General features: G+C 42.5%; 1 protein-coding gene across 2 annotated transcripts; it reads left to right on the top strand.

Annotated features, from left to right (window-relative positions):
- Positions 1-7,120: 7,120 nt before the first annotated feature.
- On the top strand, positions 7,121-53,914 carry ERCC3 (ERCC excision repair 3, TFIIH core complex helicase subunit). 2 transcript variants are annotated; one of them, XM_037912196.2, is made up of 15 exons: positions 7,121-7,258; positions 12,005-12,210; positions 17,522-17,758; positions 19,444-19,493; positions 21,161-21,296; positions 21,490-21,648; positions 23,451-23,655; positions 26,357-26,671; positions 29,194-29,378; positions 33,957-34,159; positions 37,825-37,921; positions 38,113-38,230; positions 43,051-43,169; positions 51,672-51,824; positions 53,332-53,914. In XM_037912196.2, the coding sequence occupies exons 1-15, from the start codon at positions 7,240-7,242 to the stop codon at positions 53,464-53,466; spliced, it is 2,337 nt and encodes a 778-aa protein (XP_037768124.1). In that variant the 5' UTR covers positions 7,121-7,239; the 3' UTR covers positions 53,467-53,914. The 2 variants fall into 2 exon arrangements, with proteins under 2 accessions (XP_037768124.1, XP_043381047.1); XM_043525112.1 differs by lacking the exon at positions 7,121-7,258 and adding an exon at positions 8,073-8,093.
- The last annotated feature ends 18,175 nt before the right edge of the window (positions 53,915-72,089 follow it).

Genomic DNA, 72,089 nt, shown 5'->3' on the forward strand with positions numbered 1-72,089 from the left:
TAACAGCTGTCTCTTCAGCTAGTGCCTTTTTATCTGTATGCCTTAATTTTGTTTTTGTATAGACACCATATTTAAATCATATGGCCGTCTAATTATTCAGTGCCACCAAAATAGTCTATAAAAATATATGCGAGTTTCCAAGGCAGGACTCACTAACTGCATCAAAAGTTGTACTTTAACTAGTATCTGTAGCAGACTTTTAGGCTGAGAATTTACTACAGTTGTTGTTAAATGATAAAAATACTTAGCACCTACAGTGCTCTCCTTTTTCAGAGTACTGTACAAACATTCCAACAAGGATGTTAGTGTTATCCCCATTTTACAGATTGGAAAACTGAGATGTGGGCTAGATAACTTGCCCAAGATCATAGGCTTAGACATGCCACTTGCTATACATGGTACTGTACTATAATAAAGGAAGTTTGGCTAAGAAAAGTGTTAAGACAGAGCCAATATTACTGCACAAATTAGCAGATGGTTCAAATGAGCTACCTTTGTTTCCAATGATATTGTGTTCTCTTCTTTTAAATAATCCTAACTCTGCCATTGTCTTGAATGAAAGCGTTCCTGCTAGAAGCAGAAGGTGCAGTGCAGTATAGTAAGCCATTCCTTCAGACAACATTGACCAGGTTCAAACTGCCGCTTCAGAGACTTGAGCAAATTGGTCAGATCTACAGTTGTTTAGAACTAAATTTATTTGTTAGCTTTTTAATCATCTAGTTCTTTAAACTTTATCATGAATATAAAAAAGCATATTTTTGTGTGCTTGAATGCAAACCCATATGGTGTTTTTTGGATTAGCAAAGGTATTACTGCCCATACCATTTCTTATTGCCGGGAACTTCCTATCTTGTATTCATGACAAGTATGCAGTGTCAAATCACTTAAAAAACCAAAGCTTTTCTATCCCCGCTACAAGAGCCAAAAGTGATGTTTCGTAGATTAGTACTGTTACCCATCCTTATCTACCAGTAAACTATTGCTAAATGGAATAAAACAGGTACTAGTAAAAGTTATGTCCAGCACTGCCCATGTTTAAGGATAGGTTTGGAGGCTCCTCGTTGCGGTTTTGAGATGCAAAATTCATTCCAGCATTAAAAGGAAAAGTTTGAACAAAGATCTACACGATCTTATTGACATCACTAACATAATGCACAAACTTGGTGATTAAATTCCTTTCCTATGATATTCTTTATAGCCAAGTTTGAGCTTGGGGGCATTTAGGGAAAGCCATGAAGAAAAGTAGTTTTATGATCTGAACTGCTTGTAGTGCCATAGCAAACCAGAAGACTTCAGAGGTTGCTGCGGGAAGCAGTCCTTTTAATTTAAGAGCCAAATCTCACCCCTAGATACAAGGGACTTCCACTGCCCTTAAGGGGAGAGCCACGAATGCACACTGGAGGGAGCAGAATTTCCCCCAAGATAGGATTTCTAAGTCATTAAACTCCACATCAGGAACAAAGAATGCTTTTGCATTTAACCTTTGTTTGGCTGGTTTATGTTTTAAATTTCTTTGGCATTACTTCAGTACCTTTTTTGGATCATATTTAAGCAATACCTTGGGGAAAATCTGTAGCAACTAAAGGTGTAGTTCAGTTGACCTCTCACATATTGAAAGGACAGAATTTAGTAAGCTCATTTTGACTAGCTTTTTTTTTTTTCCATTATTTTTTTAAAAGGGGAGAAAAACTGGATAAAAATTAGTGAAAATTTGGCCCTGATCATTCAGTCGTTATGCTGGTGGGGCTCCTGCTGGTAAGGATTGCAGGATCAGGCTCCTTGTGGGGAGGAGAGAAGAAAGATAATATGGGTTTACACTGAATGTAAGGTGGGAAATATTTCAGAAAGTTTTGCATCTTTTCCCCCTATAATAGATCTTCTTTCCCCCTCCCCCAAGAATATATAAATGTGGATATAAAGACAAGCATTGCATTTTTTGTCAGTTTCACAGTGTTTATCTTTCGCTAATACTGGTTTAAATCTTGTTGTCATTCATTCTAAAATGTAAATGGTTTGTTAAAACTTGTCTGCCATCTCAGATGTCACACAGTTCATTTAATGGAATATCATTGTAAATAAATGTTGGAGACTTGGATAAGTTTGAAAGTAGGCTTTTTAATTTTCACAATGCTATGAATAAATGTGTAAATTTGCCCTTTTGATCTAATGTACATTTTTATGTAGCTGTTAAATTCTCTATATTTAATCTATCAGTTTCTCTCTGTATATGTTTTTACTCTCAGTTGAATGCTGGGCACAGTTTGTAATGTATACACAAAGGTGTTTTTTTCTATCAATGTTGACTTTTTTGCACATTTTTGAAAATGTTTAATTTGTACACTGATTTAATACTCTGACCAATTGTTGATGGGCGTATGAGAATCAAGTATGTGTGCAATGTACTACTGTTTGGATGTATGTTTTTTATTACTTTTGAGATGTTGCTATCAGTAACTGCACTGCTGTTGCTGCTTTAAATGGAATATCTTGTGTACAAGTGTATTAGCCTATGGTTATATCTTGGTTGAGGAACTCAGGAGTTGAGCATTGCTTACTAGTTCTATAATGTGTCTAACAACTTTCCCAACTTTAAAGTATACTTGTAATTCTGTATATGAACTCTGTGTGTGTGCACACGCGCGTGTGTACACACACACACACACACACACACAAATATCCCAGTTGTCTTATTCCACAGTTTCATTTCTACATTTTTATGAACTTGTTTTTTAAGGGTACTATGTTTAGTTAGAATAATTAAATATATAAAAGCTTTGAGAGATAATTTACTAGATAAATATATTTTCAGCTGGCTGATGTTCAGAAAATATTTTTTTAATTTTGTTTTTAATCATTCAAAATGTATTTGTATTTCCAAAATTGGACATGAATTGTACTTAGAAGTATATTAAAACACTCTGGAGGGACAACAGTGGGATTTCTCTTTAAGACTTTTGTAAAAAACCAAAATGCTAATGTGTCAGTGATACGGAGAAAATCCACTATTGTGAAAAGGGGAAAGCAATCTTTGAATTCTCAGAGCTACTTGAAAAAATGTGAGGGGGGAAAAAATCAATCTTGGAAAAGTCAGATTTTTCCATCTCCTGTTCTTTGTGTTACATTTAATGGTAATGCTTCTCTTTCTTTATCCTTTCCCATTTCTAGTTTTCTGGTATTAGAAAAGATAAAGCATGTTACTATATTGTTGATTGATTGGCGCATGAGATAAGAACATGCTTTAAAAATGTGGCTTACTCCTTTCAAGAATACCAGTCAAACTTTTGACTTCCATTTTGATTAACATTTTTGTGGCTTTAAAAAAAAAAAATCCTGTATAATGTTTAAAGTGATACCCAAGTAAAAATTCTCATGCTAGGTACACAGTGCACTGTTGAATGTCTCTAAATCCATAGTTTAGGAAAAGAGCCAGTATACTCTGTCAAACAAAGGACCTACTAATTGCCTGGTACGGTGTGGTTTCTTCCACTTTTCGTGCACATTTTGACTTTGTTACATTCTCAAAATTGTGCTTGTAAAAATGTATAAAAAACTTTTTTGATTTTTTTTTTACTTTTTTATGTATTTACCTGTTTTATTTTCTTGCTGGTAAATGGCTTTTATTTTGTTTGGGTTGGGTTTTTTTTGTATCGGATGTAAAAGAAGCCATGTTTATATTTTGTGTTTGACCAATGACTTTGTTTATATGAAATTTATATATTGTTGGTACACATCTTTGTTTAGGTTGATCATGCATGAGGACCTGCAAGAATTAGCACAATGAAAGATTGCTTTTTCTTCCAAATTTTTATTCATTTTTGAAAGGTTATGGTGCAGAGGTTTACTGGATGTAACCTTATGAACTATGGAACGACTATAGATAATGGCACTTTGAGTGTTAATAAAACAAAATATTTATTTCCAATTTGTATTTCCCTTCATTTATTTTATATTTTCAAAACAGCAAATTAACACACTTCACATACTACATTTGCCTGCAACACTAGACAAGTCTGTTCAAAGTAAAGCAAAGTATATAACATGGTACAGAAAGCATCTCTCAACATCCATGAGCTAGAATGTTTAAATCTACAAAGGTCCTCTTATAAATGCAAAGGTTGTGGAAATAAAAAATGATCACCCTCTCATGCTGTAAAGCAAATGCCTCTGATTTTTGTTATACAGTAAAAACTGGCCTGCATAACTGAGATGGGAACCAGGAGCACAGTGTTCAACTCCTGCTCATGCTGAAAGGAGGTTGTTAGACACGAGTAAGCTCCAGCAGGTAGCTCTCCATGTGAAATACCATCTGCAAGGACACACTCCTGTTGTAGAATGGGGGAAAACCCATCTTTACTAGGTATGTTTTTATTTGACTTCTGGGTATTTCTTTATACAAACAAGGGAATATTCAGGCTATATTCAGAATTGGGGAGAAGAGTCACGCTTTGTTGGAGAGAAATTGCAGCTATTCGGCAGCTTTTTGATGTACTGCAACCTTGTGACTGTCCCAGAGCTTGACAATAAGCATAAAAGTATTTTTAAAATTTAGTCCGTTTGTGACTTATTTATATGACTTAGTTTTAACTGATATTCTCTAAGGCACTGATTCTGCAGTTTTCAATGTATAGGCAGACTACAGCCTGAAGCCCCACTGAAATCAACAGGGCTCTCTATGGGGCTGCAGCAGCATGTCTGTGCATTGTAAATTGCAGGATTGGGACCTGTCACCTAAATTTAACTTTTTTTGCCTGGAACGATCATTTCTGCAAAAATGCTGAGGGATTTTTAACAACCATACCAGGCAAGGGAGAGACATCATCTGTTCTGAGTTTAAGGAAGTAAGAATGGAGCTGGCTCAAAGTATGCTGTCATTCAGAACTAGAACTTTCGTGTGGAAAAGGGACAACTTTTAAAAATAATTGAGAGCAAAACTAGAGCTCTTTAAGTAATCTTCACTACTATAATGCTTCACATCCTCACACTTCAGTAGAAACAGTAGCTATGTGCCTTACAGTGTTAGACTCAAGGAGCTCAATCTATTTTATAATGGTACCTTTAAGCCATTGGATCTTGTATACCTTTGTCTGCTACATTAAAGTTGGCTTAAAGGTCAGACTGGAAATGCATCCGATGAAGTGAGCTGTAGCTCACGAAAGCTTATGCTCAAATAAATGTGTTAGTCTCTAAGGTGCCACAAGTTCTCCTTTTCTTTTTGCGGATGCAGACTAACACAGCTGCTACTCTGAAAACTGGAAAGAAGGTGTGAATTTTTAACACTGAGGACGATTAACCACTGGAACAATTTACCAACAGTGGGGGTGAATTCTCTATTGCTGGCCATTTTAAAATCAAGATAATGTTCTTCTAAAAACATCTGCTGTAAGTCAAACAAGAGCCGTCTCTGGGACGTGCCCTCTGGTGCTAGGTGCTGTACAAAGACGAAAGGCCGCATGGGCTGTACTTGGAAGAGCTTTCAATGGAATGGAATGCACTGACATAGGGGCTGGACCTGGGGGTGCTGCTGCATCCCCTGGCTTGAAATGGTTTCCCTCATATTCAGGGTTTACAGTTTGGTTAAATGGCTCTCAGCACCCCCACTATACACATATACATTGTTCCAGCACCTTGGTGCCTGACAAAATGTGCTGGGGGTGAAGATAATGGAAGTTATCACTAGGGCTGGGGGTGAACAATTTGCACAATGGATGGCTCCCTACTCATTTCAAAGACTTTTTAAAATAGATCTCTGCCGTCCCGTTGAGGGGCCACAGGGGTGTCTGGGGAGTCCGGGGTGATGCGGGCTGCTGGGGTTTGTACAGGGGCTGACTGGGGGTGATGTGGGCTGCTGGGGTTGGTACAGAGGGTGCTGGGGGGTGTGTGTGCAGGCGGCTGCGGTTGGTACAGAGGGTGCTGGGGGGGGGGGGTGCCAGAGGAATGGGGGGTGCGGGTTGCTGGGGTTGGGACACGGGGTGCTCGGGGAGTGGGGGTGACACGGGCTGCTGGAGGGGTGCTGGGGTTGGGACAGGGGGTGCCGGAGGAATGGGGGGCGTGGGCTGCTGCAGTTGGGACACGGGGTGCTGGGGGAGTGTGTCTGGGGGGAGACGTGGGCAGCTGCGGTTGGGATGGGGGGCACTGGGGGAGTGTGTGTGGGGGGAGATGCGGGCTGCCGGGGTGGGGGTGGGGACGGGGAGCGCCGGAAGAGTGGGGGGGGGGGGGGGGAGAGGCAGGCTGCCGGGGTCGGGATGAGGGGTGTCGGGGGGGGAGACACAGGCTGCTGGGATAGGGATGGAGACGGGGCGGGGGAGGGAGGGGAGAGGCGGGCTGCCGGGGGAGTGCGGGGGGAGAGGCAGGCTGCCGGGGTGGGGACAGGGGGTGTCGGGGGGGGGGGGAAGAGGCGGGCTGCCGGGGTGGGGACGGGGACGGGGGGTGTCGGGGGAGTGTGGTGGGGGGGGGAGGCGGGCTGCCGGGGTGGGGGCGGGGGGTGTCGGGGGCGGGGGGGAGAGGCGGGCTGCCGGGGTGGGGACGGGGGGTGTCGGGGGAGTGTGGCGGGGGGGGAGGCGGGCTGCCGGGGTGGGGACGGGGACGGGGGGTGTCGGGGGAGTGTGGCGGGGGGGGGGGGGAGGCGAGCTGCCGGGGTGGGGGCGGGGGGTGTCGGGGGCGGAGGGGAGAGGCGGGCTGCCGGGGTGGGGACGGGGACGGGGGGTGTCGGGGGAGTGTGGCGGGGGGGGAGGCGGGCTGCCGGGGTGGGGACGGGGACGGGGGGTGTCGGGGGAGTGTGGCGGGGGGGGGGGAGGCGAGCTGCCGGGGTGGGGGCGGGGGGGAGAGGCGGGCTGCCGGGGTGGGGACGGGGACGGGGGGTGTCGGGGGAGTGTGGCGGGGGGGGAGGCGGGCTGCCGGGGTGGGGACGGGGAGTGTGGCGGGGGAGGGAGGCGGGCTGCCGGGGTGGGGACGGGGGGTGTCGGGGGGGGGGGAAAGGCGGGCTGCCGGGGCGGGGACCGGGGCTGTGATGGGGACCGGGGGGGGAACGATACGAGGGCGGGTGTAGGCGGATATTTGAGGGGTGCCGGGGGGACTGGGGAGGAGGGGGAGGGGTGCGGGGGGAGGGGCTGTGCGGGGCGGGGGTTGCTAGGTGACAGGCCGCGGGCGGCGCCCCGTCCCGGAAGTGACGCTCGGGCCGGCGCTGGTGGGCGGGGCCCGCGGCGCTGGTGACGGTGGGCGGGCGCGGACGGGGCCGTGACGATGGGCCGGCGGGAGCGAGGTGAGACCCCCCCCCCCCCCCCGCGCGGCGGCTCCGCTCCCCGTCAGCGCCCCCCAGCCCCCCCCCCCCCCGCGCCCGGTGCGCCCCTTTCCCGCCCTGGCCGTAGCCGGGGTCCCCCGACGGGCCGCGCAGCCTGCGGGGCGATGGGAGCTGCCCCCGCCCGGCCTCCCCGGGCTCCGGCCGCCGCCAGCCGCAGGGGTCACGTCTGGAAACCGGGCCCCGGAGCTGTAGCTCTTAGACTGGGCGTGTAACAGGCGTGTGTGTGCGGCAGGTGTGTGTGCGCGCGCGTCTGTGCGTGTCTGTGGCAGGTGTGTCTGTGCGTGCGCATGGCTGTGTCTGTGTGTGCGTGTGGCAGGTGTGCGCGCGTGGCGGTGTCTGCGGGGGCGCGTGGCAGGTGTGTGCGCGCGTGGCGGTGTCTGCGGGGGCGCGTGGCGGGTGTGTGCGCGCGTGGCGGTGTCTGCGGGGGCGCGTGGCGGGTGTGTGCGCGCGTGGCGGTGTCTGCGGGGGCGCGTGGCGGGTGTGTGCGCGCGTGGCGGTGTCTGCGGGGGCGCGTGGCGGGTGTGTGCGCGCGTGGCGGTGTCTGCGGGGGCGCGTGGCGGGTGTGCGCGCGTGGCGGTGTCTGCGGGGGCGCGTGGCGGGTGTGCGCGCGTGGCGGTGTCTGCGGGGGCGCGTGGCGGGTGTGCGCCCGTGGCAGGTGTGTGCGGGGGCGCGTGGCGGGGTGTGCGGGGGCGCGTGGCGGGGTGTGCGGGGGCGCGTGGCGGGTGGCGGGTGTGCGCGCGCGTGGCGGTGTCTGCGGGGGCGCGTGGCAGGTGCATGTGTGTCTTGTGTGTGGCAGGTGAGTGTGTGCGGGTGCCTGGCATGTGTCTGTGCATGCCTTGCACGTGCGCACCCACGCACCACCTAGCACGAGGGAGCCCCCTTATTGGTGTGCGAGGTTGGTCATTACTGTAGTACACACATTAAATAACCTTGTTGTGCTTGGTGCCCCTGTAACTGACGGTGGGTGTGATTGAAATCCAGGGAGCTAAGAGCCATTGGGAAAGTTGAGGGATCTCTACTTGCGAAAGCTAAGACCCCATGTAAGCTAATACTTAAGTCCACCTAGTTATGTCACTCATGTGAAAAGCGATGTTGTTAAACTGACCTAAGGTCCGATGTAGACACCACTAGATCAATAGAAGAATTCTCCCCTCAACTTAGCTACCACCTCTGAAGTAGGTGAATTTAGCACAGCAATGGAAAACCCCCTTTCGTGGCTTTCGTAAGTGTCTGTACTACAGTGGCATGACTGCAGCTGTAGTGCTTGTAGTGTAGGCATACCCTGTGTTTACAAAATAATCTGAATAGAAGGTGACTTTTCCTTTTCCCCACTTCTAAATTCCTATCTCAAGTCTTCCTGCCAAAGTCTTCCTACATGCAGGTCCCTCTTCATCTGCCAACCAGGAGCTAAACTCATAAGAACAGCCATACTGGGTCAGACCAGTGGTCCATCTAGTCCCATATCCTGTCTTCTGATGGTGGCCGGTGCCGTATAGTTCAGAAAAAATGAACAGAACAGGGCAATTTCGAGTGATTTAACCCCTGTTGTCCAGTCTCGGCTTCTGGCAGCTGGAAGTTTAGGGACACAACCTAGTTGTATGGGGTTACCTCCCTGACCATCTTGGCTATTAACCATTGATGGACCTGTTCTCTGTGAACTTATCTGTTTCTTCTTTGAACGCTGTTATGCTTTTGTCCTTCAAAACATCCCCTGGCAATGAGTTCCACAAGTGGATTGTGCATTGTGTGAAGAAGTACTTCCTTAAGTTTGTTTTAAATATGATGCCTATTAATTTTGGCAGGGGACCCCTAATTCTTGTGTTATGTGAAGGGATGAATAACGCTTCTCTATTTTCTTTCTCCACACCGTGGATGATTTTAAAGACTTGTATCATATCCCCCCTTAGTCATCTCTTTTCTAAACTGAACAGCCCCAGTCTTTTTAATCTCTCTTTGTATGGAAGCTGTTTCATACCCCAATCATTTTTATTGCCCTTATCTTTTCTCTGTACCTGTCCCAATTCAAGTGCATCTTTTTTTAAAAAAAAAAAGATGGGGCAGCCAGAGCTGTACACACTATTCAAAGTGTGGGTGTACCACGTATTTATATAGTGGCATTATGTTTTCTGGGGTTTTTTATCTATCTCTTTCCTATTGGTTCTTACCATTTGGTTAGGTTTTTTGAGTGCTGCTGCACATTGAGCGGATGTTTTCAGGGAACTATCCACAATGACTCCAAAATCTCCTTCTTGAGTTATAATAGCTCATTTAGACCCCATCGTTTTTTATGTGTACTTTGGATTATGTTTTCCAGTGTGCATTACTTTGCATTCATCAGCATTGAATTTCTTCTTCCATCTTGTGACCCACTTACCCAGTTTAGTGAGATCCTGTTGTAACTCTTTGCTGTCTGCTTTGAACTTAACTATCTTGAGTAATTTTGTATCGTCTGCAAACTTTGCCACGTTAGTGTTCACCCCTTTTTCCACACCCGTTATGAACATGTTGACTAGCACAGGTTCCAGTACAGATCCGTTGGGACCCTTTTATTTACCTCTCTATTGTGAAAACTGATGATTTATTCCTAGCCTTTGTTTCCTATCTTTTTACCAGTTACTCATCCACGAGAGGACCTTCCCTTTTATCCCATGACTTGTTACTTTGTTTGAGAGCCTTTGGTGAGGGACCTTGTCAAAGACTTTCTGAAAATCCAAGTACACTATATCCACTGGATCGTTCTTGTCCATGTGTCTGTTTAACCCCCTCAAAGAATTGTAGATGGGGAGGCATGATTTCCCTTTACAAAAGCTGTGTTGACTTTTCCCCAACAAACTGTGTTTGTCTAGGTGTCTTATAATTCTGTAATTTACGATAGTTTCAACCAATTTACCTAATACTGTAGTTAGGATTACTGGCCTGTAATTGCCAGGATAGCCTCTGGAGCCTCTTTTAAACATAGGTGTTACATTAGTTACCCTTCGGTCATCTGATACAGAGGCTGATTTAGGTGATAGGTTACATACCACACATATTTGAGTTCCTTCAGAACTCTTGGGTGAATGCCATCTGGTCCTGGTGACTTTTTTCCAAAACCTCCTCTACCGACACCTCCGTCTGAGACAGTTTTTCAGATTTGTCATCTAAAAAAAATGGCTCAGATGTGGGAATCTCCCCCTCATCCTCTGTTGTGCAAATAATTCATTTAGCTTTTCCACAACAGCGTTGTATTCCTTGAGTGCTCCTTTAGCACCTCTAACGTCCAGTGACCCCACTGATTGTTTGGCAGGCTTTCTTCTTCGGGTGTACTTAAAAAGTATTTTTGCTGTTAGTTTTTCTGTTTCCTGCTAGTTGCTCTTCAGATTCTTTCTTGGGCTGCCTGCCTTATACTTCTACGCTTGACTTGCCAGAGTTTATGCTCCTTTCTGACTCCTCACTAGAATTTGACTTCCAGTTGTTAAAGGATGTCTTTTTGCATCTAACCAACTCTTTTGTTTAGCCATGGTGGCGTTTTTTTGGTCCTCTTACTTTTATTTTTATATTTGGCATATAGCTTTAGTTTGAATCTCTATTATGGTATTTTTAAATAGTAAAGGAGTACTTGTGGCACCTTAGAGACTAACCAATTTATTTGAGCATAAGCTTTCGTGAGCTACAGCTCACTTCATCGGATGCATTCAGTGGAAAATACAGTGGGGAGATTTATATGCATCCGATGAAGTGAGCTGTAGCTCACGAAAGCTTATGCTCAAATAAATTGGTTAGTCTCTAAGGTGCCACAAGTACTCCTGTTCTTTTTGCGAATACAGACTGACACGGCTGCTACTCTGAAACTTTTTAAATAGCGTCCATGCAGTTTGCAGGCATTTCTCCCTTGTGACGGTTCCTTTTAATTTCCATTTAACTAGCTTCCTCATTTTTGTGTAGTTCTCCTTTTTGAAGTTAAATGCTTCTGTAGCGCGGTTCTTGGCATTTTCCCCCAGTTAAGGATGTGAAATTTAATTACATTTATGGTTGCTATTACTGAGCGGTTCAGCTATATTCAGGATGAACAGAACCAGATCCTGTGTTCTACTTAAGACTAAATCAAGAATTGCCTCTCTCCTTGTGGGTTCCGGGACAAGCTGCTCCAAGAAGCAGTCATTTAATGTGTCTAGAAATTTTGTCTCTGCATCCCTCCCTGAGGTGACACATTCCCAGTTAGTATGAGGATAGTTGAAATCCCCCATGAAAATGCATTTTCTACCTTGTAGGCTACCTAATCTCCCTGAGCTTTTCACAATCACCATCCTGGTCAGGTGGTCAGTAGTATATACCTACTGCTATAGTCTTATTATTCAAGCATGGGATTTCTATCCATAGACATTCTATGGTACAGTTTGATTCATTTAAGATCTTTACTTTATTTGATTCTATGCTTTCTTTCACATGTACTGTCATGCCCTCACCAGCACGACCTGTCGTTCCATATATTTTGTACCCTGGTATTACTGGGTCTCCTTGATTATCCTCATTCCACCAAGTTTCCATGATGCCTATCCTATCAATAACCTCCCAGCAAGTATCTCTTAATGTAGGTTTTTGGTTTTTTTAAATAGATGTCTGACTCACTCGGCTACAGATCTGGACAGTGCCTTGTCTTCTTGATGGACCTTAACTGATCAAGGTGTAGATAAATTTATATTTTAATTTTTGTGACTTTGTTTTCAGATAAGAAGAAATCTAAGAAACGTCATTACGATGATGATGATGACGACGACGATGAAACTCCTGGTAGAGAGTCTCAGGAAGCTGTTCCATCTGCAGCCGGGAAGCAAGTGGAAGAGTCTGGGATCAAAGTGGATGAGTATGGAGCAAAAGACTACAGACTCCAGATGCTTCTAAAGGGTGATCATTCCTCACGTCCACTCTGGGTGGTAAGTCCCATCAAACAGCTTTGTAAAAGATTTCTTTTGTTTGTGGCAAATAACAAAGGAGAATGAAGTATAGTACTGTGCAGTGAGTTTGAATTAGGTAGACTTAGAGAGGGACACTGTGAGGAGGAAGATTTTGCATAAGACCCAACAATACGGACAAATGCTGTGCAAAACATAGCCAGTGAGACAGTCTCTGCCCTAGATTGCTAACAACGGACATAGGACGGGATGCTTTGGAGATCTAGAGGAGGGATTCATGTTATCTAGGCAAATACCTTTCTCTGTAATATGGTACAAATGAGGTTTGAGGTAAAGGGTTAAAACTGGAAGGCCTCATCAATATTTTTTCCCCAGAGAAAAGCTGGGAATGCAGGAGGATTTGTAGCCATTTCAAAATATGCTTCACTTTTTGCAATCTAGTAGAGAGGCATAGTGGGGGGGAAAAAACAAAAACGTATCATGTGTCTCCAGGTAGACAGAAATCTTGGTGTGAGTTTGCCCGTGTAAAACATTCTGAGCAAACTTTAAAGTTTTGGTACAGTCCTAGTTTAGAGTGGCATGAGAGGATGACAGAGGTGCTTAATGACTTATTTGGTTCAGTTTTCACCAAGAAGGTTGGTGGCGATTGGATGTCTAACATAGTGAATGCCAGTGAAAATGAGGTAGGATCGGAGTCTAAAATAGGGAAAGAACAAGTCAAAAATTACTTAAACAAGTTAGATGTCTTCAAATTACCAAGGCCTGATGAAATGCATCCTAGAATGCTCCAGGAGCTGACTGAGGAGATATCTGAGCCATTAGCAATTATCTTTGAAAAGTCATGGAAGACGGGAGACGTTCCAGAAGACTGCAAAAGGGCAAATATAGTGTCCACATATAAAAAGGGAAATAAGGACAACCCAGGATATTACAGACCAGTCAGCTTAACTTCTGTACCTGGAAAGATAATGGAGCCTTGTGGATAGGGGGAAAGCGGTAGATGTGGTATATCTTGACTTTAGTAAGGCTTTTGATACTGTCTCGCATCACCTTCTCATAAACAAATAGGGAAATGCAATCTATATGGAACTACTATAAGGTGGGTGCATAAATGGTTGGAAAATCATTCCCAGAGAGTAGTTATCAGTGGTTCACAGTTATGCTAGAAGGGCATAACGAGTGGGGTCCAGCAGGGATCGGTTCTGGGTCTAGTTGTGTTGAATATCTTCATCAATGATTTAGATAATGGCATAAAGAGTACACTTATAAAGTTTGTGGGAATACCAAGCTGGGAGGGGTTGCAAGTTCTTTGGAGGATAGGATTAAAATTGAGAATGATCTGGAGAAATGGTCTGAAGTAAATAGGATGAAATTCAATAAGGACAAATGCAAAGTACTCCACTTAGGAAGGAACAATTAGTTGCACCCATACAAAATGGGAAATGACTGCCTAGGAAGGAGTACTGCGGAAAGGGATCTCGGGGTCATAGTGGATCACAAGCTAACTATGAGTCAACAGTGTAACACTTGTGACAGACCCAGACCAGTGGGGTACAGGAGTCTGGTAGAAGGCAAATATACTGGCCACTGGATGAATAGTTTTCTGTTCCCTGAATGACCAGAGCAGGGGCTGTGCTAGAGCAATCAGGAATGTGCTAGAACCAATTAAGACAGGCAAGCTAATTAAGACACCTGGAGCCAATTAAGAACTTATGAGAATCAATTATGGCAGGCTAATCAGGACACCTGGTTTAAAAAGGCCCTCCCATCAGTTAGTGGAGGGTGTGCAAGGAGCAGGGAGTGAGAAGGCATGCTGCTGGAGGACTGAGAAGTACAAGTGTGATCAGGCTTCAGGAGGAAGACCCTGCGATGAGGATAAAGAAGGTGCTGTGGGGGGGAGGCAATGGGGAAGTAACCCAGGGAGTTGTAGCTGTCACACAGCTGATACAGGAGACATTGTAGACAACTGTTATCCACAGGGCCGTGGCTGGAACCCAGTGTAAAGGGCAGGCGTGGGTCTGTCCCCGCAACTCCTGATCGGACACAGGAGGAATTGACCTGCTCTGTGAGCAACACCAGAAGGGAAGGGCTAATTTGGAAAGGGATCTGGCCTGCCCCCAACCCACTAGGTGGGACAACAGAGACTGCGGAGATCGTTCTCTGTTTCCCCCATGCTGACCAGTGATGAGGTTAGCTGAGTGAACGACAGGTTTGAGCCTCTAGCAGAAGCGGCCAAACTGAGGGCTTCCGTCAATCTCTGAGGTGAGCAAATCTGCCAAAAGCACAGGACCCATCAAGGCAGAGGAGGAGCTTTGTCACACACACTTGCAAAAAAAGCAAACATCATTCTGGGATGTATTAGCAGGAGTGTTGTAAGCAAGATGCGAGAAGTAATTTTTCCGCTCTACTCTGCGCTGATTAGGCCTCAACTGGAGTATTGTGTCCCGTTCTGGGCACCACATTTCAGGAAAAATGCGGACAAATTGGAGAAAGTCCAGAGAAGAGCAACAAAAGTGATTAAAGGTCTAGAAAACATGACCTAAAAGGGAAGATTGAAAAAAATTGGGTTTGTTTAGTCTGGAGAAGAGAAGACTGAGAGGGGACATAACAGTTTTCAAGTACATAAAAGGTTATTACAAGGAGGAGGGAGAAAAATTATTCATCTTAACCTCTGAGGATAGAACAAGAAGCAATGGGCTTAAATTGCAGGAAGGGAGGTTTAGGTTGGACATTAGGAAATTTTTCCTAACTGTCAGGGTGGTTAAGCACTGGAATAAATTGCCTAGGGAGGTTGTGGAATCTGCATCATTGGGGATTTTTAAGAGCAGGTTGGACAAACACCTGTCAGGGATGGTCTAGATATTACTTAGTCCTGCCTCGATAAATTGCCCTGTTCTGTTCATTCCCTCTGAAGCATCTGGCACCGGCCACTGTTGGAAGACAGGATACTGGACTAGATGGACCATTTGTCTGACTCAATATGGCCATTTTTATGTTCTTATTGAGGAAAGCAAACTTTGTGTTTCAGGGCATAAACAGATGGCCTGCAAGGGTTGGTTGGGAGGCTCTCCCACCAAATACCCTTTCACAACTAACCAGATTTATCGAGTGAGCCATCCCCTATCATGGAGTCCAAGCTTCTGGCAGTCAGGGGTTTCAGGACACCCAGGGCATGGGGTTGCCTCCATGACCATTTTCAATAATAGCCATTGATGTACCTGTCCTCCATGAACTTATTTAATTCTCTTTTGAATCCAGTTATGGTTTGGGGCTTCGCAGTGTCATCTGGCACAGGTTGACTTTGTGTTTTGTGAAGAAGTATTTCCTTGCATTTGTTTTAAACCTGCTGCCTATTAATTTCATTGTGTGACGCCTGGTTCTTGTATAACGTGAAGGTGTAAATAACACTTCCTTATTTACTTTCTCCACACACCATTCATGATTTTGTAGACCTGTTTCATATCCCCCCTCAGTCGTCTCTTTTCCAAGCTGAACAATCCCTGTCTTTTTAATCTCGCCTCATACGCAAGGTGTTCTGTAACCCTAATCACTTTTTTTGGTCTTTTGCAATCCTAATATATCTTTTGTGAGATGAGGGCAACCAGAACTGCACCTAGTATTCAAGGTGTGAGCATACCAAGGATTTATATAGTGGTGTTATGATATTTATTATTTTATCATCTGTCCCTTTCCTAATGGTTCCTAATATTCTGCTAGCTTCTTTGACTGCCGCTGAATATTGAGCAGATGTTTTCAGAGAACTATCCAAGACTTCAAGATCTCTTGAGTGGTAACAGCTAATTTAGACCCAGTCACTTTATATGTATAGTTGGGATTGTTTTCCAATGTGAATTACTGTGCATTTATCAACATTGAATTTCATCTGCCAGTTTGTCGACCAGTCATCCAGTTTAGTGAGATCCCTTTGTAACCCTTTGCAATCTGCTTTGGACTTAACTATTTTGAGTAATTTTGTATCATCTGCAAAATTTTTGCAACCTCACTGTTTACCCCTTTTTCTAAATCATTGAATTTGTTGAACGGCACTGGTCCCAATACAGATCCTTTGGGGACCACTCGCTGTTTACTTCTCTCCACTGTGAAAACTGTAAAACCTTTGTTTCCTGTCTTTCAACCAGTTACTGATCCATGAGAGGACCTTCCTTCTTATCCCATGAGTCAGTGTGTATTGCTGTTATGATTCAGGACTTTGATTAGCATAGTGACTCTTCTTGAACAGTTAATATGTGGTCTTACTAGAAAATTAATATGTCAGACTGAAAAAACCTCATGGTGAATGGTGCATTTCTTATTTAGTAGACAATTAACTTTTTACTTGTGATTTGTGTCAAGCTTTATTTGGATGGTAATTCAAATTCAATTAAAGGACAAAAACAGCATATTATTTTGTTTTATTAAATTTAAACTACTTCAAATGTGCTGGATACCTAAGAAAAAAGTTTATCAAAACCGATTTTAGTTTTAAAACTGATTTATTAAGCGAAGGAACTATGATCTGTAGTTAGCGAATTGAACTGATTGTTTCTGGTCACCATGTCCTTCAAGCCTTTAGAACTAATAGATCTCATCCCAGTTTTTATTCATAGACTGGAAGAGGATAACAAGCTTTCTTGCTTTTTCAGCTCCCATTGGTCTCTTAATTTTGAAAGAACTAGTCATTGAACTGAACTAGTCGCATAAACTGAAACGAAGAAAATATTCGCTCTGCTACTGCTGTCCAAAACTGGCTTAACACTTCAGCAAACTGTGGCCCAGATGCTTAGCCAATGACTTCCACCAGTTCAGTGGTTGGATTTTCTTAAGAAGTTGGCAGCAAACATGTTGTTTGTTGTATTTCATTAAATGATTTTAACAGATTATGATTGGTTTAGGCCTTAACATAAATTGCCAATTTTAAATAGGTTTATTATTTTAACAATAAACCTGTATTTAATTTTAAAAGATCTGACTTTTTAAATCATCAATTTTATTCACCCTGTTACAGCCTATTTTTAAAAAGCTTTTTTCTCTCACTTGCTCTACGATGGGAAAATTGGTAATCGTGAAACTGATTAGATGAACCTCAAGGTGGCCTCGAGTTTTTTGCTGACTTATTTTGTTTGCGTCTTGAATGTCAGATTAGTTTTCTTCCATATGTGGCTCTCACCCTGAAACAGCAGCACCTTTTCCATGCCCCATGCCATACTGTCCATTAAATAATAATGGTCCCTTTGCATCGTGTGTCCTTAATCCTAGTAGTAGAGAGGGCTTTCTACCTTTCTCACACAACCTCATTATTTCTTTAACCCATTTTTCCTTTTCTGTCTTCTAGGCTCCTGATGGCCATGTTTTCCTGGAAGCCTTTTCTCCTGTTTACAAATATGCCCAGGATTTTCTGGTTGCTATTGCTGAACCTGTGTGCAGGCCAACCCATGTACACGAATACAAACTCACTGCTTACTCACTTTATGCTGCTGTCAGTGTTGGTTTACAGACAAGTGACATCACTGAATATTTGCGAAAGCTGAGCAAGACTGGTGTCCCAGATGGAATAATTCAGTTTATCAAGGTAAGATCGTTTCAGTGGAGAGTCATTCTCCATTGTCTTTTCATGTCTCTAATACTCCTGTTCTCGTCTATTGCTCGGTTTCAGAATTCAGGGAAGCACGCTCTTCATCCTATCTTCTTCCTTTACCCTTAGGATAGCATCAGAAACATAGTTTTCAGGCTGTGACAGATTGGAACTGGACATCAAAATTGCATATTTCTGATTGATTTCTCCATGCAACATGTATGCATATCCTAAATACTGAAAATACCTTATAAATAGGTTTGACCCACAAACAGAAAATTTCATGTAAAGGTCTGATCTTGTAACCATTGTTCATGTAAATAATTTAACTGGAGTCAGTAAGTGCTGCAGCATCTGGCCCCAAATTTGGAATCACCCCTGCTATATGCATTAAAACGTCACATTGTCAAAAGGTACAAACCTGCACTATAGAACAGTGTCTGAGTTGCTTACGTTTTTTTTGCATTTAGTAGTAAGTTAATGCATAGCTGAGGTTGCTCTATTAAAATTAAAGTCAGAAATGCCAAAGTCAAGGTTCCAAAAGATGTATTAACACACCTGTGTTGTGCATCCTGTATGTTTTTTTGAATGTATTTTTTATATTAACAGAAATACAGTAATCTACACACTTAGCCATAAAAGTAGTGTAGAAAACACATTCTTAATTAGGAATTAGGAACTAAATCTTATTATTTTTGATAGAAAGTATTCCATAGAATATTCAAGCTGTGCAGTGTGGCAGAGTTAACATTGCTATAAGAATCTTAATTTAACTGAGCAATCATAGCTTTGCATTAATGAAACGTAGTTATTGCATAATAATGGAAATTAATATACATTGGTTGGCGGGAAGCAGTTCTCTGAAAATGATAAAAATGTAATTTATTTTAAGCCAAGAAAAGCATATGCTCCTTAGTGAGGATTGTGCCTTTCAACCTTAGCAAGTAGCAGGGGCTGTCTTTTTCGTTCATCTAGCACACCAGGGTCCTCATCCTTGAATTGTACTCCTAAGTGCTATGATAATACAAATAAAAACTATTGTGGACATTGCTAGGCACCTGTTGTAACCAGTCTTGTTATCAGCAAATAGCTATAACCTGTCTGGGTCCTCCAGGTCTCTCTGCATATGGATTGTGAGGTGCAGAAGCATGTGAGAGACACCATGGCGTAGCCCTAAATATTTGTGAACAAGCTGCCATTTGGACATATATTACCAAAGATTCCAGACTTGACAATGGGACTGTTGTCCTGGAGTCTCTGACGCTATATTGTGGGATAGATGAGTTCCCATCTCTTCTATATTCAGGGGAGGAATTGCTCCGATGTTTCAAAGCATCCAGTTCTTAATGGTAACGAAGACCATTTTTTTTTTACGTAATCCATAATAGGTTGTGAAACCTCTTGAAGACCTCTTGTCTTTGATGCCCATCTATTTTGCAGCAGCTCTCAGCAATCCTGTGCATGTAGAGTTGACTGATTTCAGTTCTCCCTTATACTTCCCATTTGTTCTGACTCTTATTGATCCTGTACTAGTCTTGGTGAACCATTCTGGTTACGTAGCAAAGGTTGTGTGTCTGTATTTTTGTATACACACACAAACGTTGTGTCATTAAATCAGCCACTGCTTTATTATGCTGAATCTGAATTGCTTGTTCCTAATGGATGTTCTTGTCTGTTTGTAGCTGTGTACTGTCAGCTATGGAAAGGTAAAGCTAGTGCTGAAACACAACAGGTAAGCAGCTTTTCTCTTTTGTGTGTGTGTGTTTGTGTGTGGAGGGGAGGTGGGAGGGAATATCAGTTTTTTTTTTTATTCCCCCTGCTTGCAGTACTTTAGTATAGTAGTTATTTGCTGTAAGTTTGACTGTTCTGGGTTCGCTCTAGTGGTGATCATTGTGTTAGCATGGGTATGTTTTGTTTGTTTTGTTTTGTTTTTTTTAGAAAGATTCTTCAAACCAAAAGCACTGATTTACGTTAATTGACTGGTCAGTCAGTGGTCTCAGACTGCTGAGCTGACGATGTTTGTTTTACTGCGGTAGATTGTCTTACTGCGGGAAGTGGCACGGGCCGCGTGGGACATGCTGGCTGCTGCTTCCCCCGGCTCCCATTGGCCAGGAACGGTGAACTGCGGCCACTGGAAGCTGCAGGCAGCCTTGCAAATGTAAACAAACTGTCTGGCGGCCCGCCAGCAGATGACCCTGACGAACTGTGTGCAGGCCGCAGATTGCCCACCACTGGCCTAGATGATCTAAATGGTCCCTTTTAGCCTTAAAATTTATCCTGCATATGAGGAAACGAAGGGTCAGAGGGGAAGTGGCATGCCTGAGATGCCCCAGCTTGTCAGTGGCTGAGCCAGGAATAGAACCCAGGACTCCTGACTCCCGATGCCCTCTCACCTCCCTTTTAACCTGCCCTTTTGGGTAAAACAGAAATCCACCAACCTGTGGAACTCTTTGCCAGAGGATGTTGTGAAGGCCAAGACTCAGGATTCAAAAAAGGATTCAAAAAAGAACTAGATAAATTCATGGAGGATAGGTCCATCAATGGCTATTATCCAGGATGGGCAGGGATGGTGTCCCTAGCCTCTGTTTGTCAGAAGCTGGGAATGGGCAACAGGGGATGGATCACTTGATGGTTCCCTTTCTGTTCATTCCCTCTGGAGCACCTGGCATTGGCTGCTGTCGGAAGACAGGATACTGGGCTAGATGGACCTTTGGTCTGACCCAGTGTGGCCGTTCTTATGTTCAATACTAGTACACTCTTTATAGCAGTTTTTAGGAGTCCTCCCTGAACCACCACCTGCTTCTCCAGCTCAAACTTTTTTCAGCTTCTGTAGGCTCACATTTTAATGAGACTCTCCAACGAGCAGCTTTACTGGCAAGCTTCAAGGGGAAGAAACACTCCTAGATCTTGCAGAATGAGGTTTTCATAGCTTCTGCCTTATACTAAGGGCTCAGGCAGCTCACCCTGTGTACTCGGATTCCTTTCCTGGCCCCACCCCAAAGGCGGTTTCAAAAGAATTGCCTCCTTTTAGAGATGATGGACGGTGAAGTGGGGAGCTTTTCAGGGTTATCTAAATGGTGCTTTTGGAGTCTTTCTAGTCTTATCTAAGTTTTGAAATGGATTATTCAAGCAAGGGAATCTTTAGCAGCTAAATATTTGCTGTGAGGATGTCTGTGAAAAGTTCTCCGTAGTAGCAACAATTGTTTTAACCCTCATACGCACAAGCGATGGCAAAGATGCTAGAGCTTGAGTGACTCCATCTGGAATCGCTGTCAGGTAGATTGAAAAGCCAGTGCCCGTGTCGCAGTAGGTGCTCAGACAGATTCTCTGATTGGTATAACATGCTTTAAACTTAGTTGGGAGCTGCTTGTCTAGTTCTTGTTTGTTCTTTCCATCTAGGTATTTTGTAGAAAGCACCCACCCTGAAGTCATCCAGCAGCTTCTTCAGGACCACGTCATCAAAGAGTGTCGGCTGAGAAACGCTGAGGGAGAAGAAACCGAGCTCATCACAGAGACATTCACGAGCAAATCAGCAGTACGTTGGGATCGAGGGTCATCTTCTAAAATGCTGGATTCCTCTTTGTGAGGCTGTACATACTGTTGAATATCTGCAGTGGTTATCATTGCATACTTCCTTCTGTTGTAAACATTGCACATGCTCTGTGCTTCATTAATGAACCATTGCTCAGCGAGAATCTCTAATGGCGTCTTTTAAATTCCTGTTTCAGATTTCCAAATCCAGTGACGGAGGTCCTTCAACATCACAAGGGACAGATGCTCAGAATAAATCGGATGTCCCGGCCGACTTATTTGAGTTTTACGAGCAGATGGACAAAGATGAGGAGGAGGAGGAAGAAACACAGACTGTATCTTTTGAAGTCAAGCAGGTAAATATCTGTTAACCGCTTGGCACCCTTGGTCATAGTGAGTCCCACTGCAGGCAATTAGATGTGGGGTTGCTAAATACCATATTCTAAGGCTTTTCTATCAGGGGGGCCCTCTGAGCCACAAAGACTTCTTCCCTCACCTCTGAAAGTCCCACATCACAGATTCTTCCTCTCCAGCCTGGTGGGAGGGACTAGACACTGCCCCTTCCCTGGCTGATGCGTGAGCGATGTTGACAGGCTACAGGGCATTTGCTAGGGTATATGGGGGGGCTCCCTTTCTGCAGGATTGAATGTGCTACCTCATGTGGACTGTTATGCTGACCAAACCTGAGTGAGATAATTACGTGAAAATATTAATGTAGTCTGAAGGCAGATTCTAAATCCACCCAGATGCTTTGTGTGACTTCACATCTCCTTCCAGCCCCAGCAGCTTCTGGCAACTGTGAGACTGTTCTTAAATTTACTTTGTCTGCTTGATCTTGTTGGCTGTTAACCTACACTATTCAGCAAAAGTTAATGTGGCTTGCATACATGTCCCATATGTTTGAGGAGCTTGGTAAGTAAGATCTCGTGGACTTTTCTTTGGTGCTCATTGTTGTAATGTCTGAGCACGTCACAAATACTAGTGAATTTGGCTACGATTTTCAGAGGAGCCTATGGAAGTTAAAAGGGAGTTGCATGCTTAACTCCCTTGGGCACATTTGAAAATCCCAACCTCAATCCTCAAAAACGCCAATCTTGTGTGAAGTAGACATCATTGTTTCTTCCCTCATGCAGATGAGGAGCTGAGGTCCCAGAAGCTTAAGCGACTGGCCCAAGGACAAAGTTCACGAGTTCCACTCTAGTGCCTTAGCTACAATACTATTCTTACTCCTTATGCAAACCTGGTCTATGTAAAGAGATACACTGTTCTTATTTGCGGGTGTGGAACCTTTAATGTTACTGCTTCTGTTAAGTCATTTCTGTTAAGTGCCTTCCCCATCCCAGCAGTGTGTAATTAGTGAGGTGTGAGATCATGTAGGGGTCTGAATCAGAGTTTGTTTCTTGCAGTGTTTTGTCTAAATCTCTTGGATTATAAAATCTTTGGACAAAGATACTTTTTATATTTCTGTCATGTACAGAATGGAGCATATCGGTGCTTAACAGGTAGCAGGTGCTGCATATGAATTGACTTATTAGATCAGATGTATTTATGAGGCTTTTTTGTGAATTTTCTGTCATTTTTATCCTAGACTTGGCAAGTCTTTTGTGGCCTTATTGGAAACATAAAGACAATCGGGGGCTATTCAGGTCATTTTTTCAGTGTCTCAGATAGCAATTAAATGCAACATGCTTTTGTGGCAGAGTAACTGTTACTGCAGAGCGAAGATTTCTCAGTCACCTGTGTAGCTTCTGTGGACCTTCAGTTACAAAACAGTGACCAGAGATGCTGTATTTTGAATTGTTTGTGTTCAAAATGTTGATTTGTCAATAGTCCTATAAAGGACATTATCAGGGGCTTTCCCTACAGAATAACACCCTTTCAGAGATTTGAATATCTCACTTTTTTCCATTTGTCAACAATTTCCCCCCTTTGTTTCTAATATACAATAATACTTAAATTGTTCTGTTTTCTGCTTTGATCACCAGCAAAGTTCTGAGAATAGGTTTTAACTCCTGCTGTTACAGAGCAAGCAAAGGGTGTAAAAGAACAATTAACTTGCCTTTATACAGCTAGGGTATATAAACTGGTGACTTTAAAAAATCCTCAGCAGGTTTCAGAAATTTAGAATATGCTGTTAGAAGCTTTGTTTCCTTTCTAGGAAATGATTGAAGAGCTTCAGAAGCGTTGCATCCACTTGGAGTACCCCTTGCTGGCAGAGTATGATTTCAGAAATGATTCAGTGAATCCTGACATTAATATTGACCTGAAGCCCACAGCAGTTCTCAGACCTTACCAGGAGAAAAGTCTAAGGAAGATGTTTGGGAATGGGCGTGCTAGATCTGGTGTTATTGTCCTGCCATGTGGTAAGTAGTTGGATTTTGGCTTAGTTGAAGTAAGGCCTTACACGCAACTTGATGGCATTTCTCTGTTCGTAGCCAATTTTTGACTGCCACAGCTGATCAGTTCCAGAGAGTTTCAGGGAATGTTCTGGGCATAACCCTTGCGGGGGGACAGAGCTCCTGGCATCTGGTTAGCAGGTAGGTCTGCAAATATCTGCAGATCAAAGAACCAGCTGCTGGCAGCCATTAACACCTTCCAGTGTAACAATACCGCCCCCCCCCCCCCCCAATCTCATTTCTTTGCTTGTGCCAATAGAGTTTTAAAATGTTGACACCATAAATGATTTATCTTCCAAATAGAAAGAAAAGAAATAAGAATGATGGCAAAGCAGGAAATGTAAGAACAGCCATACTGGGTCAGACCAATGGTCCTTCTAGCTCAGTATCCTGTCTTCTGACAGTGGCCAATGCCAGGTGCTTCCAAGGGAAGGCAGAGAACAGAGCAATCATCAAGTGATTCATTCCCTGTGTCCACTCCCAGCTTCTGGCAGTCAGAGGCTAGGGACACCCAGAGCATGGGGTTGTATCACTGACCATCTTGGCTAATAGCCATTGATAGACCTGTCCTCTGTGAATTTCTCATTGTTTTTTGAACACTGCTATAGTTTTGACCTTCACAATTCCCCAGGCAACGAATTCCACAGGTTGACTGTGTCATGTGAGGAACTATTTCGTTTTGTTTGTTTTAAACCTGCTGCCTATTAATTTCATCACATGCCCCCTGGTTCTTGTGTTACGTGAAAGGAGTAAATAACACTTTCTTATTAATTTTTTTCCACACCAGTCAAGCTTTTATCGACCTCAATTACATTCCCTCTTAGTCGTCGCTTTTCCAAGCTGAAAAGTCCCCCTCTTTTTCATCTCTCCTTGTATGGAAGCTGTTCCATACCCTTAATCATTTCCATTGCTCTTCTCTGTACCTTTCTCCATTTCTAATATTTTTTTTGAGATAGGGTGACCAGAACTGCACGCACTATTCAAGGTGCATGGATTTATTTATTTATACCATGGATTTATATAATGGCACTATGATATTTTGTGTCTTACTATCGATCCCTTTCCTAATGGTTCCTAACATTGTTAGCTTTTTTGACTACTGCTGCTGCACACTGAGCAGATGTTTTCCGAGAACTATCCACGATGACTCTACGATCTCTCTTGAGTAGTAACAACTAAATTAGACTCCATCATTTTGTATGTAGAGTTGGGATTGTTTTCCAATGTGCATTACTTTGCATTTATCAACATTGAATTTCATCTGCCATTTTGCAAAAAGAACAGGAGTACTTGTGGCACCTTAGAGACTAACAAATGCATCTGATGAAGTGAGCTGTAGCTCACGAAAGCTTATGCTCAAATAAATTTGTTAGTCTCAAAGGTGCCACAAGTCCTCCTCTTCTTTTTGCGAATACAGACTAACACGGCTGCTACTCTGAAATCTGCCATTTTGTCGCTCAGTCACCCAGTTTAGTGAGATACTTTTGTAACCCTTTGTTTTGGACTTGACTATCTTGAGTAATTTTGTATCATCTGCAAATTTTGCCACCTCACTGTTTACCCCTTTTTCCAGATCATTTATGAATATGTTGAATAGGACTGGGCCCAGTACAGACCCCTGGAGGACACCACTATTTACATCTCTCCATTCTGAAAACTGACCATTTATTCCTACCCTTTGTTTTCCTGTCTTTTAACCAGTTAGCGATCCATGAGCGTCTGGGAGTACACAGAGCCCTGGCATGATGGAGGGGGTGGGTGGGAAACTGCCAGGGAGCCTCTGAAATAGATGGGGATGGCAGTGGGCGACAGAGGATGGATCACTTGATGATTACCTGTTCTGTTCATTCCCTCTGGGGCACCTGGCATTGGCCACTGTCAGCAGACAGGATCCTGGGCTAGATGGACCTTTGGTCTGACCCAGTCTGGCCGTTCTTATGAGAGTGGCACAACGGGAGCTTGTAGGGGTGGGGAATAGAGGAATGCAATGAGCCCCTGGTGTCCAATGGGCTCAGCCTATAGAAGCAACAAAGACCCACTCAGTAACTAGCAGCTTGCTGAAGCCATCTGGTCTGATTTAAAGGCTTGTCGACACGTACAGCTGTGCCGCTGTAGTGCTTTAGTGAAGACGGTTCTACGCTGACAGGAGAGCTGCTCCCTTTGGTGTAGTTAATCCATCTCCATGAGAGGCAGTAACTCTGTCGACAGGAGAAGCTGTCTCATCAACATAGCGCTGCCTACCCAGGGGTTAGGTTGGTGTAACTAGGGGAGTGGATTTTTCACACCCCTGAGCGATGTCGTTCTACCAGTGTAGGCTTGTAGTGTAGACCTGGCCTAAGTTTTGGAACAAAGAAACTATTCAAAGCAGTTCATTTTGCTGCAAAGAGAACGTTAATTGCAGTGATTTTGCTGAGATTTTTCATAAGTGTATGACAAGCAGCAAACACAGATGTGTGGTTTCATATGCTAATATGTAAAGGCTGCTGCTTCTATTCTAGTCTTGAAGCAGTGGCTACTGAGAAATTTCCCCTCCTCTAGGACAATTCCTGGCTAACCATTCCACAGTGGTTTTCCTCCCCTCCCCCTTTTTATCCAAGGAATGATGGGATCTATCTGTCTGAGCTGATTACTGATGACAGTTGCTCTTATTTGTCCTCCCCTCCTACAGGTGCTGGCAAGTCTTTAGTTGGAGTTACAGCTGCGTGTACAGTCCGTAAGCGTTGCCTGGTACTTGGCAACTCTTCTGTCTCTGTGGAGCAGTGGAAAGCCCAGTTCAAAATGTGGTCCACCATAGATGACAGCCAAATCTGTCGATTCACGTCAGATGCCAAGGACAAGCCTATCGGCTGCTCTGTTGCAATTAGTACCTACTCTATGTTGGGACACACAACTAAGAGGTCTTGGGAGGCAGAGAGAGTAATGGAATGGCTTAAAAGTCAAGAATGGGGCCTTATGATACTTGATGAGGTGCACACCATACCTGGTAAGGAGTGTACAAATTCTTAAATAGTCCTCTCCCCCCCCCCACCCCCCGACCCATTGTTCATGCTGCAATACTGTTGCCATGCAGTTTCTTGCTGGCTTTCTCTTTAATGTTGTTCTGGAGTTCTAGAATAAATTCATAGCTTAGTATTTGAGGTTTAATATATGTAAATGATCATCGGCTCTGGTAGAAGTTTTTGCAGTACTTCAGTATTTATAGGAAGACTGCTTTCCAGAGACCTCTCAAGTCATTAGGGAACAGGTGTTACTATTCTTAATACCAGTGGGAAATCATTATAGTAATGTTAGCACTTTTCCTAATTACAGTAGTAAGAGGTGTCATCTCTAGAGCTTTGTTCCAGAGAATGGATGGTAACATGATGGAGGCTTTCTTCTGAAGCTGCTTAAACTTCAGTAAAAGATTTCTGAAGTACACTTAATACGCATTTACTTTTCATGTAACAGTTGCTAAAGTTGCCATGTGGCTGTTACATCAACACAAGTGGGAGAAGAGTTGGTCTGCATTCTCTTAAGTGGGTAGGCAGGTGTCCTGATACAATCTCTTGAAGTGTGGTCCCTATGAATAAGTTAAGGATCCCTTTGTCTATGTATGTATTTTACTGGGAAGAAATATATCTATGCTAATTTGTTTCTAAAATAATTTATCAATAGGTGTGTTGACTTCCAGATAGGGATATATGGTGTTGTAAGGAAAGAACGGAGCATTTCAGTTTACAGGAAATAATGCTGGTTAGAAATGCCCCCCCCAATCCAGTCCAAGTCTCTGACTGCTATACCTTTACTGAAAGAGTTTGCATGTAATTTTTAAGTATTAACCAAAATGGAAGAAATGGTAAAATATGGAAATAGCCATTGCTCGTTGGCAGCCACTTTTAACAAAGATCTATGCTGTTGCCTCAATTTTCTTACCATCATCGCTTCTTAGACTTGGTCATAAAAAATAAGGCAGAAGGCCTACTTTATACTACTAGAAAGATGATGGGAGTTCTAGAAATACCTGAGAGAGATGATGCCATCGTACTCCAATGGACTCAACCTAGGAATAGTAGAACCCCTATTTTCTAATCCTGGCTCTGAAGTGCTGTGTGGCCTAGGCTAAGTCACTGAACACCTCTATATCTCTCCTTTTTTCCCACCCGGTAAACGGGGATTGTGTTGTTGGCAGTCCAGCTGCCAGCTCATGACAAGATCCCTAGGCCGCACTGACAAATGCTGAGCTGGAAACCAGTCTGGCTCGCCTGTGTGTTAGTATTGTCAAAATAGGTATTAGATTTATAGATTTGTGTTTAGTGTTTGGACTTCATGAAATACTTGTGAGTCACTGCCTGCATTAATATTACTTCTTATATCCATATCCCATGTTATAATATTGGAGTGTTTGCTTTGTAACTACAAAAGTGTTTCTTATGAAACTGGAAACCCCCACAGTCAAGAGAGAGACATGACTAAGTGTAAAATACTAGTTTTACCAAAAGAGTTGTTAGGCACCAGACAAACTACTGTGGAACATCAATGAACAAAAGACTTTGTTGTTTGCTCCTCCCACACCCATGAAGAGGGGATATGCACAAATCTGCATCCCATCACTGTTTGAACTCGGGGCGGGGGGAAAGGAATATAAATCCCTGACCAGGAGGATCTATATCCCTGTGCTGCTTGGAATTTGGTGAGGGCAGTATTTCAGCCCATAAGCGAGGGGAGTCCCCAAGTTGGTTAGTTTGAGTTAGCCGTAAAGGACACATAGAGCCTGCATATTGCAGCAGCTGCTATTACTTTTTGGAACCTAAGACGGTCACGCATTTGTGTAGATGTTTACCTGCTTCAGCATTACAAATAACTCCTTTTTCCTAGTTAACAAACCTTTAGTTAGCTTAATATAGGATTGATTATTAGCATTGTCTTTGGTGAGAGATCTAAGGTACAATTGACCTGAGGTAAGTGACTGGTCCTTTTGGGACTGGAAGTAACCTGTACATTGTTGTGATTTTTTTTGGCATAAGGGTCCTTCTGTCACAAAGGCAAGCTTGCCTGGGTGGGGAGATAGACTGGGATGCCCAAGGGGACTCTCTGAGACACCAGGTTAAAGCTGTTATATTGCTTGAGCAGTTCACATTTGATACTGGGTTGGTGAAATCTAATTATAGAACACACAGCCAGTTTGGTGTTAGCGCCCTGGTTTGTAACAGTTGGCACCCATGTTTGTGAGCCACTCCGGACAGTTGACATGGATAATACTGGGGTCTGAGGACTAGTTAAGGTTTGTACAGTGCTTTGAAGATGTACAGTGCAGTAAAAGTGCTTAAGTATAAGTCAAAAGCTGCAACCAATCGAGTGTTTGGTTTTAATGTAGGAGTAATATTAGATTAGAATCCTGTTGCTTACCCATTTATAGTGTGCTCATCTCTGGCGTATAGCTAATACAACAAAATCTACGCACTTGCAATGTGTGTCTTTTTAATCCTTTTATGAAATCAAAAGGAAATCTCACCTTGTGTTTCTTAGCCAAAATGTTCAGACGTGTGCTCACCATTGTGCAAGCTCACTGCAAACTGGGACTGACTGCTACTCTCGTCAGAGAAGATGACAAAATTGTCGACTTGAATTTCCTGATTGGACCAAAACTCTATGAAGCCAACTGGATGGAGCTACAGAACAATGGCTACATTGCTAAAGTCCAGTGTGCTGAGGTGATGCTCCGCTTTTTACTACAAGTGCTACAGTCTATATTCTCTTGCAGCCAGAACTATCTAATCCCATTCATGTTTAATTAGGGCAATCAGTCGTCTTTATAGATCTGCAGCAATATTGAGATACTGTGTATTTCAGGCAAGACTGTCAGTAATCAACATAAATCCATGGTAAATACTGTATTGTGACTCTGTCATTGCATGCTAATATAATGGTATCTGGACATGCATCTGTTGAGACACTAATGCTGACTGCTGATACTGTGGTGTTTGGTTGGCTCTCTGTAGCCCCATCCTCAGACATGCGCACACACTGGCTTCAGTACTAATGTAGTTCTTTGATCATAGATTTTAAGGTCAGAAGGGACTATTATGACCATCTCCTTTGTTCTCTTGCATAACAAACCATGGAATGCCACCTCGTATCAAGCCCAGTAACTTGTGGTGGAACTATAGACCCCTGTCATAGACTATATTTTAGAAAGGCACCCAGTCTTGATTTAAAGACTTCAGGTGATGGAGAATCTACCACAGCCCTTGGGAAAGCTCTTCCAATGGTTAATTATCCTGACTACTATGAATGTGTGCCTTATGTCATGTTCAGATTTCTTTGGCTGCAAATTCCAGACACTGGTTCTTGTTATACCTTTGAAATGTGCCTGTGTTTGATCTCCTCTAGTCACTCAATTGGAGGGAAAGGATTAGTGTGAACTATGGTGCCTGAGAAGGGAAAATCTGTCTCTCGCATCTGAAGCCCTCAAGCTTTTGAGGATATAATTGAAATAAAGTAAAGCAATTCCCCAGACAGGAATAGAGTTCAGTGTAATTGATTGCTGTGAGATGGAAGTCTTATGGGGTTTTCCTTCTGCCCATAGGTGTTGACTCTGTGGGTGCTCTGGGGCTGGAGTACCCACGGGGGGTGGGGGGAAGGGTGCTCAGCTCCCACCAGCCACCCACTGATCAGCTGTTTGGTGCTGGTCAGGAGGCACTGTTGATAGCTGCCACTGTACTGCCTTAGAGAGCGAGCTTAGTCTCCTTATGGACAAATTGGTTTTCCTTAAAACAAAATAAATAAATCCCCAAGCAGTTTGAACTTCCAACCTCTCAGATATAATAGTGTGCCTGCCCTTGGTTCTGTGACGCTTCCACTAATCTTGTCCCTCCAATGGAGCTATTGGGAGGACTGCTGTCATGGTAAATGCATATGTATATACACTGTAGCACTGAAACTGCAGTATTATAGGGACAACAATTTGAAAATTTCATCCTATCTTTGTACCCATTTAATTACAAGTAACATCCAAGCTTACCAAAACCTTGTTTTGTTTTAGTTTTTAGTTTTACTTACATTTGTCAGCATTTTCCAGCCACCTTTCCCCGAAGAATGAGTCATTTTTTGCCTTGTTAAAAAGAACCTTATGAATCTCAAGTCTCATACAAATTTTTTTTTTTTTTTTTTTTTTTGAGTCCATACTGTGCTCTGGATGGTGCTCTGTCGGGAATTGGAATGTCTGGAAATTGATCAAGCTAAAACACAAAACCAAAAAATCCAGGCTGACAAAACCATTATTAGACACTTTTTAGGCAATTCCATTTCAGGAGTACGGTTTCCCTGTTGCACACACTGGCTGGTAGCTCATAGACTAGGGGTGGGCAAACTACAGCCCGTGGGCCACATTCAGCTCGCCAGCCGATTTTATCCGGCCCTTGAGCTCTTGCTGGGGAGCAGGATCTGGGACTTCCCAAACTCCAGCCACGGAGCGGGGTCGGGGGGCGCTCCACACGGCTCCCAGAAGCAGCGGTATGTCCCTGTCTGGCTCCTACGCATAGAGGTAGCCGGGGGCTCTGCATGCTGCCCCCACCCCAAGCACCGCCCCCACAGCTCCCATTGGTTGGGAACTGTGGCCAGTGGGAGCTGCAGGGGCTGTGCCTGCAGACTGGGCAGTATGGAGAGTCACCTGGCCGCTGGAGAGGGGACATGCCGCTGCTTCTGGGAGCTGCTTGAGGTAAGCGCTGCCCTGATCCCCCTCCAAACCCCTCGATCCCAGCCCCACCCCAGAGCCTGCACCTCCAGCCGAAGCCCTAACCCTGCCACCCTGCCTCCCTGCCCCAGCCTGGAGCCCACTCCTGCACCCTGAACTCCTTATTTCTGGCCCCACGCCAGAGCCCGCACCCCCAGCCAGAGCCCTCACCCCCTCCTGCACCCCAACCCCCAATTTCGTGAGCATTCATGGCCTGCCATACAATTTCCATACCCAGATGTGGTCCTTGGGCCAAAAAGTTTGCCCACTTCTGTCATAGACTCATAGACTTTTTAAGGTCAGAAGGGACCATCATGATCATCTAGGCCAGGGGTGGGCAAACTTTTTGGCCCGAGGGCCACATCGGGGTGCGAAACTGTATGGAGGGCCGGGTAGGGAAGGCTGTGCCTCCGCAAACAGCCTGGCCCCTGCCCCCATCTAACCCCCCCTGTTCCTCTGACCCCCCACCGCCGACTCCCTGCCCCTTATCCAACCCCCTGGCCCTGGCCCCCTTACCATGCCGCTCAGAGCAGCATGTCTGGCTGCCCCCCAGAGCGCTGCACGCATGGTGGCATGCCTGCGGGGGAGGAGGTTCAGCCGGGGGGGGCCAGGGGCGAGCCTCCTGGGTCAGGAGCTCAGGGGCCGGGCAGGACTGTCCTGCAGGCCGTAGTTTGCCCACTTCTGATCTAGGCTGACCTCCTGTGCATTAAATAAAGCACAAAGAATGTTCCTTGTTGTGAACTTTTCTTAGTTACTTGCAGCTTTGTGCGAGTTCGTGTTCTTTAAGAGAGTGTTAGATTTTTTTTTACGTTTAATTTGAAATCTACATTATTTCAACAACCAGCCAAAAAAGTAATGGTGGTTTCTGGGAAGTAACGAACGTCTGTGATCGGTATGAACTTTATTCACATTCGTGTAGTGTCTTTCATAGCTTGCCTTATCTATTCTGGCCTGAGAAAGCAACCTGGTTGCTCCTGAGGCCAGATCTTCCATGTGTCAGTAGAGGGCAGTGCTGCCCAATGATGCAGGAGATCATATTCACGGCATATATCGCTTGTTTCAGTGTGTGAGTTACAGACTGTAAAATTATATCAGTAGTAGCTGCAGCATGTTAAAGGGAAATGTTGCTCCTATCTCATATTATTTTTAATATTTCCACTAACTCTTTTTTTCCAGAGGTTTCTGATTTGCAATAAACTTGTCCCCAGATGCTGTCCCAGGTTTATACCTTGGAGTACATGCCTTGCAAAATTTTAAAATTAAAAGATCAGTAGGGATGGAAGTGCATTTTTACCAGTTTTACTCTTGAATGAGTGCATAAGTCACTAAATGGGAAAGATCCTGTGTACTCTGGCAGTAATTCCTAAATCCTGTGGTTTAAATTCTGTTGTCAAGAAGTATCCTTTATTTCTGTCTTTCACCTTTCCCCCCTAGCAAACTCACACATCTGCTGGTCCTAGTTGAAAATACTCATTGATGTAAAATTTCTTACCCCTTTCAAGTAGGGGATGTGCAGGAGCTATGAAACCTAATCCAGAGTAGTTCATTGTTACACTCTAACCTGGTGGGAAAGAGACTTCCTCTAAACCCATTGTGTAGTCCACTTGTTTAATCTGTGCACTGAAGCCAGGATTTGAGTAAAAGAAAATAATAATGACCACTAAGAAAGCAAGTAATTATTCAGTAAAGTCTCCTATATTGTTTCCATACCATAATGCAAATGTTCCATTAAATTAATGGTAGATTTGTTTTTAAACTTGATTTATTAAACAATAATTATAAACTACGCTTTCATTTACAGTGTAGTTATATGTTCTTAGTTTTTATTTGCAAGTGTTCTGTTCTTGGGTGCTTGGCATCTATGGTAAAGAGCATGGTATATAGAATGGGGGGGGGGAGAGAACTTCTATTCTAAACTATGGTGTACAGATAATACCGCTGCATTTGTGGCAAGTTCCTCAAATTGAATTAAATATATGCAATAATAACAAGTAAATAAAGGGGTCTCACTAAATATAAAATCATGTAATGCTAAAAAAATGTATTGTAAGGAAAGCCCATAAATGGGGAAAGCCTCCAGAATCCTACTAATTTGAGCTAGCGGTGCTAGTTGAAGCTTTTCAGGAGTGGCAGAATCTATATGTGCACCAATGAAGCAATGGACTCTCTTTGAAAAAAATCTCTGGAAAATAGTAATTAAAATTAGATGGAACTTGGCATGGACATGTTAAAAACAGATTGATGAGTTGCTACACTTGTACACTAAATGTCTCTTTCAGCTGACAGTGATTTAAGAGATGATTTCAACTAGTGGTGGGAAGTCCAAAAGAAGACTATCTTTATACCAAGATTGGATGTCTAAAATATATCCTTTAGTTCAACCAGAAGTTATGAGCTTGTTGCAGGAATTATTGGGTGAAATTCTCTGGCCCGGAAATCAGAGTAGATGATTATAATGGTGCTTTCTGGCCTTAAAATCTATGAATATCTGTTTTCTACTACAAGTGGAAACTCATTATGGATTACTGTGTATAATTTTTTTTTTCAAAAATTCTAGGTTTGGTGCCCAATGTCTCCAGAGTTTTACAGAGAATATGTGGCTATCAAAACAAAGAAGCGGATATTGCTCTACACTATGAACCCAAATAAATTCAGAGCATGCCAGTTCCTGATTAAATTTCATGAGCGAAGGAATGACAAGATCATTGTATTTGCTGACAATGTGTTTGCGTTGAAGGAGTATGCAATCAGACTGGGGAAGTAAGTATTCATGAATGAGGAGGGCACCGTCGCCTTCTTCTTACTGGAAAGTTAATATGTTTCACAAATTTCAGTCACTTCAGACATTTTTATAATAAACATTAAACTTAATAAAGATAAGAAACATCAAAGAGCATTTCAAGTAAATTTCAATGTGTATTGCAATATATTTTTCTAAGTGTAACATTCTAAGTTTAAACTCTCTGCATTTTCTGTAGTGGCTACAGAGGAATTTGAAACCAGTACGTATGTAGAGAGTTGATAGTCACAATAAAATGAGCTGAGGATAAAAGCACTGTAGGCAAGTGACTAAATAAGGGGCTATTTGGATGGTCAACTATCCGTGCATGTAACAGACTTGTCTCCCTGCCCCCATGTGAAATGAGAAGGAAATTTTGTACCAGGGAGCCCCTGGATCCTTCAAGGCCCACAGAAAGCCATGGCCTTCCCTGCTTTCTGCCCCCTTCCAGGCCTGTGGCAGTTCTGTCCTAAACTAAGATTTTAAGCTCTTTGGGGCAATGGCTCTTACAGCAGGTCTATACAGTGCCTAGTACATTGTGCTTCCACACACTACTTTAATACAATTAATAAACAGCAGCACAGCTTCTGTAGGAGCCCCTCTGCTGCCTTGGAATGACTTACTCTTTGGGGCGGGGTTCAATTGCAAAAGGAAAGGTAAAAATTAAAATTTACTTGCCAAGGGATTAGCATCAAAGTGCTTGCAGGATTAGTGAGGGAATAGTAAAGAAGATTGGTTCTTCCCTGCCTGATACTCGTGGAAGGATTTTCTCCATGGAGCATGTGGAGAAGCCAGCCTTACCCTTTCAATTATGAGTCGAAATCATGGCTTTTCTATTCCCCTCTCTTGGCAGAAATGGTGAGGAGCATTTAGCCCTGTAAACTTTTTCAGCTGTCCAGGAGTTTCCAACAGTATTTCTTACAAAAAACAAATTTCCTTATCTCTTTTTCCCAAATTTGTGATGAGTTTTGAATGGCAGTGCAATAGCCATTCTACACCAGTTCACTGTCACTTTGAACAATAAGCTGGGCTAACAGTGCTGGATGACTTCCAGATTCAGAACTCATGGTCTCTTTCATCATTATTCTTAAACCTGTCTGGACAGAGATTAGCTAGAATGATGCTGCTGGAATGTTAATAACTATGTTCGGTGTTCCATATAAGATAATAAATATAATGGGTCTTTTGAGTAAAGAATAAAAAGGAGATGGGCGGGAGGGGGCAGTCCTGTAGCTTAGTGCCTGGTGAAGGTGTTTGAGAAACATTGTAAGTAAAACTATTGAAGGTTTTTGGCAGAGTTATTAAATTACGGGAGGATGGGGGGGAGGGGAGTTGCTTTTTTAAAATGAAATCTCCATCTTCCAAATTGCTCTCTTCAGATCTGGAGTGGAGCCCAAGGTTACACAACTGTCAGTACCACAGGGAAGGCAGGATTGCAATGCTTGGCAGTCACGGGGGATTGGCATGGGGCAGAAAAGGCGGAGTTTCTTAAAACTCATGTTAAATGCTGAGATTAGGAGTCTCTTGAGCTGATCCTGGCATCTTGGCCACCATTCTGTGCATCATCCAGAGCAAGAGCTAGTATAGCTTGTATGAAAGCCATTCTTTACTTACAGCCCTGATGCTTATCAGTACATCTAAATCATTGCTTTATAAAAGCCACGTCCGGCCTTCCTGGGTGTGACAGATTATGACGCAGGTATTGATCCTTGAGGCTCATCTTCCCATTGGTTGGAGGAAGGGTTGGTTTTCAAGTTGTTGTTATTAGATGTGTTTTGTTTGTTCTGGGTGGGGAAGTGTTATAACTTGTTTGTTCATCACGATAAACCCAACTGATGGGAGTCAAGGGGAGATTAGACACCCAACAGTTTTAGGTCATCCCACTTTTTTGGTTTAACTACAGCAATATAGGCAAATGCTTGACAAGCTCTCTGTTTACAGCCTTAGGAAGCAGCACCTGATGGACGTGAAGTTCTCACAAGTTTTTAAATCTTAGTTCAATCAACAGCGGATGTTTTGTGTGTAAATTTTGTCTGGGACGAATATCACCTTCACATCCTAAAATGAAATTATAAATGAAGGCTTAAAATAGAAGCACTGGCAGACTGGTAACTACAGCAGCATTACAGGGTATCACTAGCTGTACAACAACAGTATTGTTTAAAACACTTTGTGTCTCATTCCTGTGAGCCACTTCAGCTTTGGCTAGGAAAAGACTGTTACCAAAATGTACCAAGTAGAAGAATTGGATTAGAGGAGATTTGGCAGCACAAAAACTAGAATGACGTTTTCAGTAAGAGAAGGCATTAACAGCCAATACCCAGGGGATGTAGAAGGCCTTGGCATGCTATGAGTTGGGTTCTTGTGCTCAGATGCCATGGTGATGTGTGCAGTATGTAAACTTAAGCTAAATTTTTGGGCCTAATTAAAAAAAAAATAGGGAAAAAACTTCTTAACATAAATTATGAAACTTGCTCCTCTTGGTTTTTGAAGGTGCTTGTCAACAAGCTTCTCCAAAGAATGGGGAAGAGATGGAAAAGCAGCAGCTACACATTACTGCAGGTTTCTCTTGCATTTACAGTCAGGCCCTGGCAGAGTCACAGCAAACTTTAAAGTGGGAGGGAGTTGATGAAGGGGTCAAGTTATATGTGGTGTTACGGAAAACTGCTGCTAATGTAAGGTAGTTTGGAGACTATGTGGAACGAAGGAGATCCAGGGGCAATCCAGCTCTACAGGTACAAAGTCAGGGTATGTACAACATTTCCCACAAAATCTTCCTGTATTATCACTTTCCCTTCGGACGCTGTAAGGAGGTAACCTGTACAGTCTGAACTGTGCTGCAGTCATTTTGAGATTGCAGACAGAAATATGAACTTGCCGCATGTATCTTAACCTTTTGAGTGTCAGCTTGCAAGGTACACTAAAGAGTCTCATAGCTTCCTCCACCATTGTAAATCCCAGGTTGTTCTGCTCTTTTCCATAGAACCCAGTGAATGTTATATCCTGGTCACAAACCACATGTCCAGGGGTTACTGGAGAGGAGGAGAAAGGTGTTGACTTCAAAATATAGACGTCATTTCCAGATAAAATACCTAAGAGCCAGCTTGAGACACTGAGAATTTAATTAAAAGGGAAACTTGGATTATTAAGGACTCTAGTGGGAAGAAGTGAGAAGGACACAGCTGTCCATATGCTGGCTCATTGGATTTGAGAGAAAAAAAAAAAACCCAGCCACCCACCTTTTTATTTTAACAGCTGCATTCAACCTTTCATCTAGGATTAGCAAATGTTTTCAGTCCACTGATCCGCAGTTCAGTCAGAGCACATCAAATGAAAAGCATTTACCACTGTCAGGATTTATTTCTGCAGAAAGTGGAAAGATATCTGCCTCTGGCAGCTTGGGTTTGCCCCAGGTGGTGATTCAGTTAACATTTGGGCAGGGTTACAGTAAAGAGCCAAAGGACTAAAGATGAGCAGCAAAACTTTTTTTGTTTTTAAACAAAACCCAAAACACTCCTATTTATATACTGATCTGAAATTTTAAATAGTTTTACTGCTTTCCCCTCCATGGTATTCTAACACCTAAGGATAAATAGTTCTGAGAAGTCTTGAGAACTGATTACTTTCAATGTTTGTTCTATCTTAGACCTTACATATATGGTCCTACTGCACAAGGAGAGAGAATGCAGATTCTACAGAACTTCAAGCACAATCCAAAAATCAACACTATCTTTATTTCCAAGGTAAGTGAAGACATTCGCTGTGATGCTGCATCAGATTGAAGGGTGCAAATTTATTTAAAAATGCAGTAAGTTACATGTGCCAACTTATTTTTGACATACTACTTGTTGCATCACCAAAGTTATTTTTCATGGTCTTCATTTCTTAATGTGGGAAAATAGCTTATTGCTCAGAGGATGCTTTTGTATTGTAGGTAGGTGACACATCGTTTGATCTACCAGAAGCCAATGTTCTGATTCAGATTTCGTCCCACGGTGGGTCTCGAAGACAGGAGGCTCAAAGATTGGGACGTGTGCTGAGAGCCAAAAAAGGTAAATAAGGTTGGTTTTGGGCTTTGTGTCTTGAGTCCTAGTACAAGATTAGGAATTTTTAATAATTTTGGTTGAACACTCAAATGTTGGTGTAACACAAACCATCCATATAACTAAGCAGGCAGATTGCCATAGTCGGCAGTAGCCACTGTTGACCCAAGTTTACATGTAAGGTTTGAAGAGTAGTTATTAAACTCTGCTGCACTAAGGAACCACCTCTTTCCTGCTTCTTTCATGTTCTCTACTTCTTATCCTGACTTTTTCTTTCCTTCCTTTATCTTTCTCCTTTTCATATTTCTTGGTCTTATCTCCTATCCTTTCCTGTCTGCCTGTTGGAACACTTGATCACCCCTTGTTCCTGCTTGGCTCTCTCTTCTTCTTTCTTTGTTTTGCCTTTCCTTTCCTTTAAGAACTTATTAAGGTCCATTTTCTTCAGGAAACCCCAGCAAAATGCAGTCTTGAAACACATTTAATCAGTATTCTGGAGATTGGGTCTCATTGCAGTTCCTAATGAACAAGTGTCAGCATTACTGACACCACTGTCAAAATGAGCACAAATTGATAATCTTGTTGAAAGTATCTGCAGAGGTCAAGTATTTGTCTGTGCGTTGAGACCAAATTATCTTATCACTTGTCTAGATAGTCCCTCCAGAGCAGAGGTCAGACACTGGCAAGCTGGTGTGGGAAAGCTTGCACTAGTACTGTTTGGTGCTTTTTCTGTTCTGTAGAGGACAGGTGTGGATGGGCATGGAACCACCAAAACTTCAGAAAATGGTTAACAAACAAATCCTGTGTTTTCCCCTTGATACACTCCTCTGCCTCCCTTCCAGGTGGCATGATATGTAGAATACTGTTCTCCCTCCCCACCATCTCCTGAGTAGGACCCTCCATTTATTCATTCCTCCCTCTTGGGTAAGGGTTTTTTTTTTTTTTTCTACCTGTGTAGTCCTGGGTGGGATGGGATGCGGGAGTCTCAATTGCTTCTCTTCTCTCCTACTTAGACAATTTTAGGATTGACTCTTTCTTGACACATCTTGGACTTCTCACCATTTTATACTTGGTGGGAGAATGCTTTGGTGACTTGAATCTACTGCAGCACTGGGTACTGATTAGCTCCCAGTAAAGCTGAAGGCCACTGCTCCCATACCATAGCACATTCACAACTTTCAAGGCCTCCTCCGAACTCATGAATCAGATCTTGGTGCTTCAGATATCCTCCCTTCTTTGGCCACAAGATGGACCACCGACTGGTACCTTCCACTAGCATAATTTTCACATTTAAAAACTAGATAAATGTTTGCAAGACAATGAGAGTATATTTTCAAGTTGTCTTTGTAGTTGCATAATTGTAGTACTTGAAACTGCCATTCTCTGAGCTGTGGATTTTGAGTTGAGAAATTTCTGAGTGGCAGATCTCAAAGCAGCTCAGTGCTTAATACTTATAATCACTCTCCACCTCAAACCTAATCTGTTGAAAATCAGAATGAACATTTCTTTCAGTCCTGAAAGGTTTTTCTTTTCGAATAAATGTAAACTAAAAAACTCGTTAAGTTTTGGCTGCAGTTCTGGAATGATGGCTTCCATAATTAAGGAAGAGGAATCTAACTACTCCTTGGCCTAGATGATCACAGTATACCGTTGTTGGTTGTGTGGTCCCTAATATCCACTTCACCAACTCTGTCCTCACCGCTCACTGTGGTTCTGATGGCCCATAACCAATGAAATAAGAGGAGAGACAACTAGAGCATTGATGGTGGAAGTCTCGTGAATCTGACCAGTTATGATGTGCAGACTTTAAGACTGTATGTTGTGGCTTTGCAGGAAGTAAAGACAGGTTTCTTCTCCTTCCATCACAACAGAACTGTTTGAAGTGACCAACAGCTTGGTAAAGCCTCTAACCACTGAGGTTGAGCTTGACTTATGTGAAAAATTTCATGTTGTTTTGCAGACAAACTTGTTCTGATTTCAGAATGAGCTGTCTGCTGACGCGGAAACAGAACTATGTCCAGCAGGGGGAAATGCTGTCATCTTTGCTTGAATTACAGCTGGTGCCATTCAGGTTACAGAGGTGCTGGAATGCTTTTGTCCTACAACTTTCAAGTGAAGGCCAGCTGGAGAGTACTGTGTCCGTTTTTCCTTGTGTGTGTTGATGTTTCCCTATGTGGTGGGAAAGATGCCAGTGGGTCTTAAGCTATTGAGGCCAGAGTTCAAGAAACCAATTCTTGATACTGACATTCTGGCTAACTGTGACTGGGTATCCATCATCCATCTGGGGAAGGTCATTAAGAAGGTGGTAGTGGGGCAGTGCTCAGTTTCTTGATGGATCAGATTTCCTTGGCCTCAAGTTAGTTGAGTTACAAGTCGGGTGCCAAAACTGCACCGATTGCATTAGTTGATTATTTACTGTCAGTGGATGGAGACATGCGAATTCTCAAATCTGTAAGCTACCTTTGATGGTTTGGAGCATAAGACTTTGATTCACTTGTGGACCCTCGCAGAAGTGGTTGAGCTGCTCTTAAATGGCTCTGGTATTGTTCTGGGAGAACCTAAAACGTAGGTGGAGGCAACTCTTCCTTTACTTCAAGGGTTCTTTCCTGCAAGGTACCACTGTGCCTAGATGAGGGGGAGGGATAGCTCAGTGGTTTGAGCATTGGCATGCTAGACCCAGGGGTTTGAGTTCAGTCCTTGAGGGGACCATTTAGGGATCTGGAGCAAAAAAAAAATTGGGGATTGGCCCTGCTTTGAGCAGGGGGTTGGACTAGATGACCTCCTGAGGTCCCTTCCAACCCTGATATTCTATGATTTTGTGAGTTTGGGGCCAACTGTAACATATCCTGAAAAAAGAAAGAGAGAGAGAATGTTAATTGGCTGGGGGAGGCAGCCAGAAGAATTTTAGTAGAACTTGCTTGCTGCCCTCATTAAGAGAGTGCAACCATTTGTAACACCATAGTTGTCACATCCAGGACTGCTTTTGGATGCCTGGATAGTGACTGTGGTGTGCACAGTGCTGCTTTTCCCATCCTTACCATGTAAGAAGTATGACCTTATCTTCAGTGCAGACCTCGCCACAATTATCCATGCCTTTATCACCTGGAAACTAGATTGCTGTAACGCACTTGGTGTGGGTCTACATCCGATGAAGTGAGCTGTAGCTCCCAAAAGCTTATGCTCAAATAAATTTGTTAGTCTCTAAGGTTCCACAAGTCCTCCTTTTCATCTTGGGACTAGTTAGAGGCTGAAGCTAGTGCAAAATGCTAGGTCCTTTCTGGTGAATGGAATTGCACATGGGAAACATGTCAGGTCAGTGCCCTGGGATCTGCAGGGCTTGCAGTAAGCTTCCAGGTGGAATTCAAGGAGCTGGTTGTACCTTGTAAGGCCCTAAATAATTTGAGACCTCCTTACTTGAGATCCCTTTCTCCCCTTGCCCAACCACCACAATTAAGTCACTGGTGGTGTTTGAACTGGAGGTGCTGGCAGGGCATTCTCTTTGAAGGTCAGTGACTTGGTATCTTGCTCCCAAACACTGGACTGCAGAGTGTGGTTTCTAAACCTCTCTGGCATGCTGTAAAGCTCCCTTCCCCTCCAGCTACTGAGGAGAAATGGGCAAGTTGCATATTTAGGGGTATTCCGTTTATATCAGGTGTCCTTCAGTTCATGGTCTGGGCACCCAAAGCATAGGATGGGTGCATATATTTTTATAAATTAGAAGAAATATACTACATGTATTTGTGCTACTTTTCATTAGGGTAATCTCTGTTAGATTCAGTATCTAATTTCCAAGTGGACTCCAAGTAATACACATTTTTATCTACAGGTAAAGTTCCCTCTAATTCACCTTCCTTTAGTTTTCCATTCCTCAATGCTCTCCTGACCGATAATCCTAGTTATTATTGTAGCATTACTGTAAATGTACATATCTAATTTTTTAAACCGAGTCCCATTGACTAAGTGCCTAGGTTGCTTTTGAAAACAGAACTTGCGTTCCTCAGTGCTTAGGTGCTTTTGAAAAATGTACCTAAAGTGCCTTGTATTGAGACAGCAGTTACCTGAAGCACTGTTTATATTTGAAATTAGGAAGTGCAACCCTTAGTGCACACTCAGGATGTGGTTCCTTGTTGCTTAGATTGCACAATGGGAACAGTATGGATTTGAAAATGTGTCTGAAATAGATATAACATTTGCACTATTGTACTAGCTAGTGCGGGGGGAGAGGGCTTGGATTCTCTAATAGTTGCTTTGTGCTGTTTGAGCCATAAAATCTATTACCCATATACAACTACTGTATATAGCCTAGGTTATTCTGAATTTTGAATAGCCCTTACTAATTCCTAGCTAAATATCTTATTGTCTCATCTGGTTTTGTGCCATGTCAGTGCAAATCTCTACATTTACATTAATAAAACTTTTCCTCTGGTATCTTGCTGCAGTACTATTTCCTGACTTGTATCTCAAGCACAACTTGAGTTGTTTTTAAGATTATCCTGCATAGCACCCTTGTGAATTTTTGTTCTTACCTTGTTTGGAATACACAACTCAACAAGCAATATTTTCCTCCAAGAGTTAGGTCTCCAATATGTCCCATTGCCTCTTCCCATATTCTTTTCAGGCTGTCAGTAGTTCTCAGCAAGAATTTCCATGCTATATACGTGATCACTTGCTGATTGATCAGATTACCTTAATGCATGTGTGCATTTAATCTTTAAAGTATGTTCAGAAAAGCAATTCTGTAAAAATAACTTTACACTTCTGCTCTGGATGTTTTCTTTTTATCCTTCAATTTACTCATATAGGCTAATTGTCCAATACCTCTTGTCTCCTAGGGACGGTTGCAGAGGAATACAATGCCTTCTTTTATTCCCTTGTATCCCAAGATACTCAGGAAATGGCATATTCAACCAAACGACAAAGATTTCTGGTAGATCAAGGTTACAGCTTCAAGGTAATTTTGTCCCTTTAATGTGGAACACTGATGACTTGTGCGTATAATGTCAAATTCGCGCATCTTGGAGTCTTAATGTACCTCCTGAAGATAATGAAGGGTGCAATTGGTTAATCAGTTGGTGCTTACAGGCAACTATTGTTGCTGTAACGTTACTATATTGTGGTGCCTGTACTGCTGTAGAGGACATGGTAAGGTAGCATTAATTACAGCATCTGACCATGCAAAGCATTCTGACTTTATAGCAGGCAACAACTGGGGAGTGGGACCAGAGTAAGAACACTTATGGGAAAAATTGACTGATTCCACAAAAATGGGATGGCCTTAACCTGTACTTGGAAGTTTTGGAAGCCTTCCCATTTTAGAGTGTGAAGAATAGAGACTCAATTAAACTAGCTTTGTGTCCCCAGTTGGTCCAAGTCCTCATTGCTGTAGGTGATGTTGTGTATAGTGTACATCAGAGTCCAGTGAATATCTTGATATATTTTACTTCCTCTGGTTATATCTTAAGAACACTACTTTTTTTTTTTCATTTGTGACCTTTTCCTTCCCTCCACTTCATCAGTTCTGCTTGATGCTGTCATGAAAGGCTTCATAATTGAATTGCAGTTTGAACAGCCTTTATTCCTGAAACCATATTGCCCAAATTAATGGTTCAGTGGTTGGTATCTTTTTTTTCTCTTGGGATTTGTTTTCAGCATCCACACTTAGAATAATACCTCTGAGTCCTTACTATCAAAGATAGCTCTCAGAAACTTGTAAATGAAGCATTTCTGATTCCTTATCATTGGACCAGCGGCATCAGTAGGGCTGGCATAGTTAGCAATAACTATCCCAACAATAACAGGTTGGTATCAACATTGCCTCAAAGATTAGCACCACCATTGGAAGAAGTCTACTCATCTTCCAGCGGAGAACCTTCTCCCCACCATTCAAATGACAGATCTTGAGCCACCTGACCAACATCCTTCATTCTGTCCCCAAGACTCCTCATCATCTCCCATCAAGGCAGTTGTCTTGGCACTTACACTATCTCCTGATGACTTTAGGCGCTTCCAGAAATTTTGACTGGATTGTTGATGAACCAGAAACAGAGACCTCATTGACTAAGGAAATTTATTTGACATAATATATTATTTCGGTTCTGCTGTAATAGCATTGCCCATTAACAAGGGCATTTTAGAACTGCAAAAATTCTATGGTGAATGCAAGCAACATTACCGCCGACTGCTAAAAGAGCAGGAAAAAAGGTACCAAATAGGCAAAAGGGTTTTAAGCAATTATGCCCCCTCCCAACACTGGATTATTTCATGGACTCTGCAGTTCATGAAAAAATGAAACCATTTAAGAGTACACCAACGGACAAAGACCTAAAGAAAGTAGATCTCTTTTGGGAGGAAGGCTTATTCATCAGCATCACTTCAGCTACAAATAGTAAACTAAAGCTTTGTTTGCGAAATTGAATTATGTAACCTGGGACATACTATCTTTCTTTCTTCCCAAACTCTATAGAGTGGAGTTAAAAACTATTATGATTAAAAATAACTAATGGCAAAGAAGTTACAGGCAGCCATGGATGCATCAGACATGATGGCTAGACATAGGGCCACTGCAGTTACTATGTAAAAGAGCATCATGCCTCTGGTATTCCTAAGGAGACACAGAATACAGTAGACTTCTCAGTTTTGGGTACAGATTTATTAATATGACATACTGATGATGATGCGTTACATGCCGTAAAAGATTTCAGAGTCACGCTATGGTCACTGGGCACTCAGCCCCAAACTGCAAGCTATTCAGATACAAAAGGCAAACTAGACAGAAGACACGCAGCTACTCTCAACAACGGCCTTCTGAGTACCCACCTAGAAAGAAGCCGAGACTCTCTCAAAAGAAGTAAATCTTTCGCAATCACTATTCAGACTACACTTGCTGCCAGATAGGAGATTTGACGCAGGAGTTGAGAACCACACTGAAACTGGATGAGAGTCATCCCCAAACTCCACCTTCAAGTGCCATCTTTCTCTTTTCTACCAAGCCCAACTGGAATAACAATTGACAAATGGGTGCTGGAAGTTGTTGCCACTGAATACTAGAACCTATTTAAATCTTTCCCCGCTCCCCCAAATCCCTTCCCATCCCTCTTCAGGGATCCTTCTCATGAAAACCAACTAAAAGAAGGGGGAGGGATAGCTCAGTGATTTGAGCATTGGCCTGCTAAACCCAGGGTTCTGAGTTCAATCCTTGAGGGGGCCATGTGGGGATCTGGGGCAAAAATTGGGGATTGGTGCTGCTTTGAGCAGGGGGTTGGATTAGATACTCTCCTGAGGTCCCTTCCAACCCTGATATTCTATGATTCTAAGTAGTTTCCCTTCTTCATCTAGGGATCCTTGAGAAGCTACCTGTGGAGTTTAGGGCAAGAGGCTTCAGATCACAAAATATCCTTATTCTGAAGACAAAAGGGCGTCTTTGTCCTATCTTAGACCTGAGCAGACTGAACGAATATCTATGCCATTTCAGGCTGAAAATGATTGCGACCATCATCCCTTCCCTTTAGCTCAAGATTGGTTTGTAGTTGTTGATCTCCAAGACGTGACTTCAATACTGTGATCCAATACAAGATGCTACTGTTCGGTCTCTCCACACACCAGTAATCTTCACAAAATGCCTACAGTAGCATCGATGCGGCAGCATAACTGAGACAAACCTTTCACATCTATCCATATTTAGACAATTGGCTGGTCAAAGGCTGGTCTTACCAAGAAGTCACCACAGCCTAGAACTATGTCCTTCACCTATGTAGACAGCATTGGGAAAGACTCCCAACCCATCAGAGTTCATAGGAGCCCTACTTGATTCCAAGTCACCCAAAGCATACTTTCCCAAAGACACATTTCACTCTCTCTAGACAGTTATCACCAACATCAAAGTGAATTAATCAGCCACAATCAGAACTTGCCTCAGATTTAGTGGCCACATGTCAGCATGCAGCTACCTGACACCACTAATCAGATTTCACCCATGTCCGTTGCAATGCTGGCTAAAGTCAGTTTATCACCCCAGAAGACATCAGATGACCACACACAAGTTGTGGTTCTAGGTTACATCCTGTTATCTGACCACCAGTTCAGTTACATCAAGAGAGTTCAGAAGGGGAGTATCCTTCTCTCTACCCTCCTACAAAGACTGATAAGACATCAGTCAGGAACAGTGCACACCTGGACCACCTCCAGATACAGGGACTTTCCACTGCACATGCTTCCCACTCTGGGGATGGGATAAGAGAACAAACACATGAGAGATGTATATTCATGTTGCTTAATCTGATACTGGAAGGTCCCCAGATGCTGTGGGGATGAAAGTGGTATAAAAATCTAGATAGACTAGAATAGGGGTATGGTCCCAAAAGGACATGAATGTATACATAACTCTAGAATTATGAGCCATCTCACTAGCTTGCATAGTATTCCAACCTGTTTTAAAAAATTCCATAGTACAGATTCTCACAGGCAACCCACCTGCAATGTATTATGTAAGCAAGCAAGGGAGGTACCTGCTCATCACCCCTGTGGCAGAAGGCAATCAAGTTATGGACATAATGTCAACTCCATGGAATAACCCCAGTAGCTTTTCATCTCCTAGGAGCCAGCAGTGATTTCACAGGCTTCCTAAGAGGACAATCCATTACCAACCACAAATGGTCACTGAAGAGTTCCCTTCTCAGACAGATATTTCACCAGGGGGGAAATCCCATTATAGGTTTGCTTGCCATCAAAAAGAAAACATACTATCCAGTCTTTTGCTCTAGAGGAGATGTAAGCCTGGGATCCTCACAAGACATTGTTTTGTCCTGTGGGATCAATATCTCACTTAGGCATTTCAACGGATCTTGCTAATTCTCAGGATGATATGGAAAAATACTTGGGGTACAGTCCCATTGATCCTGATAGCTCTATATGTGCCCAAACAGTTCTGGTTAACAGAGCTCAGAATGTCTACTGAGCCTCTGATAGCCCTTCCAGACTGTCTAGACACAACACAGAACCAAGGGCAAATATTACACCCAGGCCCACCAAAAACCACAGCACCTTACAGCCTGAGTGTTGGCTGATTGAATGCCACTAGCAGAAATTTCTCACTGCAAATATGAGAAATTCTACTGCAGAGCAGAAAACTCTGACAAGGCATACTTATTCCACAAAAATCATTTGGGCAGCCCAGCACAACCGTGATCTTTTTGGAGGCCCCATACCTAAAATCCTTGATTTTATTCTACATTTGAAATACTTTGAACTTTCATTCAGATCCTTTAAGGTCCACTGTGCAGTGACTTTTGGCAGGACAACACCCTCTTCCAGTCATGTTCAGTTTTTCTTACCCCACTCTATGTAGATTTTTGAAAGGGGTTACTCTATATTTACCTACCAATTAGGGAATCCCTGCAATGTGGGATCTTAATATTGTCCTTTCAAGCCTTGTGGAGGCTTTTCCCCACCACCTTTTTGACATCAGACAGAAGGGTCAACAAACTTCAAACTCCCATGGGCAACCCTCCTTAAACAACATTCCACTGAGAGCTCATCTTACGTTTATCCCCAAAGTTGTCAGACATATCTGAGCTATCTTTGATGTAGTTAGATCATAGCTAGCTGAAGAAACAACAGTGAAGCTCTGACCACCCAGGACTCGAGGTACATACTCAAGTGGCCACCACCCATGGTGCTGCATCTTTAATACTGCAATTCTGGTTATCTTTGATCTACCTTGGGTATGTTTACATGTTGCAATCAAACTTCTGAATTGCAACATAGACATATACTGATATATCCATTTAGGGTATTTCAGCCTGCTATCACCTGGCTGGTATACTTTCTCCAGATGTCAAAGCTCATTCCACTAGAGCGCAGACGTGTTTTACAAACCTCTACATATGAGATAAGCCTGGCAGCCACTTGTAGAACCCCCTCTACTTTGGTTAAATATTATGCCCTCAACTTGTTGGAAAGATCAGGTGCCAAACGTGGTAGGGGAATGTTATCCTGATTTAGTGGCAGCTAGGACTCCTCAGTCCCCTCTTCCAGATGGTGACTGATAAGCAGAGCCCTAGAATGGGTTCAAATACTCTGAGAAAAAATTATTATTTATCTTACAATAACTCTGGTTCTTCAGTGTTTTGCCCATGATCCGCCCTCCATCCCTGCTTTTTCAGAGTCTTTAATTGATGTTAAGAATTGAGGGAGCTGTGGGACGGTTGTGGCTGCTTTGCCCTTTGTCCTCAGGTGAGGGAAGGGGGTCATTAGGACATCCACAGTGCAGGTGAAGCCCAGTGGACACTACTATAGAAAGATTCTGACCTTGCACACATGAGGTACATGCACAACCTTGAGTGGGATCTGCATGGATAAAACATCCAGAAGAATCATTTTTTTTCATAGTCTATGGCTAGTTAAGAGGACCGCTTCAGAACAGGCCTTACAACTGAAATAATTCACCGCAGTCTTTTTATATGAAAGCCTTTTTTGTAGCATATCAAATGTGCCCAAATAGTTGCAGATTAGTGTTGATCTAATAGCGAACAGGCCTATGTGGTTATAGCCAAAAAGACTCAAAGAAATCTCTTTACTTGTATTTGAATGCTTTGGATTATGGAACTAATTAAAAAAGGCCAAAACAGAGAGATTTCCTTTTGCAAGTAATCAGTTTTAGGAGCCTTAAATTGGCATTATAACTAGGACAAGTGTGAGTGCCAAATGGTTGGTGCCAAACTTAAGGCTGGTAATGTGGGAGGAAATAAAAATTAGTTTTTTGGAAACACTTGCTATTTATGGATAGTTTTATGTACCATTTATTAAATAGTTCCATGTGTTATATCTGTCTGTAGGGATAAAAATTGTGGCTTTTTTCATCTTTTTGCTATTTTGTGTGGTGCACTGGCTTTTTAAATAGAGCCCTCTTGTCACGATTCCTTGCTCGGAACCCAGTGACTTAACTGCACTTGGCTCATGTCACATCTTATTAAAGTATATTCCCTTTGAAAAATATTGCTCTACAAATCTAAGACTTTTATATTAAATCTTTGGTCTAGCAGGTTTTTCTGCTGTTGGTCTAAGAATCGGTGATAACTTATAAATTTGACCCATCTTGAACCAGGCCAGCTTGAAACAAGTACTGTATACTGTTGAAAAGCAAAGAGTCTCTCTTTAGTTGTACACATAATTTTGTTTTTAAATCATCGCAAGGGACAGATTAATACACTTTTTCCTGTTAGAAGCTGGACACGATCTTAGCAGATGCTGTTTTTCATAGATTCACAGATTGTAAGGCTAGAAGGGACAATTGTGATCTAGTTAGCCTGTCTAACGGAGGCCATAGGGACTTCCCTGAATTAATTTCTGTTTAGATGTTTTTCTAAAAGATACTCTACTGTTCAATCTTGATTTTAAAAAACCTCCAGTGAGGGAGAATCCACTGCAACTGTTGGTAAGTTGAGCAGTGGTTAATTACCCTCACTGTTAAAAATATGCACCTTATTTCTAGTGTGAATTTGTCTAGTTTCGATTTCTAGTCATTGGCCCTTGTTACACCCTTCTCTGCCAGATTGAAGAGCCCGTTATCAAAGTTTTGTGCCCCGTGTAAGTATTTGTCAACTGTGCGAAGAACCGATAACTGTGGAACCTCAGTAGAAACATACATCCCCTTGATAATGATTCCCCATTTCTGTTTACATTTTGAGACATGTCTGTTAGCCAGTCTTTAATACATTTGTGTTCCATGTTGATATATCATTCCAGTTTCTTATTCAAAATGCTTTATAGAAGTCTAAATATATTACATGAACACTATACCTTTGTAATTTCATAAATATGTATATATAATAATGTTTGACAAGATCTATTTTCCATAAACCATGGTGACTGGCATTAATTATATGTTCTAAACAGCTATATAAAGCAAAGCTTTATAAAATATTATCACAGTTTGGTGTCCTAGCTTCCTAATGGTATCAAGCATTAACCTCTTAACTGTAGAAGTTCAAGAGAACTCGGGTGTTCAGAGGATATCTAAATTGAGATGGGAGAGGAAAAAAGCCAGATGATAAATCAGTGTGACCCAATTTGAATGTCTGTCTTGCAACCTGCCATGGCTGGGAACGCTGGGAAGTCAGAAGTGCACCCAGGACTAGCGCATTTTTTTAAAAGCAGTAAACTTGGCTCAGTAATCAAAATGGAGGGTGGGGGGAGGGGGGCAGAGGGGAATGTCTATTCCTTTCTACTCTGGATTTAAACAGAGATTTTATTTGAGTCTGAGAGCCCTACTGAGGGGAGAGATGTTTCAGTGATTGTGAAAGAAACTGAATTTACAGCAAATGGTCATATATTGTAAACATTCTTTTTTCACTAAGAAGCAGAAGCTGGGAGACGTTGGAGTTCTATAGGAAGGAAGGACTTTGAAGTAGAGTGGAGATAGCACATTTACTATACTTGCCCAGATATCTGACTAAATAGGAGACTAAAATATGTGCTAAACTGTACTCATATCCTTGGTGGTGAAGGTAAATCAGGGTGGGATGCACATGTCAGAATTCTCATAGTGAGAGCTGGTGGATTGTGCCTCATGAAAATGTAGAATAGTGAAGAAAGCTAAAGGATATAAACAAAAGAGGGTCAGTCCATAAGAAGAAACTAATCTAAAAAGCAGTTTTCTGCCCTCTTTATTATTAACTCAAATATAATTACTAAGCTAAATGTGCTTTGCTCAATTTCCTTGTCAAGGTGGTACATTAAGCATTTGGCTGAACATTCTGAAATGCCTTCATCCTCAGCTATGTGCTTTTGTTCTAGTCTCTTATCTAAATGACATTTTGCATTAGGTTCCTTTAGCACAGAATGTAACAAGGCAGGTGTGTGGTATCATTCACTTTGTATTATGTGTATTTAGACTTGGCAGAATTCAATTTTTTAAAAAAATAATTTTGATGGATATATGGGTTTATTTTTAATCTTTTTTTTTTAATTTTATCAATTTAAATTTTCCCAGTTTGTATAAAAATTGGCGGGAGGGGTCAGAGAATAATTTAATGACAGTAGATATTGAGAGTCAAAAATTAGAAGCTTTATAACTGTTAAAACACAAACTGTCAACATCACGTGTCAAAATATACAAAGTAAAATTCTTAAATCAAATTCTACGTTCTGAAACGTCATTTTTCTTTCCTTGCCCATCTGTAAATTTCGATTATCATTGGTGGAAATATTTCTGTCAGTTTGTGTGTGCGATGAATGGAGGTTTACCGACATTTACTAATTTAAAAATATAATCTTTCCAAGCCTACGTATATTTGTGCTAGCTGTGAAGCAAAGCTGTTGGACTGCTAATACGCTATAAATGCAGTAAGGTCCATTGGGGGGCGTAGTTGATTTTCTTGGGAATGGGGGAGATGCTAATTTAAAAAAAAAACTAAACACTGAGAAAATGCATCCTCCACCACATTCTGCTTCCTAGGTGATCACAAAGCTTGCAGGAATGGAAGAAGAACAACTTTCATTTTCATCCAAAGAAGAGCAGCAGCAGCTTCTTCAGAAGGTCCTGCAAGCATCTGACCTGGATGCTGAGGAAGAGGTGGTAGCAGGAGAGTATGGCTCAAAGTCAACTCAGGTAAATGAAGAATGCTTAGCTTCTGGTAATTGTGGACTACAAATGCTACAGAACTGGACCCTTACTTCTTAGTCTTGCTTCTGCATAACCATGCCAGTATGCAAAAAAGAATAGAAAAATAGAATTCTTTACTTTCAGCTCCTATAACACCTTATTTAGCAATAAGAGTAACTGCTAACTTAGGTATTAGAGAGAAATGACAGGTTTCAGAGTAACAGCCGTGTTAGTCTGTATTCGCAAAAAGAAAAGGAGTACTTTTGGCACCTTAGAGACTAACCAATTTATTTGAGCATAAGCTTTCGTGAGCTACAGCTCACTTCATCGGATGCATACCGTGGAAAGTGTAGAAGATCTTTTTATATACACAAAGCATGAAAAAATACCTCCCCCCACCCCACTCTCCTGCTGGTAATAGCTTATCTAAAGTGATCACTCTCCTTACAATGTGTATGATAATCAAGTTGGGAGAGAGAAATGAGACACTTGAACAAGTGTGACCTCTACAGTATCCTTTTATGTTTTAGGACATTGGTGACAGATGGCAAATTTCTTTTATTGAGATCAGTTTTATGAAATACACATTAAAAATATCCTAGTGCACTTAATTTATTTGTAGTGTCACACTGATTGAAAGGTTTCATGCTCCAAGACATTACCCCCTATAGTACTTCAAATAGGGCTGACTGTTAAGGCTATTCAAGAAGATGAGTCTTTATATATGCTATTTTATTTTTACTCATAGAAAATAAAACATGATTTCCCTAAAAATAAACATGAGAAACTAAGGGCTTTTCTACACAGGGAGATCTAAGAAAATTAATATGAATTAACCAAACGTGAATTTGTAGTGGATTAGTTAAACCACATTAAATTCCTGTATGAACACCCTCATTCAGACTAAAGTGGCCTTTATTTGGTTTAGTTTAATTCATTTCTGAAGTTAATTAAGCTAACCTGAATTAAAGCCACTTTAGTCTGAATGAGGGTGTTCCCACAGGCATTTAATACAGTTTTACTAATCCACTTCTAAAATTAATTTGGATTAATTTTCCTTAGCGTCCCTGCATAGACAAGCCTAAGGCTTGCTAATATATTATGAGTTAAGGGGACATCATAGGAGTGTTGCTCAGACTTCAGGCTTGACCATTAACTATGGTGGCATTGGGCTGGAACGCCCTTTGAATTCTCAGTCTCTTGAGGTATCTTTTCTATACCATTGCTTTTGTTATACCAACTTTAACTAGAGGTATATTACTCCTGCAGTTAGCTGTGAGGTGCTTTGGTTGAGGAGCATCCCTGGCGCAGGAGTAGGGGTATACTTACCTACGCACTTCGGTGTACAGAATTCTTGATCATCCACTAAGCGTCCAGCGTTTTCGTATTTAATTTAAAATTATATATATATAAATTTGATCATTCAGCATTGCATCTAGCTACTCTGGCATCAGTGGGTTAAGAACATTATGTATATAGTTAACCTGAACAATTGTGATTTCTCTTACTCTAGGTGTCCCGTCGTTTTGGCACAATGAGCTCTATGTCTGGAGCAGATGACGCAGTTTATATGGAATATCACACTTCACGGAGCAAGGCATCTTCAAATAAACATGTCCATCCACTTTTCAAACGTTTCAGGAAATGATGTTATATATGGATGCATTTTGTCAAATTGTGGACCTATTTATCCTTCCATACAGCGGAATATGGAGCCTAAATATCTTGTAGACCCTTAAAGGACTCTTTAATGTGTGGCTATATAGATGCATAAATAGTTAGCAATATATCTATGCTAATGGGTGAGACTGAAAAAGTGAAGGAACTATCTCTGACCACAGTGAAAGATGTTATAGAAGGACTGAACCCTGGTTATGCCTCTGTGGTGTTCCCAAGGTAATAAAACCTTTATTTTTATCAAGTGAATTTAAAGACCACTTTTTAAGCAAATGCTGCAAACGTGAACTTTTTTTGTATATCAAGTTTGTACTAATGTTTAAAATTTTATTTATCTCATAAATATTCTAGTTGAAAAAAACATAAGGAAGTCTAAAATGCTTGAAGGAAAAATTTAAATAAAACTTGAATAAAAATCATTCATTGTGCACATTTTATTATGTTTTTTACATATGGAGAATTGAGTAATTTGTACTCCTAATTTAACCTAGTTTAAATTTATAACAAACTAGCTCAACATGTCATGAAACTTCAAGAGAAAAAACCTGAAGAGGGACTTTGTCACTGGAGTAAAACTGGGAAAAACATTTAAAAGTTAATGAGCAATCCATTTAACCTGTATTTTTGGTGTTCTTACTACAGTTTTTCTGTTGTATACATCATACACTGCCATCATAAATAATCCTCTGTTTAACATTGGCATATTACCATTTTAGTTTTGCATAAAAAGGTAGTATTTTGACTTGCTACAGGGAGAGCTGAAAGCTGGGTTGCGATGGAGAGAGCCCTTTTTTAAAACATGGGTATTTTTTATTCTTGACAATACTGGCAAAGAAGTCTTCTGAAGTGAGAGTTAATTTGATTTCAGTGATGGATTTGCTTTTACCACTGTGAAAATTCCTAATAAAATTAATGTAATCATGAAACTGCTGAGATTTGTTTTAAACACAAACCCACCAAACAGCCCACTAATGATATAAGACCAAAACTTTTGATATTGCATTTATTAGCTCCTTTTCTGTGAGTAGGATTTTTGTGAACAACCTATAATGTAATGCTGCCCTTGATTCAGCAGTTCAGATCTAAGGTTAGGATTAGCCTTACTATGCTGGATGAGATGTATATTCGGGGCTAAGTCTTCAGGTAGCTACAGAGCAGGGGGATCTTTTGAGGGGAAAAAAACAGAGATGGACTTATTTCCTTATGGGAAATGAACACAAAAGCTCTGTTTATGCTGGCGAATGCTGGTGTTTCCATTTTTTGGTTAATGTGCTTGGAATGCAAACTGTTAACATTCACACAAATGCTTCTGATGTGTCACAAGTATTCCCAGGATCTGTATAACTGCACCAGATCCAGACAGATGTGAGAATTGAACCCAACCGGTTCAGTTCAAATTGTTTCATTGTTAGTCCCCGCAACTTCATCTCACAATGCTCAATTCTCCCTCCCCTGTGCTGTATCTTCCTTCCATGTGGCAAGCCTGGAACCGTCAAGGTGGTGCTTGGGTAGCTTGATTTAAGATATCTATGTAGGAATAACGTGTGTAGTATCTCAGTGCTCATTCCTTTCCCCCTTTGAATTCCTCAGACAATAAGCAAGGGCACAGCACTGGAACATTTGCCCATTCCTCATATCTCTTCTCTTTGTCTTGGGCCTTACACAAAGCGGTCTGTTGAACTGTTTGTTTAGGAGAACAGAATGAGGAAGTGGGATGATGTGATCATTAAGCATACAAGTTTGTCAATGTTCCTAGTGGGACACTTATCTCTGCCAGGTTTTAATGCTCACTTCAGAACCACTTTCTGTTTTTACAAACTTTGAAAAAGCTGTACTATGCCAAATATGGAGATGGCTGTAATTTACTAGTTAAATTAATCCTCATGATGCATTTATAGCACGGGCTAGAGCCAAACATGTGCTCTGCAGCTTTGACAATGCATGTTGGTCCTGACATCTAGCCCTTGTGCTATGGCACTATGCATGGAAACCTCTTGTTCAGACTGTGCTCGGCACAGAAATAGTACGCACGACTGTATGTGTGGTAAGAATTAAGCAAACCGCTGCCACTCATTTCAAGAGTAGAATCTAGGTCTTCAGAGCTGTACAGCTAGTGTGTATTCTACTATGCTTAGAGAGAACATTGCTACATTTTAAAATAAACAATAAGTTCCCTTGTTTAAAATTGTGCATAACTGTATCTGGATCATAGCCTGTTAATGTTCCATAAATCTGATTATTCAAAGATTTCAAGTTTTCAAAATTCTTGTTACTAACAGTCTGAAGAATGGCTATTCATAGGTCACTTACTGATATAGAGTAAAACCTAAAATGTCATCTTCAAGTGACTCTTCCACCTTTTAAAATGAACACTTCAAAGTATCCCCATGCAGTTTCTAGTGTAATTTCCTTCATCCTTTAAAGACCGCTTTTATTGTGTAACCAACTTTTTCTGGTCCATAGGGTAATTACCAAAGGCTGGTTTGACTGTACCGTACCTGGTTTATTGATACAGACGTTCAGCTGACCTGCATGATGAACAGCTCACTGGAAGAAGTGAAAAATGATCTCTGCTATAGTTGGAGATAATCTGCCTCATTTTTTCCTGTTTTCTCTGCCATGCACCCAAATGCTCAGTTCATTTTTGAAGAATGGAATGGAACACAGCAGAATTGCTTCAGCTCTGGCCCATCCTGTAAAATGCAGAATACCCTTAATTCACACGTCAATGGCGTACTTAACTCAGATACTAAGGTGATAGATGGCAGTATAAGAATCCGGGTGGATAGATGTGTAGGGGCAATGTGGTGGGAAGGTTGCTTTGATGCCCAAGTCTCTTTTCAGGGATTTGGTTGCAGTGTTTACTAATTCTCCCAAGGCTCTTAATTGAATAATTTTCTGTGAACAATTTTTGGAATTTAGCAGGGCCTCAAGTTTCCGAAGGTGAGCGATGGTGTGATAGCTTCCTGTTATGTGATGGGGGGGAAGTACGAATCTCTGCCTGGAGAAGGAAGTGATCTATACAGGATAGTTCTTGCATTGCTAATATCTCTATCCAGTCCTGGGTGCGTCCCCATGTGGATGGGTGTGTCCATATCTTGTGTGAAAACAAAAGTGAAAAGGGCAGGAGGTTTTATGTTGTGATCTGTGTTGACATTGGAGTCTCTCAAGATGATGATATCTTGAACTCTAAACTCTTCTGAACTCCATTACCACAATCAGATAGTGCTCAATCATAATTAGAGACTCTCTCTTACAGGAAGCCTTTGGTGTCCAAAGGTCTGTAAAGTAGAAGGATGTCAGTTTTCTTCCTCCTTGGTTGCTTCAGTCCTATTAATGGGAGATAGCAGCCATTTTGAATCTTCATGGAATTCTCTGTAGAAAAATAATTTTTCATCCTCTGCTGAAGAAACTTTCAGCTCTTCAAGTACTTGTCCATATGTACGTATGTGTGTCTGTGTGTGTGTAGTCCTTCCAATCTCGGCGCACATGTACCTTATGAGCTTGAGATTGCATTCTTTTGGTCAGCAGTGTCCGTTGGGTCTGTGCAGACATGCCCTGAGTGCCCTCATGCTCCACCCCAAGGGCATAAAAGGTGGTGCGGGACCAACCACCCCATAGTTCTTTCTCCTCACCTTTGGGTTTTAGACAGAGGTCCAAGTGTCCATGCTACACTCTCACTTGATACACTAATTTCTAGTTTAGTTATTTAGATCGAGTAGTTGCCCATTGGTACTCCCCTTTTTGATGATCTTTAGTTAGATTTTGGAAGAAAAATTCTTTCCTTCCCTTTGTATATATTCTTGACCAGAACCTTCCCGGTACCAGGACATGTCTCACTGATGGGCACACAAGTTGTCTTTTGTTTTGTTTTGTTTGGGGTAGTCCCATATCCCCAATAAATGCATTGTCTGCAAGCCCTTTTTCTAAAGGACTTTAAAAGCCAGAAGAGCAAGGCTTAAAATGTTTCTTCTAAACTTCTCCATGCGGCCTGGGTCAGCCTTCGTACCTGGTACATCAGTTTGTGGTAAAGAGCTGTGCCCATGGGAGCCTAATATCAGTTAGCTGCAGGGTTCCTTTGAATTCCATAGGTTTGGGTAGGACAGTCCCTGTTAAGAGTAGTGAGACAGAAAGGAGAATTGTTCCTTCTCTAAGAGTAGAAGCAGTTTTTCTCCAGAGAGCTCTATAAAAAAGAGATCAAAATAATCCCTTCATTCCCAATCCAAGGAGATTTCACAGCCTAAATTGAGGGCCTTCAAGGGAGTATACTACTAACTGTTCAGTACCATTAATTGAAGGTACTTCTTAATAAATACAGAGACTACTGAGGTGTGTGCAGCACCACATATGCCAGCACTGGCTCCTCTTAGGTACAGATAAAGGTATTGGACCTGAGCATTTCAATTCTGGCTATTGTATGGCCATATTGAAACCACTGGGGTCCTTATTACAGGCATACCTCACATGTACTGTCTCAGAGAGCTGCTCAGAGGCAAAAAACAGTGCAACCTCAAGCATCCCCTCATGATAGCATCTCGAGGAAGAACAACAACCTAGAAATTAGGATATTCAGGCACTAGTAACCACTCTTCTTTGTCTCTAGATGAGACGGTGATCCCTTCAGCACAATCTCATTTGGATGACTATAAAAGCATCTAGAAACAGATGATGAGAGTAGTCCAGTTGCTTCACATTCTGTTTAAGAAGGTACAGAGGGCTCCTCATAAGTTACTGGATGTTTTGCATGCATCTATGCTGGGAAAAGTTCCGAGATCCCAAGAGAAGTGCAATCAACAGTGGAGGATTTTCTGTTTGAGGGTTCAGATTTTTTTCAAAACGAAAACAGATGATGCTTTTCACACTTTGAGGGATTCCTGTATCATTCTACACCTGCCTCCTCTCCACCTTCCCCATCACTATTCAGGGACTCTTTCATGAGAGATTTACTCCAAGAAGTAGAATCATTTCTGTCTCTCGGAGCAATAGAAGAGATTCCTCTACAACCGAGGGAAAGGTTTCTAATCAAACTATATCCTCATACCCAGAAGAAAGGGGGATAAGGGCCAATTCTGGATTTGAGAGCACTTAATACCTTTTATCCACTGAATAAAGTTCAGAATGGACACCTTAGCCTACATAATACCATCTCCAGATGAAGAAGATTGGTTGCGGCTCTCTACCTGCAGGACATCTATTTGCATATCATCATACATTGGGTGCACAAGAAATTCCTGAGATATGTTACATCAGAACCACTACCAATATAGAGGTCTCTTTGGCCTTTCTATAGCACCAAGATTATGTACAAAAGTCTTAGCAGTAGTAGTAGTCCACCTAAAGAGACAGAGAATAAGTGTGTCGCTATACCTGGATGACTGGCTCATCAGAGGTACAGAGCACCATCCAAAGCATTTTTGAGCTATTCATATCCCTTGGATTTATCTGTTGACTTTTAGGCCATTATTACACCAATGCAAGAATTTATAGGGACCATTATAGACTCCAAGACAACCAGAGCTTAACCTACAGCAGGTTCCAGACTATGGCCATGCTTGTCTCCCAGCTTCAGACAAATCCTCAAATCATACTAAGAACTTGTCTAAATCTTCTGGGTCACATGGCCTCCTGCATTTTGTCACGCTGCATGCTAGACTGCACCTTTGTTGCATACAGGTCTGGCTGAAATCAGTGTAGTGAAATTTTGAGCTAGCACAACTTAGACATACCTCTGATGGTGCCACAAGACATTCTCTGCTTTCTTAGTTGTAGAAGAACCATAACAAGGTATGAATGGGAGTCCCTTTCTCCCAACTATCCCAACCAAGACCATAGTGACTGATGCTTCGTTACTGGGTTGAGGAACCCCACTTGGATCACAAATTAGGCAAGGCAAATGGAGACTCAATATTCAAGAACTCAGTAGTGTGCAAAGCTTGCATGGAGCCCTTACCTCCAATACGCAGACTGTCTGTTCAGTTAATGACAAACAACACAACTGCCATGTTTTATACAAACCCACAGGAGGGACTCTTATCTCCTCTGTGCCAAGAAACAGTTCAATTATGGAATTAGTGCATTCAACATCAGATATCTCTCTCAGCAATTCACTATATGGGGCTACAGAACACTCTGGTGAACGATTTGAGCAGATACTATTCATCAGAGCATGAATGGACAATTCACTAGTCAGTTATTTAGTCGATTTTCAAGAAATGGGATCATCCAATCAGTAGTCTTATTTGTGATTGACAGGAACAAGTAATGTCAAGTACTTTCTGCTCCAGAGGGGGACAGAGTCCAGCATCCCTATCATATGTGTTCCTTGGTCTTGTGCCCTGATGCACACTTAGCCACTGATTGTATTGCTCCCAAGGGTACTTAGAAATATCAGATAAAATGCAGCCAGGGTCATCCTGATCGCTCCTGCCTGGCCAAGGCAGTTCTGGTACCTGAAACTGTTACAGTTGTCAAACCATCCTCCAAAACTACTCCCACTATTCCTAGACCTGTTATTTAAGAATGAAGGAGCCATCCTTCATCCCAGCACATCCACCCTTCAGCTAACAGCCTGGTTTCTGAATGGATGTATCGCTGGGTAAGTATACCCCATCACAGGGTGTCAGATAGGCATCAAGGTGGCTTTCCTCCTGTGCAGGGCAGCGTGGCCTAGTGGCCAAAGTCAATATGGCTTCCCTTCGGTGCAGGGCCATGTGACCTAGTGGCCAGAGTCAATAGGGCCACCCTTTGGTGCAGGGCAGCATGACCTAGTGGCCACAGTTGATAGGACTATCCTCTGATGCAGGGTGGTGTGTCCTAGCGGTCAGTCGATAGGGCTCGGCAGGCAGCCCTCACTGTATAGGGTCCCACAGCTTCCTTGCTGGAGCAAATCAGCAACAAGTTTGGGCCTTGAAGCCAAAGGGGAGCAGGCCATGCCACCTAGTGGTGGGGCTGGAGGCCAGGGGTAGGGAACCCAGGCCCTTCCTACTCCACTGGGTCCCAGCCCAGGGCCCCATCAATAGTGAGTGGTCCCAACACTGGGTCAGTGGGATACCACCGAAATACGCTGACTCCATTCCCGGTACCACAACCGGACCAATGTCTGGTTCCCCTGGACTACTTCTGACCCGGTCTCCCTGCTCTGTAGCCTGCAGGTCATCCTCCTCCTTGGGGCACTTGGTGGGTGGGGTTTCCTACAACTCCTTCCACCCATGGGTCTTGGTGTGGTTGGTCTCTGAGGCCTCTGGTTCCGACAACTTCTGGGTGGGAGTTTGCAACACATGTCCACTCACCTCCCTGGTCAGCCCAGACTGAGCCAGACTAGCCTCTTTTATAGTCTGCCTCCAGTTGGAGCATGCCCAGCAAAGGGGCATGGCATCCTCTGCAGGGTCAGTGCGGGGTAAATACACCCTGTCACAGGATGTCAGAAATAGAGAAGTTCTGTGCACCAACTGAACATAACATTTTAACTAAAAACCGAAAGACTCTACCAGGAAGACTTATGCAGCTAAGTGGAGATTTTCAGCTTGGTGTGAACACCATCACTTTCAGCCTCTTGAGGCACAAATCGTTGCCATTTTAGACTTCTTACTCTCTCTAAAGAACTCAGGACTTTCAGTTAGTTTTGTCAAGGTGCAACTTGCAGCTGTTCACACATTCCATCCACCTAGAGGGGCGTATACAATTTTTTTCCTATTCCACTATTTTCAGATTTCTTAGGGGTTTCTTGAGAGATTTTCTACCTATAAGAACCAACTCCCACTTGGAACCTTAATGGTGTACTTGTGGGCCTCATGGGTCCTCCATTTGAGCTCATGGCATCATGTTCTCTTACACGTATCTATAAAGACCTCCTTCCTTAGAGCAGTCATATCAGCTAGGAGAATTGGGGAGACAAGGTCACTCATGGTGGATCCCCCTTATACTATTTTTCACTCAGAAAAGGTGTCTGAGACCACACCCTAAGTTCTACTGAAAAGTTTAAATCAGGTTATAAATCTACCTTTATTTTTCCAAACCTCATTGTGGAAAGGGATCTGGGGGTCATAGAAGATCGCAAGCTAAATAAGAGTCAACAGTGTAACACGGTGCAAAAAAAGCAAACATCATTCTGGGATGTATTAGCAGGAGTATTGTAAGCAAGACACGAGAAGTAGTTCTGCTCTACTCTGTGCTGATTAGGCCTTAACTGAAGTATTGTGTTCAGTTCTGGGTGCCACATTTCAGGAAAGATGTGGACAAATTGGAGAAAGTCCAGAGAAGAGCAATAAAAATGACTAACGGTCTAGAAAACATGACCTGTGAGGGAAGATTGAAAAAATTGGGTTTGTTTAGTCTGGAAAAGAGAAGACTGAGAGGGACATTATAACAATTTTCAAGTCCATAAAAGGTTATTACAAGGAGGGAGAAAAATTGTGCTTAACTTCTGAGGATAGGACAAGAAGCAATGGGCTTAAATTGCAGCAAGGGTGGTTTAGGTTGGACATTAGGAAAAACTTCCTCACTGTCAGAGTGGTTAAGCACTAGAATAAATTGCTAGGGAGGTGGTGGAATCTCCATCATTGGGGATTTTTAAGAGCAGGTTGGACAAACACCTGCCAGGGATGATAATACTTAGTCCAGCCTTGAGTGCAGGGTACTGGACTAGATGACCTCTTGAGGTCCCTTCCAGTTTTATGATTCTATAGTTAAGTTAAGTTACATACCTTTTGATGTGCCTAGGGCCTGGGTCTTTTTACTACAGCAAATGATACCTTTTACTTCATTTCTTAGACAGTTCTTATCCTTTGCTGAGAAGATAAAAGTCAATCCTATTTCCACCCAAAGATTATTTAAATGGGTTTGAGGGTGGATTACTCTTTGCTATGAACTAGCTAAATTACATCCACCATGGATATTAGAGTCCATTTTACTAGTTCACTGGCAGTTTCAGCTGCTTCCTTGAGAAGCATTTTGTGAAGCAGCCACATTGGGTTCTATGCATACATTTAATCAGACACCGTACCTGAGCCCTGGTCTACACTACAAGTTTGGTTGAATTTAGCAACATTAGGTCGATTTAACCCTGCACCCGTCCACACGACCAAGCCTGTTTTGTTGACTTAAAGGGCTCTTAAAATCGATTTCTGTACTCCTCCCCAGCGAGGGGTTTAGCGTTAAAATCGACCTTGCTGGGTCGAATTTGGGGTAGTGTGGACGCAATTCGACGGTATTGGCCTCCGGGAGCTATTCCAGAGTGCTCCATTGTGACCTCTCTGGACAGCGCTCTCAACTCAGATGCTCTGGCCAAGTAGACAGGAAAAGCCCCGGGAACTTTTGAATTTCATTTCCTGTTTGGCCAGCGTGGCGAGCTGATCAGCGCAGGTGACCATGCAGAGTTCAGCAGCACAGGTGACCATGGAGTCCCAGAATCACAAAAGAGCTCCAGCATGGACTGAACAGGAGGTACTGGATCTGATCGCTGTATGGGGAGAAGCATCCGTGCAGGCAGAACTCCATTCCAAAAGATGAAATGCCAAAATATTTGCAAAAATCTCCAAGGGCATGATGGACAGAGGCTACAACAGGGACACCCAGCATTGCTGCGTGAAAGTTAAGGAGCTGAGGCAAGCCTACCAAAAAACAAAGGATGCAAACGGTCGCTCCGGGTCAGAGCCCCATACATGCTGCTTCTGTAATGAGCTGCATGCAATTCGGCGGGGGGGGCCTACCACTACCCCACCACTGTCTGTGGACACCTGCAAAGGGGGAGTCTCTCACAACAGGGATGAGGATTTTGTGGATGAGAAAGATGAGGAGGAGGAGGTTGAGGACAGCACAGAGCAGGCAAGCAGAGAATTCCTTCTCCCCAGCAGTCAGGAACTGTTCATCACCCTGGAGCCAATACCCTCCCAACCCTCCCAAGGTGGGCTCCCGGACCATGAAACTGGAGAAGGCACCTCTGGTGAGTGTACCTTTGTAAATATAATACAGGGTTTAAAAGCAAGTGTGTTTAATGATAAATTTGCCATGAAGACTTGGGATGCATTCGCAGCCAGTATAGCTACTGGACAAGTCTGTTAACGTGTCTGGGGATGGAGCGGAAATCCTCCAGGGATATTTCCATGAAACTCTCCTGGAGGTACTCTAAAAGCCTTTGCAGAAGGTTTCTGGGGAGGGCAGCCTTATTTCGTCCTCCATGGTAGGAGACTTTACCATGACAAGCCAGTAGCAAGTAGTCTGGAATCATTGCAGAACAAAGCATTGCAGCGAATGGGCCTGGGCTTTGGTGGCATTCAAGCAACATCCATTCTTTATCTCTCTGCGTTAGGCTCAGGAGAGTGATATCATTCATGGTCACCTGGTTGAAATACGGGAAATTTGTTTAAGGGGACATTCAGAGGTGCCGTTCCTGCTGGGCTGTTTGCCTTTGGCTGAAAAGAAATCGTCCCTGCTGTTAGCCACCCGGTGGGGGGAGGCCTGTTCATGCTGAGCTGTTTGCGTATGGCTGACAGGGATCTTCCCTGATACTAGCCATGCGGTGGGGTGAGTGTGTGTGTGAAGTGATCATTCCAGAGAATTGGGTGGAGGGGGGTTTGGATTGTGCTGCACATTCACCCTAAAACCGCAGCCCCTCCTTTTAAATGGCCAACCCAACGGGCTTTGCTTGGTATGGGAAAGGAGGGCGCTGCTGTTTGAAACTGTTCCCACATGTTATGAAGGTTGAAGAAGCCAAAACCCTTTGCCTTACCATGGCTGCCTGCAAGCCGAATTCTGTTGCCCAGCCGAGCTTGTGTGATGTCTCACACCAAACCGGCAGGCACGCAATATAAGCGGCAAAATGCGACCTTGTACCAAAAGCACATGTGCTATGTAATGTGAATCGCTTGATTCAGTGTGAAATAGTCTTCCCTTTGTTCTCTAAAATGTATCTTTTTAAATACTACTCTCCCTTTTTTTCCTCCCACAGCTGCAAATTTTTCTACGCTTCCCCTATCATCTCCGTCCCAGAGGCTAGCGCAGACTAGAAGGCGGAAAAAACGCACTTGCGATGACGTTCTCAGAGCTCATGCAGTCCTCCCGCACTGAAAGAGCTCAGCAGAATGTGTGGAGGAAAACAATGGCAGAGTCCAGGAAAGCGTTAAATGAACGCGATGAGAGGAGGGAGGAGCACGCTGAGAGGAGGCAGGATGCAATGCTGAGGCTAATGGGGGGAGCAAACTGACCTGCTCAGTCACCTTGTGGAGTTGCAGGAAAGGCAGCAGGAGCACAGACTGCCGCTGCAGCCCCTGTATAACCACCTGCCCTCCTCCCCAAGTTCCATATCCTCCTCACCCAGATGCCGAAGAACACAGGAGGGGGAGAGGGGAGGCTACGGGCACCCAGCCACTCCACCCCAGAGGATTGCCCAAGCAACAGAAGGCTGGCATTCAATAAGTTTTGAACTGTAGTGTGGCCTTGTCCTTCCCTCCTCCCCTCATCCACCACCCCACCCGCTGCTTCCCTCCTCACCCACCCCTCCCTGGCTACCTTGCGAGTTTTCTCCCTATTTGTATGATGAATTAATAAAGAATGCATGATTTTGAAACAATTATGACTTTATTGCCTCTGAAAGTGGTGATTTAAGTGGGCAGGTCAGTTGGCTTACAGGGAAGTAGAGTCAACCAAGGGGGCGGGTTTTCATCAAGGAGAAACAAACAGAACTGTCACACCGTGGCCTGGCCAGTCATGAAACTGGTTTTCAAAGCTTCTCTGCTGCGCAGGGCGCCCAGCTGTGCTCTTCTAATCGCCTTGGTGTCTGGCTGCGTGTAATTGCCAGGCGATTTGCCTCAACCTCCCACCCTGCCATAAACATCTTCCCCCTTACTCTCACAGATATTGTGAAGCACACAGCAAACAGCAATAACAATGGGAATATTGGTTTAGCTGAGGTCTAACTGAGTCAGTAAACTGCGCCAGCGAGCTTTTAAACGTCCAGATGCACATTCCACCACCATTCTGCACTTGCTCAGCCTGCTCCTTCCTACTGTCCAGGGTGCCTGTGTATGGCTTCATGAGCCATGGCATTAAGGGGTAGGCTGGGTCCCCAAGGATAACTATAGGCATTTCAACATCCCCAACAGTTATTTGCTGGTCTGGGAAGTAAATCCCTTCCTGCAGCTGTTCAAACAGATCAGAGTTCCTGAAGATGCAAGCATCATGCACCTTTCCCTGCCATCCCACTTTGATGTTGGTGAAATGTCCCTTGTGATCCACCAGTGCTTGCAGAACCATTGAAAAGTACCCATTGCAGTTTACATACTGGCTGCCAAGGTGGTCCGGTCCCAAGTTAGGGATACGCGGTCCGTCTATCACCCCACCACAGTTAGGGAACCCCATTGCAGCAAAGCCATCCACTATGACCTGTACATTTCCCAGAGTCAGTACCCTTGATAGCAGCAGCTCAGTGATTGCGTTGGCTACTTGGATTATAGCAGCCCCCACAGTAGATTTACCCACTCCAAACTGATTCCCGACTGACCGGTAGCTGTCTGGCGTTGCAAGCTTCCAGAAGGCTATCGCCACTCACTTCTCAACTGTGAGGGCTGCTCTCATCTTGGTATTCTTGCACTTTAGGGCAGGGGAAAGCAAGTCACAAAGTTCCATGAAAGTGCCCTAATGCATGCGAAAGTTTCACAGCCACTGGGAATCATCCCAGACCTGCAACACTCTGCGGTCCCACCAGTCTGTGCTTGTTTCCCGGGCCCTGAATCGGCATTCCACAGCAAGAACCTGCCCCATTACCACCATGATGTCCAAATTGCCAGGGCCTGTGCTTTGAGAGAAGTCTATGTCCATGTTCTCATCACTATCGTGATCGCGCTGTCGTCGCCTCTTCGCCTGCTTTTGCAGGTTCTGCACATACTGCAGGATAATGCGCGAGGTGTTTACAATGCTCACAACAGCAGCGGTGAGCTGAGGGGGCTCCATGCTTGCCGTGGTATGGCGTCTGCAGGAGAGCAGAGTTGCAGCAGAAGCAGTGGATGACGACGGATACCACGAGAATAGATATTTATACAGAAAGACGAAAGGACCTGCAATGTGAACTCATGGCACAAGGAGAGCAGAGTTCCTGCAGAAGCGGTGGATGACGACGGTTAGCAGTCCTACTGCACCGTCTGCTGACAGCAGTATGGCGTCTGCATGGAAAAAAGGTGCAAAACGATTGTCTGCCGTTGCTTTCACGGAGGGAGGGGCGACTGATGACACGTACCCAAAACCACCTGCGACAATGTTTTTGCCCCATCAGGCATTGGGAGCTCAACCCAGAATTCCAATGGGCAGCAGAGACTGCGGGAACTGTGGGATAGCTACCCACAGTGCAACGCTCCTAAAGTCGACGCTAACCACGGTTCTGTGGATGTACTCCGCCAATTTAGTGTGCTTAGTGGGGACACACACAATTGACTGTATAAAATCGCTTCCTAAAAATAGACTTCTATAAATTCGACCTTAGTGACAGCTTCTGGAGCAGATGCTTCCTTTGGCAGAGCTGTTTCTTACAGTCTATCTTTAAGTGAAACTCAGAGCACCATCACTTTAGTTAGATTGCTGCTGGAGAGTTTATATATATGGACAAGCACTCAAAGAAGAGAAAGAAGTTACTTACCTGTACAATAAGTGGAGTTCTTTGAGATGTGTTGTCCATATATACTATATATAAAATTTCATGACCTGCCTTTATTCCCCTTTGCTTCAGAGTCCCACTTCAGAGTGGTGAAGAAACTGAGTGGCACTTGGTCCCACACTACCCTTTATTCCTTCAGTATGGAAATACAAGGACAATCAGGGTGCATGTGCAGACCCAACAACTACTGCTGGCCCAAAGGCTCCAATCTTGAATGTATGTGCCCCAGGAATGGAATATATATATATGGACAACATTTCAAAGAATTCCAGTTGCTATGCAAGTAAGTAACTTTTCTTTATGCAGAGTAACAGAAAAAAATGACCATTAATTGTAAAACTTCTTCACATATAGCCTAGGCACAAGATTAGTGAGTTTAAGTTATATGAAAAGTTTGAGGCAAGTCTGGTGTTCTGATGAGATCGTTTGGGATACAAACAGGATCCACATTTCTTAAAGGACCTGTTTTTAAATTAATTTTAAGTCTAATTAGATTTATTTATCAATTCTCAGAAAATTCATTCTATATTCAGTAAGTGTTCATTTTGGTGAGCATGTGCTGTATTTGTTTATATGTAAAGATGTTAAATCTCTGCTTTAATTGTAAAACTCATCCTTAATTGTGGAGCTGAAGTTGACACCTCCATAATGAACCAAACAGATCTGAATTTAGGAAAATAAGAAATAATGCTAGTTTGGTGCTCTGGAAATAGAAGATAAGGCTATATACGAGACCCCGCTTTGGGATTATTTTAGACTATTGGACTTTAAGATAGTGTTAATGTGTGACATGGGCTTTTTCTGTAATGAAGGCCCATTCTGTTTTCTTCAGTACAAAGTAATAGCTTATTAATGATGCATTTTTTGTCCTTACAAAAGTCTTCTTGCAAAGGTAATGTCCTGGCAGGCAACTCAAGATTATCTGTGTGACATAAATATAGCTAGGTGAATACCTGTCCAAATTCAGGACAGGAGTGTTTTACTAGTGATGCTGTAGGGATATTTAATTGTATTAATTCAGTAAATTAATAGTACCATTTTTCAAGGATTTGTCATAATAAGCTGTGAACAAGAACAAATAAAATACTCTTGTTGTTAATCTGACCGTTCCTTGGTGATAACATTTAATCTGATCATTTTAGAACATCAAAATATTTGTCACTTGGCATGTTCGTAAGAACAATGCGATAATGTATCTCACGTTTGTGAAGAGGCCTATATTTTGAATTTCTGTTTGAAGGAAATGAGCAATAGAAAGTGAAGCCACACCTGGAATAATAATCTCAGTTCTGGGTACTACACGACCAGGAAATTCCTAACAAATTTAAGGAGAACAGAAATTTTAAAAATGTAGTTGGCTGGAGAGGTTGCTATATGAGAAAGAGTTATAACCGTTAGATAAGCACAGTGACAACTAGAAGAGTAAAGAGGACATGACTGTCTGATAGGTCCATACAAGAAAGATGCAGCTGTCAGAGCCCAAGGTGAAACTCTTGGCCAAATGGCCATAGACTTTTTTACAACAGAAGATCAGAATGGGTTGGAGCCTTACAACCCTTTAAGAATGCAAAATAAACATGAGAAGGGTGGAAAACAAAAATCCTTTTGGATTGAAGCGTTGCTTTCTTATATTTTGGTACCTGGATGAGACAATGATGAGAGCATTATAAATACATAAATTGGATAGAACAGACTTCCAATTAATTGCTCTAATTGCTAGGCCATTCCCATTCAATACTCATCAAATAAATTCTTTTCACTGCACTAATTTTTTGTGTTTAATAGTTTACTAGTGTTTCCAATTATCCTTGCTCTTTTCTGTAAACTGATGTCCTAACAGTCAAAATGATATGTTTGTTTGTTGTGAAATTCATGCTGTTTGTCAGTTTGATTGTAAAAGGGATCATTCTGCTAATCAGGCTTGGATTGAATAGGATATTTTATTATCATTTATGTAAAAGATAAGATTTTAAATAAATCGTTTAGGAAGAGGTTCTATAAATGCAGAGAGGGCTGAGTGGATAACCCAAGAAGTCATTTCTGACTGTTCATGAAAAGGACACAAATGGTAAAGAATTAAAAGATGACAGCTTAGTTAATGCCAATCAACATGGTTTTATGGAAAATAGGTTTTGTCAAGCAAATTCGTTTTCTGATGAAATCACAAGTTTGGTTAATAAAGGTAACTGTGTTGACGTAATGTACTTAGACTTCCTTAAGGCATTTGATTTTGTCCCACCTGATATTCTGATTAAAAACAGCATTATACAAACTCAATATTTCCCACAATAAATGGATTAAAAACTGGTTAATTGGCAGATTGCAAGAAGTAATTTTAAATGGGCAGTTGTCATTCACTGGGGGGCATTTCTAGTGGGGTTGTTTCAGGGATCATTCTTGGCCAATGATATTGAGTATATTTATCAATAACTTGCAAGAAAATAAAATCATTGCTGTTAAAATTTGCAGATGACACAAACATTGGTGAAGAGGTAAATAATGATGGGGACAGACAGTTCTACAGACTGATCTGGATCATTTGGAAAGATGGGATCATTTGAATAACGTATTTAAACACAACCAAATGCAAGGTGATACATTTAGGGACAAAGAATATGGGTCACATTTATAAGATGGGTGACTGTATTTTAGAAAGCAATGGCTCTGAAAAGGACCTAAGGGCTGTGCTAGATAACCAGTTGAACAAGAGCCTCCTGTGCAATAGTGTAGCTACAAGAGTGGGAGTTGTTCTTGGATATATAAATGGGGAAATATAAAAAAGGAGTGAGGAGGTGGTATTACCTCTGAATACAGAATTAGTGGGAACATTACTTCAGTACTGAGTCCAGTTCTTTTGTCCACACTTCAAAAAAGTGTTGAAAAATTGGAAAGAGTTCAGAAAAAAACTACAAGAATTATTCAGCTTCTGAAAAAACATGCCTTAAAGTGTCAGACGAAAGAAGGATAAACTAAATAGATTGAACAAGAGAAAATTAAAAGGAAACTTGATCATGGTCTACAAGTATCGTCATGGTGAAGAGATTTCTTATAATAGATTGCTCTTAAGTCTAGCAGAAAAAGCCATAATGAGATCCAGTGGTTGGAAGCCTTACCTAGACAAACCGAGACTAGAAATATAGTATGTAAATATTTAACATCAAAGGTAACTAACGACTGGAACAACTTACCCAAGTATCTAGTGCAACTTTCCATTTTTTCCAGTGTCTTTCCTATAATGTTATGATGAAACACTGTCACTGTATCTGAATATGGACTCAGTCTTGTCTTTCACAGTTCCAAGATTACATCTGTGAATTTTTCTTCATGTACTGCCATCCATTAGATGTTTTCATGATCTCACATTAGCATTGTTCAGCTTTTTCAATTTAATTAAAATGAAAGCCACAGGACCATATGCAATCTTGACATGAAGCTATAGAACTATTCAGTACATTCACTCTAGGTGGTAGAATATAAATCTGTGGAAGGGAGATCAAATTAAAATGAAAACTCCAGGACTGCCAGACACAGACATGAAAAGTGAATGTTACTAAGAGACAGACTAACAACTTCAAGTAAAACAAATAAATAGGTATTTCTCCTTTTTTTTAACACCAGTTTACATAGAGAGTCTTGAGAGACAATTAGTCAGGGAAGAATAAAAGCTGAACAGCTTGTTGATGAAATCCAGACCTTTTATTTTACTTTTTCTCTTTTGATCTTAACCAGCAACCTGAAATTAGGGAAACATACACGAAGGGCTCTATCCTGCAGACATTACTCAAGCATAATTTCCATTGATTTCAGAAACTTTTGCCTAAGCAAAAACTGTAAGAGTGGGACCTAAGGTAAGAGATAATATCCCTGTTGTGAAAAAAACATGTTTTCTTCCTCACACACCTATAAAGGGAGTTCTCTAAGTTAAATCAAGTTCTTCCACATTAAACTATTTGTTGACATTTGTTGACTTTCTATAACTTAAATTCTCTCCTCTCGCTTTCTATTTTCCCCTTTGAAGGAAAAGCACAATGCTGTTTCTACAGAAGGTTGGAAGAAAGGTAATCAATCACAAAGGATAAAATTTTCAAAAGCAAGTCATTTTCATAGTGCTTAATGTTCTTAGTGTTTAATGCCAGAAGGGATCCTTAGATCATCTAATTTGACCTCCTGTATATCACAGGCCCTTAAATTATCCCTGTATTAAGCCCAGTGACTTGAGGACTGAAATTCTTTAGTCTAACTCTGGAGAACAGGAGAAACTAAGTCACCACCAATGCCCAAGACCTCTGCAATGTCAGGGGATTGACTAGATGAGATAAGTCCAGATGCTCCTACATGTGATCAGTGGTGCAGAGGAAGGCAAAAAACCAGAAGGGTCCCTGCACTGAGGGAAAATTCCTTTCCAACCTCAAACTGGAATAGGAAAATGAGATTGTAAAGCCACAAAAATATGTTGTGGCTCTAAGAAACAGCTGTAGTAATGGAAATTACTTTTAATTCACTATTTTAAAATGACTAGATTTTAAGATGAAAAGGAGTACTTGTGGCACCTTAGAGACTAACCAATTTATTTGAGCATGAGCTTTCGTAAGCTACAGCTCGCTTCGAAAGCTCATGCTCAAATAAATTGGTTAGTCTCTAAGGTGCCACAAGTACTCCTTTTCTTTTTGCGAATACAGACTAACACGGCTGTTACTCTGAAACCTAGATTTTAAGATAATAGTCTCCCTTTAAATAAAAACTCTTTCCATAGTGGAGCAGCAGATATTGCTAATTGCAACTGAGTTTGAAAAATAGTTGTCATGCACAAATCTTACAATTTTATGGATATATTTACTAAAAGTAATAAAGAACTATAGAGAACATTTTTAGAAGTTTGGGCTTGTCACAAAATAAAAAGCTACAAATATTTAAAAGGGACACTGAAATAAAAATCACATTCTGTAAATAAA

This window comes from Chelonia mydas, chromosome 11 (assembly GCF_015237465.2).
Source record: "Chelonia mydas isolate rCheMyd1 chromosome 11, rCheMyd1.pri.v2, whole genome shotgun sequence".
In the NCBI taxonomy this organism is placed as follows: Eukaryota; Metazoa; Chordata; order Testudines; family Cheloniidae; genus Chelonia; species Chelonia mydas.

Coding starts and splice junctions, on each gene's coding strand:
- ERCC3 (XM_037912196.2), top strand. Junction 23,656..26,356: donor TGTTATTGTCCTGCCATGTG/GTAAGTAGTTGG, acceptor CCCCTCCTACAG/GTGCTGGCAAGTCTTTAGTT. Junction 29,379..33,956: donor CTAAAGTCCAGTGTGCTGAG/GTGATGCTCCGC, acceptor CAAAAATTCTAG/GTTTGGTGCCCAATGTCTCC.